The following is a 72,089-nucleotide window of genomic DNA, read 5'->3' as shown; positions in this document are numbered from 1 at the left end:
GGGTCATTTCAGGTTGCCTATCCTCAGCTGCCCAAGGCACTGACTGGGGACATCACCATGGGCTCCTGGGAGCCACTCTAGGGTCAAGTCTCTTGCCAACCCTAAAGTGGCTCCCTTAACTAAGAATTGTGGTTCCGTGCTCCCCTGTCCAACCTTCCTTTATCCCAATCCTCCTGTTTCCCCAAGTCCCCCCTCCTTTCCTTCTACCTTTTCTCTCCCCATCTCCCCTTACCCCCTTCCCACCCCACCCCCAAGATCCCAATTTTCTCCCCGGCAATTTTGTCTACTTCCCATAGCCAAGAGGATAACTATATGTTTTTCCTTGGGTTCACCTTCTTATTTAGTTTCTTTAGGTTCGCCAATTGCAGACTCCGTGACCCCTATTTATGGCTAGAAACCAATTATGAGTGAGTACATCCCATGTTCATCTTTTTGGGTCTGAGATACCTCACTCAGGATAGTGTTTTCTATTTCCATCCATTTCCATGCAAAATTCGAGAAGTCATTGTTTTTTACCGCAGCGTAGTACTCTAAAGTGTATATATTCCATACTTTCTTCATCCATTCTTCCATTGAAGGGCATCTAGGTTGTTTCCAGGTTCTGGCTATTACAAATAAATTGTAACAGATTTAAAGCTTAGAAGTCATTTTTGAGAGAAGACCAAAGTGAGTATGAAGGTGCAGGTGAATATAGTAAGAGCACAGGAGACCTGCGTTGCCGCTTGTGTGGACCCACCTGGGAAATCTGGTATAAACATCTTCTAAGTAAAGCTCCTCAGCTTTATCACATCTGTAGTTCTTTGTACCGTGTGAGGTATCTTAAGTTCTGGGATCTCATGTGTGGACATCTTTGGCAAAGGAATATTATCTTGCAAGCTCTTTCTGGTATTTAGATTTACCACACCTGCAGAAAGTGCACAAGTCAATGGCATTGGGCAGTTCCCATGCGTGAAATTGTTTGTCGTCTTTGGACAAAAGTATCTGAGATTCCTACCACAGCAGCATTAAAGTAATTGAGAGAAAACTGACTACAAGAGGCTTCAAGGCAAAGAGCCAGGCCAATGTTTTATATGGCCTGTCAGAAACTATGCAAAGATAGTGAATATAACTAACAGATACTCATGACTGTGGCTGTAATTTCAGAATAGACCACTTGCCTAGCATGTACAAAGCCCTAGGTCAAATACTGGAACCACAAATAATAATAACAACGCTACATTGAAGAAAGACACCATTGTCTTCTGACCTGTCAGCATTAAAACAGACAGGCACACTCATGGCCTCTCTTCATTATGTTTTATTACAGAAAGCATCATTTACATTCTTCACATAAGTTCTGATCCCACCACTTTCATACTATGGGATGACTAAGGTTATAAGGACATGATCACATTAAGTTGTTTCCCATTAGACCTATCTTAAAAGAAAATAAATATAATTTTCCACGAAAGTTCTGTGTTTTCTAACCTAAATGAAATGATTAAAAATTGTCTTTTTCTTTTTAAATACTAAAATCAGAGATTAATGCTACTGCTTCACCATGTTACAACTGTGGGACTGAGAATATAATGAGATACTTCCAAGCCTTTGCTTTCATATTAAAAAAATAACATAGGAGCAATTTCATAAAATTTATTAAATTTTAGTAAATTTATTAAAAATAAATAAAATAAACATAAGACTCTGGTTCCTGGACTGGTGGAGCCAGTGAAAGTAGAATGCTAACTCAATTGGTTTGCTTGAAAAATGAGATTTTAGATATTAGAATATAAAATAAAGACAGAAAATTATAAATAATAAACTATGGCAAGAGGCTAAAGTCTTTTTTTGAGACCCTTGGAATCAGGAACAATTGATGCTAAAGTTTAAATTGTATTACTCAAAGAAAAATGCTTTTATGTTTGCTACGTCTTCAGTAAAGTCGTGCTTACACAAGTGCTTTCATGTGAGTTCTTTAGGTGACATTTGTTTAACTAACTCATCTGATGCAGGGTAGAACCATGAAACGGCAAAGAGCAATGGAAGCAATCCTTAAACGCAACCATACGTATCAATAAAAGTACTAGAAAACCTCAAAAAACTATGAAAAAAATTTTTGAAGAGTTTATATCTCTGCAGGATATAGAATTAGAGTTTCTAAAATTACTTCTACAGAAATAAACACATAACTAATTTCTGTTTCTTTTTCATGTTTTGTTGATAATATTCCATAACTTTATGTTGTAGTCTTATATATTGTTGATCTCCAATTAAAATGTAAGTACTGGCCAGGTAGTGGTGCCTCGGGCCTTTAACCCCAGCACTCAGGAGGCAGAGGCAGGTGGATCTCTGTGAGTTTGAGGCCGGCCTGATTTACAAGACCTACTTCCAGGACAACTAGGGCTATTACATAGAGAAACCCTGTCCTGAAAAAAAAAAAGAGTAAGTACCTTGACAATAGGTTTTTGGGTTCTATTGTTGGTACAAGGAGTTTGTCAGGGATATATTTGCTTCTTGGGTCAGCTGTTATTACAAAGATAATTTTAAGTTCATTTGATTATTTGACCCCTATTTCTTTAATTATTCTTATACACATATTACTAAGTATATAAATACAACCTGCTCAGTCTGTATAGTGGTATTTCTAAGTATATAATTTTAGATCTAACAGTCTGTTATATATAATGATACTTTGAACACAACAAAGCTTTAAAAAAATGTGTTGAGTATCAGAATGTATGATTGTATTTCTTGATGCTAAACGGCAAAATAGACACCTGACAATTGAAATTACATCTATGTATATTATGCATATTATATAAGGTATATTATATTATATAAGGTATATTCTGCCCTAAAAAAAATTGAGTGTGCTTTTCTTCCTTTGCCCCTATTTTCTATCTAACTTCATATTGGTCCATGGGCCTGTCATTCTTAGAAAAATATTAGATGAGAGCACAGAACCAGACATTAGAGATGGCTCAGCAGTTAAGAGCATTTGCTGTTTATGCAGAGGACCAGGGTCTAGTTCCCATTATAGTTTAGCTCCCAAATGCAAATCCTAAACACTCTTTTTGTCCATATGGGCACTGGACACACATGGTGCACAAACATGTAAGCAAAACACATATAAATTAAAAATAAATCTTTAAAAAAAATAAATTGAAGAGATTGGGTGATTATCAAAATAATGCAACCACTAAATAATAAAAACCTAAATGGATTCTTTTTATTGTCACACTGAAAGTTACATTAACACTTAATAATCCAACAGCTATAAATTAAACGCTGATCTTTCTGTGGATCCTATAGTTTCAAAATTGATTAATAATTCTGAACATTACTGAAAACTCCAAATTCCTGACTCTATCACCAAGCACAAAGTAATCAAATAGAACTATTGTTCACAGCATAAACCAAAGGCTTTTCTCTCCCATCGCAGCCCTTGAATGTAAAGAATAGCCATCACATTCATGTGATTTGAGCACCAGTGTAAAAGAATTTGTTTTTGGAAAAGAATATTTTTATAAAAAAAGAATATTTATTTACTATCATATTTTACCTGCTTCTTATTTTTAGTATGTTCCTGTCAAGTAGCTATGTGATCACTGATTTGTAGCAAACACCAACCATGAGCAACCTACATTGGGAATAGCAAGAGGACAAAATAACTAAAATCATTGTTTCTGCATTGGACTAGGCACAATTTAGTAAGAGAGAGATGATTAGACTTGCACGCACATTAGCTCATTTCAGCCTTGTAGTACAAATGTGGAACAAGCAATGAAGGATAATTTGTACAAAATCATAAAGAAGAATTCAGCTTCTTCATTTGTACGTAATGATGTTAACAAAGAGGTTAGTTGTCTTTCTTGCTTAGCACATGGCCTTGCATATGTTTTTCTATTTATGAGCCTGAAAAATCATTGAATTCTGTGACCCAATTAAATCTGTTTTACAGATGAGATCCCTTTAGAAGTGTCAAATCTCTGCTCAAGGCCAGAACATATTGTCATTTTCTTTCCATTTTGAATTTAAATTTTTAAATCCTCTTGTTCTATAATTCTATAAAATTATAGAATGCTTTAATATACAAATATATATATAGTTTATACTGTACTCAGTTTAGTATCCAATCCTTTTGTAAGTACATTACATATATATTTGTACTACATTGTGTCATTGTGTTGCAGTTCTTGAGATTAAGCCCAGGTTTCATGCAAGTTAGACAAGTGCTCTATCACAGGGTAACATTAGGAGCACTTATTTTAACACATTTAATTAACACAAATCTTTACATAAACACTATTGATGCCTTTACTTTAAAGATAAAAAATCTAAAAACTAAGAACAAATTATTTCCATTCTTAAACATCTGTGCCCAAATCACAAGGGCACCAACATTTATAAAAAAAACTTACCTATAAAAGCACATCAACCCTAAATACATTGATAGTGGAAAACTATAATACTCCATTCTCACCAATGGACAAGTTTCCAGACAAAAACTAAACAGAGAAATAGTGGAGCTAACAAATTTTTTAAACCAAATGGACTTAACCGTTATCTACAGAACATTTTACCCAAACACAAAGAGTATATCTTTTTCTCAGCACCTCATGTAACTTTATTCAAAATTTACATTATAAGTCCCAAAACAAATCTTAATATTTTCAAAGAAATTGAACTAACATCCTATCTGCTGTCATACCACCAAGAATTAAAGCTGGATTTCAAAAACAACAGAAACAGAAAATCTACAAACTCATGGAAACTGAACAACTATATACTGAATGAAAACTGGGACAGAAATGAAGAAAACAATTGAAGACTTTCTAGAATTTAGTGAAAATGAATACACAACACAACCAAAGTTATGGAACAGAATGAAAGATGCACAAGGAGTACAATTAATAGTATTGCCATAGAAGTTTTGTACAACAACAGATGGAAACAGAGGCAAAGACCCACATCAGAGCACTGGGCTGAGCTCCCAAGATCCAGTTAAAGAGTGGAAGGAGTGAGAGTATGAGCAAGTAAGTCAAGACCACGAGGTGTTCATCTACTGAGACAATTTGTCTGAGCTAGACTACTCAGTGCCCAGCTTAAGGAGACATTGTAAGCAAGAAATAGTTTTGACCAGGAGCACTATCAATGCCAGGAACCACACTTATGGCTAAGAACCTAGAAGTGTAAAAAGTAAGATTGTAGAAATGACCACAATGCAGAAAGTGTAATGTCCACCTAATCAAATAAAAATCAAGTTCACAAAAATTGTATTCTTTGCAATGAAATTCTTGAAATAAAATGTTTTCTTTCTTGTTCATGAGGCCCTCCAGTGATAATTGTAGCATCACTAATGGTAAAAATTCCTGATAACTTCCCCTCTAGCTCTGCTATCTGTTCTCCTTTAACAACACTGTTCTCTTGTATTGTTTTTGGTGGTTAAATCTTTAAGCTATTTACAATCCAAATGAATATTTAATGGAATACTCATTACACACCTTCTAGGTACCATTTTTCTATCAAGGTAGTGACATTGATGGATGACTAAGATGCCAGTGCCTATTTCCTGTGAGTTTCATCTGGATTTTTGCTGCCCTGACATATCTTTTTTATCATTATATCTGGTAATTAGACTTCTATGATGATATTGTAAAATTCATATTAAGAGTGAAGGGAAAAGTCATTATTTATAATTAGAAGTTATGTATAGTAGAGGATATGCTCATTTTTCACTGCCCTTTTACATGGGCAGCAAGGGTAGAGTGATGTAATTTCAGCTTGCTTTATGTGTTTCTGGGATGGAACAAATATCTGTGAAATTAATTGGGAGTCATGCCATGGCCTGGCTACAGCATCTTTTCAAGCTTTCAGCTTCTTCATAAGCATGAGGAAATCAGGTGCAGGTATTTTCTATTATCCATCTCATGATGATTTCCACCCAAATGAAATGAATTAATAGAGGGAGCATCTATAAATAATCCAGTTCTATTGAAAGTGCCTCTCTTAAACAAGTTTGTTTCTCTATGTGAGCTGGAGAATTCGTGTCTGTACAGTCCCGCACAAGAGAAAGAAAAACCAGCCTTTATCTAGAGATTATTACTGTAAGAAAATTGAAAGGAAATATAACAAACAAAATCAAAGCAAAAGGATGAATGTTAGATTGATGTCACTGACCTTTCCTTTTCTTCAGCTTACAGTTACTGAGATCCAACTAAATACCCGGTAGTAAGAAGTATCCTAGTTTCTTGAGTTTCGAGGAAATCTTCAGTAAATTCTAACAGCACTAACTCATTAACTATTAAGCATATACACACACAATTAACCACTTTGGATATTTTGTTAGAGAATATATTTTTGTTTTGTCTTAAAACATATTCCACATATTCCTATCTATACTAGGAAAGATTTTTTTAAAAGACCTTGTAACTATGTTCGCTTTCTGAAGAATTACTTTTATTGTCTTAAATATAAATGTTATCTTAAGAGAAAATTCATGAAGAACAGACAGTTATATACAACCTACTTGGTGTAACTGACCTTACATTATTAAGAACCTCTCTAAAGGTTTTTCTTACCTATCATAGCTACATGGGCTGTGAAAATTTATCTCTGAGCAAAATTTGACAGACACCATATAGGGAAATGGCATCTTTGCCCACAATTATGGTGGTTTTCATGCAGAACACCCAAAGCATTTCCAGTTTCCTGTAATTTAACTGGATGACACAAATCACAGGGACTGTGTAAATCCTTATCATTAGCAGAAGCTGTAGTCATTCCCACCCATAAGCTCTGCTTTACTCTCCACTCTGAACAGCACCTCCTCCGCTTCTTCCTACCTGCAGCATTGCCAAAGGCTTATCCCCAATACTGCTTTCTTCATTGGCTATCTTTGATTGTTTGGGAGTTGCTCTTTGGCAGAGGTAGTACTCTCCATGTTATAGAACTGCTTATGCATTTTCCCAGCATATATGAAATCCTTAAAACTAAGACTATTAAACAATGTTTTACTACCTTTTTTTAAATTTGGAGATGTATTTAGACTTCAAGAATAATTCTACAAATAGTATACATCTATGTTTTTGCCAGCTTCGTCTTAATGTTAACATTTTATGTGATCATAGACTACTTACTCAAACTTTTTTTTAAAAAAAGTAAAATATTCCTAAATGTTAGGTTTGAATCCTAAATGTCTTCCAAAGACCTATTTACTCAAGGTTTGGTTGCTGACCTATAGTGTTTCTGGAAGTAGTATAACATTTAGAAGGTAGATCCTCACAGAAGAAAGGAAGGTCATTTGGAGTATGTCCCTTGAAAGACATACTGGGGCCAGACTAATTCCTTTCATGGTTAAATGCTGTCTCACAAGGTTGTCAGATCTTACCCCATTAAAGATTGTTAATCTCTAAGTATCACAGAAGAGATGACTGAAGAGTAATCAAACATCTGTTTGTCTGTAAGCCTCTTCATGTGATTTTTATCCACTAATAATTTTCAGCTGAAAACAACAGAATGTGGAGTCCTCATGGAGATTCTATTCTTCATTTTCTACCATTTTTAACTAGATTTTTTTAAAGTAACAGCAAGTTATCCTTTACTTGCTATTTATTGCTACATTAATATAGACAGATTTTAAAATTCATTAAATAATAATTCAGTATTATCATTACAATTTTAATCCCTCAGGTTGCTCAAAATAATGCCACAGAGAACTCAAATTCTCTGTGTTACTGACTAAAATATATTATGTATCCACACGTACATCCACATTTATATCAATAAATTTTAGAACCGAGGCTCAAAATTTATACTTCTGACTTTAGTCTTGCCCCAAAGAATTTATTCTAGCTGTTTATCTTTCTATTTTTTATTTATTATTTGTATATGTATGTGTGATGTGTCTGCATGGATTTACATGTTATATTACATATGTTGAGTTCAGAGAACCACTTCTGTGGAGTCAGATCTCTTCTTCCACATTTTACACAGGTTTCAGAGATTGTACACAACTAATTTAGAGGTCATAAGTTTAGAAAAGTAGTAAACATTTTTGGTTACATTGCATTGGACTAGAAGGATAAGACTTCTCTTACACACATAATAATAGACAATGGACACTGTGGTTTTGTTTTTTAGATTTATTTAAGATTAAAATGAGGGGTTTTTCTCAGCTAAGAGACACAAATTTTTGCATAGTAATTTAAGTCCAGCATAGTTGTGACTGACATTGTAGCTTAATCATAAAAATGTTAGATGTTAGAAATTTATTAGCCTTCTTTAAAGAAAGTTACTATGAAAGGATTTGTCCACAGAATGAAATTCTTTAAATGAAGAGAAGTTTTAATTTTAAAAGACTTGACACTTTCCTGTGTCTTAAGATAATTATATAGACAATGCAATACTTACTGTATTGAAGTTTGAGAAAACAGTAAGTGTGGACAAGGACAGAGACTACAGTGCTTAAAAATGAAATATAACTACACACGGCAACTAACAGAATAAAACAGGCTATAAGCTGATCAGAATTCATCAGCAGCAGAGTTTAATTCCATAGTACTGTATTGTTATCTGTCAAACATTCATACAATTAAGAAAAAATATCTCCCAGCGTTTCCATGGTGCTTGGGCATTCCAGTGGAGCAGGCAGCCCACACAAGGCCAAGGAGCGATAAAATATTAATTTAGTACAAGCATGAATTCAACAGTCTGAACATTTATTATAGGTTAGAACAATTTTGCCCTAACAAGTGACTCAGTTAAAATGAACACTGCCAAATATTAAAGAACAGGGCATACATTCCTACAGTCTTACAAAGTGTTTTTTAAAGCTTAAGATAATAAAAAACAATTTGCATGACAGAGTTTTCCATTGTTTCTAGTTATACCTCCTGAAAAATGAAGAGGAGGATAATTAAACACCAATTAGAAAGGTGGTTGTTTTTTTCACAATAATAGGATGGGGTGGGGCATGATGAGATTGTGGAACAGGCGGGTTTGTTTCCTCTAAAACACATCTGTTCAGGACTCAGAGAATTGATGAAATTTTACTCAGAAAAATAAAAGAATCTTGGTCATAACCAATGTCAAAAAAAAAATCTGAAAGGGAGGAAGAGAGCTGGATTCTCTCTGGCCGTTCCTAGCAAGAGTTAGTTCATCAGCATTGCAGAGAAAGCTCCTCAGAAGGCCTCTATATGTGCTTCTATCCCATATTAGAGGTATGGAGATCTATAAAGTTTTGACCTGTATTAGAACCTATATTGTGTACAACTTTTGAATGAAAATCTTGTTTCATTCCCAAACACCTCCTTCACTTTTTGAAAGTATTTGTAGAGACTGACATTTACAGCTCACTGTTTGAAAAAAAATATTTTAAAAGTATAAACAGAGGGCTGGAGAGATGGCTCAGAGGTTAAGGGCATTGCCTGCTCTTCCAAAGGTCCTGAGTTCAATTCCCAGCAACCACATGGTGGCTCACAACCATCTGTAATGAGGTCTGGTGCCCTCTTCTGGCCTGCAAGCATACACACAGACAGAATATTGTATGCATAATAAATAAATAAAATATTAAAAAACAAACAAAAAAGTATAAACAGAGCATTCCCTGCATATGATTTCAGTTTTGTTTGAAGTGACTCATCTGGCATTACTCATTTCATTAACACTCCCTGAGGGCATTTGTGTCTGAAATCATATGGTCAAGGATGCCTGACCTTTAGTAGATGCCATAAAGCTGTCATGATAACATCATGTTGCAAGGAGGGCCTGCTTGTTTGTCCTGGCCACCTGGCTAGCTTAGCCCCCTCCAAAAAAACACACAGCAACTGTATTAATTAAATCACTGCTTGGCGCATTAGCTCTAGTTTCTTATTGGCTAATTGTTACATCTTAATTTAAACCATTTCTATTAATCTGTGTATCACCACGTGGCAGTGGCTTACTGGGTAAAATTCCCAGCATTTGTCTCCAGCGGATCAATGGCGTCTCTCTCTCACTCCGCTTTCTTTCTCCCATAATTCAATTCTGTCTTCTCCATCTACCTAAGTTCAATATTTTTTTTTACAAAATAGAAACTGTATTGTCATTTCCTGGCTGCCCAGGCCCTAGTAATCACACAGAAACTATATGAATTACAACATTTTTGGCTGATGATTTAGGCATATTTCTAGCTAGCTCTTACATTAAATTGACCCATTTCTGTTACTTTATTTTCTATATGTCTTATTTCCTCAGCAGTTGGCTGGCATCTGACTTGATGCCACCTTCTTTTTCTCTATATCTGTGTGTAGATTTCCAATCTGGCATTACTCTGCTAAGCCATTGGCTAAAACAGCTTTATTATTTAGAAACATATATACAAAAGACATCCCACATCATTTTTTAAAGATATGGATTTTATTTATTATTTTAAGCAAAAATGGATGTTTCTGAATACTGAAATAGCTCATAAATATGAGAAAAACTTGGGAAATATGATGCATAGTTATAAGAATATTGTAGCAGAAACAAAAATGATCTATACTTCTATTCTTAAGTAAAGTCTCTTTATAGTTTGGTGTATTTTTCAGTGAATATTTTTATGTGATCTGACTTTAATCACATATCTAGAATAATTGCTTATTAGTAAATATTTTTCTCATTGTTACATTTGAAGGCTCTATCATACATTATATATCATTTTATTCTGCTGTAATAATATTTAATTAATTCTACATTAGTGGACTCTGATTTTTGACTACTTCCAATTGTCCTTACAGGTATTTTTTTTAGTTAAATTGTTACTATCCAGTCAGGATAAATTTCAAGATCTTGTATGTAATACAATTTAAATATTCGCTATGTATCTTGGAAGTGGTGGCACATGCCTTTAATCCCAACACACAGGAGACAGAGGTAGGTGAATCTCTGTGAGTTTGAGGCTATATTGGTATACAAGATATCTGTCTGTGCCAGGACAGATAAGGCTGTTACACAGAGAAACCTGTGGCGAACCTCTCGACTGGCGAGAAAGAACAACCACCACACTAGGATTCCACTCAGATCACGCTTTACTGGAGTACCCTTGATTGATGGGGAGCAGGAAATGAGGGGGGCAGGAAACGAGGGGCAGGAAGGGAAGGGCAGGAAGCGAAGGGGCAAAGGGCACTGAGGCAGCTGCTTAAATAGGGAATTGGCACATGAGTCGCCCTGTGATTGGCTGCCACCAACAGCTGACACCAGACCTCATCAGGATAGGCTCAAGGATCCTCATCCACCGCGCATGCGGGAAGCGGGGGACATGCAGCTCTCAAAGGCATAGCCAAATATGGAGTTGTTTATTTCCAACAAGACAGGATGTCGGTGCCATCTTGTAATGGCGATCCTGTCCGGCTCACTACAGTTCCCCCTTATTGTTTGTAAGCAATGAGCACAGGACTAACGTCATCCAATCTGACCCCCACCTCATGATGTGTTGGTCGATCGAGGATGGAAGATATTTTCCATGGACACACCTTCCCCTGTGCAATGGGTACTCGAGGAACCCCGGGGGTGCAAAGGCTGTGTCGCAGGAACCTACATCCACACACCTACCCAAGTGCAATGGATCAACCGATCCCATGGGGTGCATAGGCTGTGCATGATGGAAGCCCTAAGCGTCTCTTAGTGCTTATCCCAATATAGCCTTATCCCTATTGGTCTGGGCTCGAAGGCAGCAAACCAACCACAGGCACAACACACAGCCACCCAGGCAGCTTGCCAAAAAACATGCCCACGCAACTGAAATCACAGGGACCCTTTCTCTGTAATGTTACGTGCTTCTCCTAAAAGGGCCACTTTAGACTTATACATTAAAAATGGTAAATCAAGGTTTCTATTGGTGGTAAAAATCTGGGGAAAACTGTGGCATCATGCTGAACAGGCATCACCTTTGGGAAGGCTGACAGGATTCCCCTTCTGTGCTCCGCCTTCCCCTGGATCCACGTCATCAGGGATGTCAGCAGGAACTTCCTCCAGAGACTCAGCCTCATCCTTAGGAACTTCCTTGATCATGCGTGTCAGCCAGCTCAGAACCCAAAGCAGAGCCTCTTGGCCCTGTGGAAAAACACATACAGCTCCCCTGGATCTTGCCACCACAAGATCCGGTCCATACCATTTGTTATCCAATACATCTTTCCACATCACATATTCCTTTTGTTCCATAGGGCCTGCTGCATGCTTCTCAGCTGCTGCAGTACCCAACCCATTCAGGTTTAAAAAATTAAGTGTGAAGAGAGCAAGGGAGATTCTTTCCCTGAGGGAAGCGGATTCAGCTATTCCCCCTTTTTGTTTTTGTAGAATTTCTTTAATATTTCTGTTGGCTCTCTCCACAATACCTTATCCTTGTGGATTGTATGGAAGACCTGTAATGTGGGTCACTTGGAGCTGTGCACGAAAGGCACGAAATCCATGGGAGGTATATTCCGGGCCATTGTCTGTCTTAAGGCGTAGGGGTTTTCCCCAGGCAGCCCAGGCCTCAAGGCAATGTGTTTTTACATGAGTTACCTTTTCTTCCGCTAGGGGCATGGCATGAATAATGCCAGAAAAGGTATCCACTGATACATGTAAATATTTTAATTTGCCAAATTCAGGCATATGGGTAACATCCATTTGCCACAATGCGTTAGGTTGCAGCCCTCTAGGATTGATCCCAACATTAGGGGGGTGTAAAAAGGTCACACATGAAGAACAGGCTTTAACTATTTCTCTGGCTATCTGTCTGGAAATATGAAATTTTTTTTTCTAAGGGTATTGGCAGGCACATGCCAAAGCTTATGAAAATCTCGTGCTAATTCTACAGGGTCCGAGAGGACCAAAGCCATGGACCGGGTAAGGTAGTCAGCCAAATCATTGCCCTCAGACATGGGTCCTGGAAGCAAAGTATGAGCCCAAATATGTCCAATGAAAAAGGGATTATCCCTTTGTAAAATGCATGCTTGAATTTGACACAAAATATTGGAAACTGTACTTGAATTTTTAACAAAGGCAGCCACCTCCAATGAGGCAACAGCATTCACCACATATTTAGAATATGAAAATAAATTGAAGGGTTCTGAAAATCTTTTAAAAACTTCCAGCACGGTCATACATTCTGTGATTTGTGGGGAATCAGGTCAAAAATCAAGCAAAATGGGATCCTTACCTTGAATTACTATGGCATCTTTGCCAGTTTTGGAGCCATCAGTAAAAACAGTCAAGTCCATATTAATGGGCTTTTTAAAGGTAACCTTAGGAAAATACACTAAGTTCCTTTCCACAAAATTTAATAGGGGATGTCTTGGATAATGATTATCAATAAGGTTAGGAAAAGTGCAAACCAAAACAGCCCATTCATTTACTGTAGCTCCACCTGTCCCTTTGTATAGGGAATAATCAATTTATCTGGCATGGTTGCAAAAGATGTTAAGCAATGTTTTATCCCCAATACCGCTTGAGAAGCAACCAACTCGGGATAATATTGAATAGCTTTGGTACCTGAAGAATTACCATGGATCCACCATAAAGGGCCATTTTGCCATAGCACCCCAGTAGGGTAATGTGCAGTTTTTAAGATGCATAAGAATATGGGCAAAGCAGGGTCGACTCGGCATAATTGTGCCTCAGTCATTGCTTTCTCCACCTGTTTTAAAGCCTTTTCAGCCAAGGGGGTCAAAGTTCTGTTAGAATTAACATTTGGATCACCTTCCAAAATAGAAAACAAGGGCAACAACTTTGCCCGGGGGATGTTTAAATACCCCCAAATCCAATTAATATCCCCCAATAATTGTTGAAAATCATTAAGTGTCCTCAAATGATGGGTGCGAATGGAAATCTTTTGAGGGATCACCGTCAAAGGGGATATAATTGCCCCCAGAAATTTTATAGCAGTAGTCTGTTGGATCTTATCTGGTGCCAAGACCAGGCCCCAACTGTGTAGGGCCGAGGCCGTTTCCTGGAATGCGGCCAGGAGCATTTCCTGCGAAGAGGCAGTCAACAGGACGTCATCCATGTAATGAATTATTCTTATTTTTGGGAATTGTTGTCTAACGGGTAGGAGGGCCTGAGCTACATACAGCTGGCATATTGTCACACTATTGACCATCCCCTGTGGGAGCATTTTCCATTGATAACGAGTATCGGGTTGCTCATGGTTAACCGATGGCAAAGTGAATGCGAATCGCTCCCTATCATCCGGATGCAAAGGAATGGAAAAAAAGCAATCCTTGATGCCCAAGGCCATGAACGGCCAGCTACATGGCAAGGCAGAGAGTAAGGGTAGTCCCCTCTGGACTGCACCCATAACCTGCATCTGAGCATTAACTGCACACAAGTCATGTAATAATCTCCATTTTCCTGAGCTCTTCTTAATAACAAAGATAGGGGTGTTCCATGGTGAAACAGAAGGCTCCACATGCCCGAGCCATAATTGTTCTAAAACCAGGTTATTTGCAGCTTCCAATCTTTCTTGAGAAAGGGACCACTGAGGAACCCATACTGGTTTATTGGACTCCCAGGGTATGGGCACAGGACTGTTATTGGAAGCCAATTCTTCAGTGGCCCCTAGGAAAAACCCAGGCCCCTTCTATCCTGTTTTTTCATAGACTCTATAGGCCTGTGACAACCCTGAAGATTTTTCCCCAGGCCCTTAGATGGAACAAAACCTTGTCTTTTCATCATACTTTTACTAGCCTCTGAATAATCATTAGTTAGCTTAAGTTTCAATTGATGTTGAATGTCACGGCCCCACAAATTAATGGGGACTTCAACCACGAAGGGTTGAACCTTGCCTTGTTGGTCCTCCATTTTCCAGACCAGCTCTTTGGCACTCATGTATGGGGTGCGAGCGTAGCCCAGCCCTTGTAAGGATTGAGATGACTGTTGCAATGGCCAGCGCTTAGGCCAGGCTTGCAGCTGGATGATACTATGGTCTGCCCCAGTATCCACCAATCCGGAGAATATCTTTCCCTCTATCATTAAATACAACATGGGCCTCTGATCTAGTTCCATAGATAGACAGGCAAGGTCCACTTCAGTGGAGCCCAACCCCCTGTCATTCCTTTCCTTAAGATGCACAGGAAAGGTCTCATGCTTAGATGGTAGTATAAGCAGTTGGCAATCCTGTCCCCTGGCGCAATAGAAATCACGCCACAGGAAGAATGACACAGGATCTTAATCACTCCAGTATAATCGAAATCAATGACTCCTGGAAAGACAATCAAGCCTTTCATAGTGGATGAGGATCGTCCTAAGACAATCCCCACTGTTGCTTTTTCTAATGGGCCATACATGTCAGAATCAATCACCTGAATTCCCATCTCCTGGGTTAACACCAGTCCAGTGGAGGCACGGAGGTCCAACCCTGCTGAGCCTGAGGTTGCTCAGCAGATACAGTCGGGTTGGGAATGGTGGTCTGCTGCAGTGCCCCATAAATTTTCGGGCCCTGGGGACAGGGGCCCTTTAACCAGTTTTTTGACTCCTGGCCACCGAGCTGTACAATGGGCTGCCCATTGATATCCTTAAGAGACCGGCATTCATTGGCCCAATGCTTTCCGTTCTTACATCTTGGGCAAAGGCCGGGTTGTCTTACATTAGGAGTTTGAGCCCAAGAAGACAGCCCTTTCAATAACGGGCATTGTCTCCTAATATGCCCTTGTTGTCCACATTTGAAACATCCTCCTCCTTTTCTGGTCTTTGCGGCCTGAGTAGCAGATAAAACAGCAGCCGCTAGGCCTGCATTGGTAAAGGGCCCTCCAATCTCTCAGCAGGCTTTTAGCCAGGCCTCAATTCCCTTCTCTTTAACAGGAGTAATAGCCCCCTGACATTCCTTAGTACTCTGTTCAAAAACAATCTGCTGTACCAATGGCATCACCTGATCCACATCCCCAACAATCTTTCCAGCCATATCAAGCATTCTAGCCACAAAATCAGAGAAGGGTTCATTTGGCCCCTGAATAATCTTTGTTAGGTGGCCTTTGACTTCTCCTTTATTATTCAAAGACTTCCATGCCCTATAGCAGATATCATTAATCTGTTGGTACACCTCCTGAGGATATCCTAGCTGGTTGGCAGCCCATTGCCCTTGCCCCAAAAGCATATCCTCTGTCCATTGGGGATGATTATTCTGGGCATTCACTCTAGCTTGGACATGAGCTTTATCCGTAACAATGGATTTAAAATCCAAAAATTGTCCCACACTTAGGCAAGCCTTAGCAATCTCAAACCAATCTGTAGGAGTCATGGCCATGGTGGCGATTCTACGCAGCAAGGCTATGGTATAATTAGCTGTAATTCCATAGGTTCGAACTGCTTCCACTAAATCCTTTAACTGTTTATAAGATACAGGCTCATAATATCTCTCATTAGTCTGCAGGTCTTCAAAACCTGGAAATGCTAGACGCGCCCATGTATCTCTTTTGATAAAATGGCATCCCCCTCCCACTTGTGAATAGGATGGAGGCACAGGGGACGGGCGTGGTTCCCATGGCACCAATGAGCCTACACCCACCCCCGCTGACTCATTATGTGCGGGGGGGGGGGGGGGGGGGCTCCACCCATATCTTTCCTCCTCATAGCCAGCAGTGGTTTCCTCCAGATCTTCCTCCTCCTGAGGGTCTAACTCCTCCTCAGACAGATCCAGGCCCGCAAATTCCTCAAGCACTGGATAGAGGGGACCTCCCCTCTTCTCGTTTGCCTCCCTTTTAGGGAGGACTGTATCAGGATCCTTTTCTTTTACTTTGTTTCTTTTATGCCTATCCAAGTTTTATCCCTTTGAATCTGATTTTAAAAGACTGTCCTGGTGTTTACTGAGGGCCCTCCACCCTTCTATCGGAACGTTCACATTGTCCTCCTCCCTGAGGCTGCAGCCAGACTGACGGCACAAACGCCAAGAACATGAGACCAAACACCCTAGAATCAACTCCCACAAACAGCATACTTGGGGAGACTGAAATCAGCATATTGGGAGAAACTTACCGACGTCGCCACTCCGCGTGTTGAGTTCTGAATCCTCTTTGGCCTTTCGCCTGGCAACCGAAGATCCTGGGGCTTCGGCACCAGCTGTGGCGAACCTCTTGACCGGCGAGAAAGAACAACCACCACACCAGGATTCCACTCAGATCACGCTTTACTGGAGTACCCTTGATTGATGGGGAGCAGGAAACGAGAGGGGCAGGAAACAAGGGGCAGGAAGGGAAGGGCAGGAAGCGAAGGGGCAAAGGGCACTGAGGCAGCTGCTTAAATAGGGAATTGGCACACGGGTCACCCTGTGATTGGCTGCCACCAACAGCTGACACCAGACCTCATCGGGATAGGCTCAAGGATCCTCATCCACCGTGCATGCAGGAAGCGGGGGACACGCAGCTCTCAAAGGCATAGCCAAATATGGAGTTGTTTATTTCCAACAAGACAGGATGTCGGTGCCATCTTGTAATGGCGATCCTGTCTGCCTCACTACAGAAATCCTGCCTTGAAAAACCAAAAAATGAAAAAGAAAAGAAAAAGAAAAAAAAGAAAAAAGATTGGCTATGTGGAGTCCAGTTTTTACACTATTCATGCTTTGCTTTTCATTCAAGGATGTTGCTTCTTGCTTCAGCCCTGAAACGTTGCCTAAATATTTCTTATTTGAATGACCGCCATACTAAAGGGAATTTATGCAGGGAAGCACAGAATGCATTAAGCTAAATGCCAAAATATCTCCCTGACAAAATAACTTGCTCAAATATAAGCACATCTAACTCATCTGGAAGATTGCCCTGACCATTTCAACTAGTTAAGAACTCATCACATGACTTAAATTTATAAGATAATAATGAATATCAGAATAGAATTGGTGGAATAAAGACAATCTTCCTGTGAATAATGTGATGGAAACCTAGCTCCTGGAATTCTGCAGCTTCATTGCACTCATGAAAGTAGTCAGTTTCAGCACACTGCTGAGAAAGAGGGGTACAAAATTGTGGCTCCATCATCAAGCAGTCATGCCTGAAAACAAGCTCCCCTCTATAATTAAAACCTGTCAACTAATCTCTCATGGTGTTATCTTGAATCTGTGGGCCCCTGTATCTATTCCCATCAGCTGCTGGAGGAAACCTTTCTAATGATGATTGTCCTTGGCACCTGTAGTGATATTGTATTTGTAATCTAACAAATAAAGCTTGCCTGAAGATCAAAGTGCAGAACTAAGTCACTAGTTAACCTTGGAGCCCAGCAGTGGCACACACTTTCAATCCCAGAACTAGGGAGAAAGAGGCAGATGGGTCTCTGTGAGTTCAAGGCCACCCTTAGTTACAGTAGATTGATTCAGGCTCAAAGAGAAACAGAACCAGGCAGTGGTGGCTCATGCCTTTAGTCCCAGCACCAGGAAGGTAGAAATGTGAAGTCATATGACTGGGCAGAAAGAAGAATATAAGGCAGGAGACAGGAGCTAAGATGCAGTGTGAGCATCAGTGCAGACTGAGATGCAGTCTGAGGACAGAATCACCCCCTTTTTTAGAGATGGAAACTCTCTTAGCTGGCTACTCTTCTCTGATCCTTCAGCTTTCACCCTCTAATATCTGACTCTCAGTTTAGAGACAGAGACCCACACTGGAGCAATGGACTGAGCTCCCAAGGTCCCAAGGAGGAGCAGAAGGAGGGAGAACATGAGCAAAGAAGTCGGGACCACAAGGGATGCACCCACCCACTGAGACAGTGGAGCTGATCTACTGGGAGCTCACCAAGGCCAGCTGGACTGTTACCGAAAAAGCATGGGATAAAACTGGACTCTCTGAACATGGCGAACAATGAGGGCTGATGAGACGCCAAGGACAATGGCACGCAGTTTTGATCCTACGCAATCTGCTGGCTTGGTGGGAGCCTAGCCAGTTTGGATGTTCACCTTCCTAGATATGGACAGAGCGGGGAGGACCTAGGACTTACCACAGGGCAGGGAACCCTGACTGCTCTTTGGACTGGAGAGGGAGGGGGAGAGGAGGAGGGAGAAGGGGAGAGGGGTGGGAGGAGGGGGAGAAGAATGGGAGGAGGGGGAGGGAAATGGGAGGCTGGGAGGAAGTGGAAATTTGTTTTTTTTCTTTATTATTCTCCTTTTATCAATAAAAAAAGAAAAAAAGATTTACTCTAAAAACTTCAAACATTAAAAAAAAGAAGAATAATTAGAATTTTTGCTGCAAGCACCAATCTATGATCCCAGAAGAATATCATTAGCAATCATTTGTTTATTTATTTGGTTGGCTTATTTGTTTGTTTGTTTTTCCAGTCGTGTTTGTTACTAACATAGGTATTTGAACCATCCAGCTTCCTGTTCCTGGCCATCCAGGTAGTATCTAGAATTGACTCCCTCTGGAAGTATGGGCCTTAAGTTAGATAAATCATTAGATGGCCACTCCCATAAACTTTGAGCCACTGTTTCCCAACCACATCTTGCAGGCAGGACAGATTTTAGGTAAAATATTTTGTGACAGGGATTGGTGTTCTAGTCTGTAAATTTTTTTTTTTGAAAATTAGTGGTGATTTGTAGACAGAAGTGTCTGTCCCACCTGGTCCCACAGCCATTCAGTTCCAAAGAAGCATATAGAGGCTTACATTAATTTTAAACTATTTGACCTGTTGTTCAAACTTACTATTAATAAACCCTTACAACTTAAATTAACCCATAATTCTTGTCTATGTTTAGCCACGTGACTTGGTACCTTTTCTCAGGGCAGCAATCTGGTCTTGCTTCCTCTGCATCTGACTGGTGACTGACTCTGCCTTTCTTCTTCCAAGAATTCTCTTAGTCTATTTGACACAACTCTACTGGCCAATCAGTGTTTTCTTAAGCTAATACAAGTGACAAATTTTTACAGTGTATAAGGGCATTATCACAGAGCATTTCCCCCTTCTTTTCTTTTCAAAACAGAAACAAGAACTCTGAATGTAGTCTCCTTTGTTTAGTTTTTTTCTTGATCATTATCCATAACAATCTGTAAGCAACACTCTTAAAAAAAAGGTAAACATCCATAATCTATTTGGGGGGAATATTGGCCTAGTTTTCTAGGCTACTTTCTGCTGATTGGGGTTAGAGAATTTAGAAATATGGTCAAGTACTGACAGGAGTATTCTGTAGGCTAGATCATCTCAGTCACTAGTCTTGAGACTGTTCTGGATGCAGAATTTAAAGGAAATTGCAACAGAGTTGTTCTGAAACTTTGAATCATCTGGGCCATCCATGTCCAACAGAGTTCCTCCAGAGGGTCTTCCTTGTTCAAACCTGATTTTTTCTTAACCCAGAAATGACACACTGCCTCTAATTTTCTGTGGAAATAAAAGCAAAACCTGTTCTCCAAAGTAACATAACTTTTGACTTAAAATGTGAAGTCAAGGCATTTTCAAAATATATATGTTGGATTAATCCAGCAGCACTTATAATCAAATATCCTTTAGCAGCTGTTGCTCCATCCCTAGCAGTCAAACAATTCAAAGATAGCACAATAACATATAGTATCCAGATTCTCTGTGTATTTTCCATCTTTGCATGTTTTTTAAACATTCTATTTCTTTTATTTTTATTTTTAATTTTTGGGTTTTTTTGAGACAGGGTTTCTCCTTGTATCTTTGTTCTGGATCTCACTCTGTAGACCAGAATCACCTTGACTTCACAGAAATTCACCTGCCTCTGTCTCCCAAGTACTGGAATTAAAGGTGTGCACCACCACACTACTCCATTTCTTTTTTAAAGGACTTTCTCTTTCCTTTTTCCTTTCTCTCCCAAACCTACATATAACTTTAAATACACTGTAAACCATTTAAAGGATTTTTTCTTGTCTGCATCTGTCTTTGTGTATATCTCTATCTTTTTCTGGGCACATAAGTCTAAAATCTGCTAGGCAGCATGGCTAGTATTAAAGCTGCATCTTTGATGACTGACTTCTTTTGATTTCTTAGCTTTCTGAGAGTCTAGCTTCGTTTTGGAGGTACTGGTAGGAGCTGTGTTTGTTGCAACAACTCTGAGGAGTTTCTAGGTACATTCTACCACCAAAAGCCTGCTGCCAGCTTTTCAAAATAACTATTTAAGTGTTTGGTGGCAGGGCCTCTTAAGAGCTGTGAGGATTTTACCTCTAATGCTGAGTCAGGAAGCTTCTCTTAAAAGACTGGTGCCTCTGCTCACTCCCAGCAAACAGATACTTCCAGAGAAAAGATGGTTACCAAGAAGCTGCATTTGATTCTATTCTTGTCTGTCTAGAATCCCTTTTTTTATAAAGTTTTTTCAGTCCCCATGTGGAAATTGTTGCCAAAAGTTTGGGCACCATTTGAAGATGGAAGTTTCTGTTCCACAGCACCCCACAGCTATTCTTTAGGGGTACATTATTTGTATTTTAATAAATAAATCTTGCCTGAAGACCAGAGGCAAAGCTAAGCCACTACAGGTCAGGTAATGGTGACACACACCTTTAATCCTATGGTTTGGGAAACAGAATCTCTGTGAGTTCAAGGCCACCTTGGGCTACACAAGATCAATGCAAAAACAAATCCAGGTCCCAGCACCAGAGGAAGTATAAAATGAGAGAAGAGAGGGGTTTACTCTGTTTGGTCTTGGATTCAGTTTGCAAGTATTTTATTGAATATTGTTGAAATATATATATATATATGAAGCTGGTCTTCTCAACATAATCAGATATTATAATTCTGTTGTGGCTTGAGTGTACCCAAGGATTGACAGGTCCCCAGTGTGATGTATTTAGACGCAATGTTATTTCTGAGGTGGGGTCTAGCGGGAAACTTCAAACTATTGAATATGTGCCTCTATAATTTATCTCTTGTAGGACTCATTGATAGTTCTCATGAGAAGGGTAATATCTTAGTTTGGCACCAGCCAGCACTTCTTGTCTGTTTGTGATGTGCACATCCCCACCACTGATGATAGAAGGACTTAACATAGCTTTTTTTTTTAAAAAAAAAAAAGAGCAAACAGGTTCCAACATCTTTCTCTTGAGCATCCAGAGATATGAGCTACCCTGATTAGCTGTTTCACCACACTGACAAAAAGTTGACTGGAACAAAATGGTGAGGGATTTATTTCCTCTTCTAAACCTACCTGTCGTAGAATGTTCTTGAAAAGTGTACTTCTAGCAGGGCGATGGTGGAGCACGCCTTTAATCCCAGCACTCGGGAGGCAGAGGCAGGCGGATCTCTGTGAGTTTGAGACTAGCTTGGTCTACAGAGCTAGTTCCAGGACAGGCTCCAAAGCCACAGAGAAACCCTGTCTCGAAAAACCAAAATAAATAAATAAATAAATAAATAAATAAATAAATAAATAAATAAATGTGAAAAGTGTACTTCTGAAAACAAATAACCAGAAATCCAAAGATTTTGTAGTTCAGTAAATCTATGATTGGTGTGAGAAAATTAACAATTTATGACTTATTGGATATAGAGGGACAAGAACAAATGTGCCTTCTCTTGCTGTCAGTCTTTTTGGAGCTGCAAAACATGTTGTAACTGAATACAAAAAGTAAACATGCCATCCCATAATTCCCAACAAGAAAGTTACCTCCAGATAAATTAAATTTCTTTGAATTTAGGAAAATGAGGTCATGTAGCCTCCAAGAAACACTACATAGTGCCGAGCATAAAAGCAAACAGAACCCTTATTTGAGGAATTTATGGTAGCAGAGACTTTCTGGAAAGAGGATGATGCAGAAATTTCTCTCTGAGAACAGATCAAAACACCAGACAAATTCCAAGCCAGCCACTGATCCTAAATTTGCTGCATGAGATTACCATGGAACGTAACCAATCATTTAAACTTTTTAGTTAATATAAATATACACAGATACTAAGGAGGAAACAAATTACCTATACAAGTCAATTAAATGCCATAGTAATTTGAAAGCTAAAACAAGATTCCCTTTGATAGGAGATAACAAAAATATTCATGATGAGTCCTGTTTTCTAAAGAAGAAATTGCACTTCTTGGGAAATACTGGCATCAATGTTTCTTGCTCTTTACAAATAACAAAAATGTAGCTGGGTGGTGGCGGCACATGCCTTTAATCCCAGCACTCAGAAGGCAGAGATAGGTGGCTCTCTGTGAGTTTGAGGTCTACAATAGCTAGTTTCAGGACAGGCTCTCAAAATACCAAAAATAGTAATGATAATAATAATAAATAATAATAATAAATGCATAGGAAACTCTATTCTTTATAAAACTAATTCTTTTTTGCTATGTTTCCTTGGACATAACATATATACATACAAATACATATTTTAAATATTGGCATCTGAAATCTATTTTTGTGTCTTACAAGAAGCAATACCACCATCGTGTGGCAAAAGAGAAAAAATAGTCATAGATGAAATTTAAATTCACACTGTGATGTTCCAAATAAACATATACTACTTGTATAATATCCTTGTCCTCATTTAAAAAATGCAGTTTAGGTAAATTTTAGTAGAGGAAAATTCTTGAGCTTTAGGTGTGGAGGTGTTTGTAAAAGTATCCACTGGGACTGGGTTCCACAACTCTGCATTTTAACTGGTTGTAATGTTCTGCTATAGTCCCTGTCTGTTGTGAGGAGAAGTTTCCCTGATGAGGGATGAAGAATATAGCCATACTTCACTGTGGGTATACGAACAAATGTTTATATATTTTTGTTAGGGATTATGCAGGTTTAGTAAAATAGTTGTCATAGATTCTCTTATACCCATAGAAGCTTCCTTTAAAGATGATAGAATGTACTGCCTGTATTTTGTCATTATTCGGCTTGTGTAATATGACAAAAGAGCCAACTCTACCTTATACACTTATGGATATATTTTTGTTTTAGTTCTAAAATATGTTCTTTGATATTTCCCATTTGCTTTGGTGTTTCTCTGTGTTTGTGTAGCTAATTGGGAACTATTGAAAACTACAGTTGCTCACAAAATGAAGTTTTGTAATTAACATATTCTACTACCAATAATTTCTATTTGGTTTGTTTATTCCTTACTTTTATATGTCTCTATTTCCTTAACTTCGCTATAATATTTTAAAATAAACTTTTATAAACTCTTGAAAATAAGTTTTTTACAAGTACAAAAGTAATCCAAAACTACCCTACAGGAAGGAAGTTGTTATATATCTGATAAGGAGTTAGTACTGAAAATATTTAAGTAACTCAAGCAACTACATAGTAAAGTAGCAAATCATCCAATTAAAAGTAGACAAAAAGGGAGCAAATATTTCTCAAAAGAAAGACATTCAAATGGCATCCTGAGATGAAGAGCTCTGCTCACTCACTATTAGGGAAATGTAAGACAAAACTACAACAAAGTATTACTTCACAATTGTTAAATGACTTTGATCAAAATGAAGAAAGAGAAAATACAGAAAAATGGGAACTCTTATACAATGTTGGTAAAAATGTAAATTAACACTGCCCTTATGCAAAATAACATAGAAGGTTTTGAGAAAAACTAAAACCAGCACTAGCACATAATTCTGTCATCTCACTTCAGGTTGCATATGAATGGAAGTCAGTATGTTAGAAGAGTATCTAATTCCATGTTCATATGAATGGAAGTCAGTATGTTAGAAGAGTATCTAATTCCATATTCATATGAATGGATGTCAGTACGTTAGAAGAGTATCTGATTCCATGTTCATATGAATGGAAGTCAGTATGTTAGAAGAATATCTAATTCCATGTTCATATGAATGGAAGTCAGTATGTTAGAAGAATATCTAATTCCATGTTCCCTGCAGAAATATTGAAAAGAGACAAAAGATGTAACTGATCAGAATCCAATAGTAGTGAACTATTATATATAATGAAATCATATTTATCGTTAAATGGAAAAAAATCTGTCTCATTCAATATGTACCAATTAGAGGACATTGTACCAAGCAAAATATGCCACATCTACATTACTGTCTCACTTACACGAGAAATTTTAAAAGGTTGAAACCACATGAAGAAAATAAAATTATAATTTCCAGAGTATGGAAGAAAAACGTGTAGCTACTAATAAAAGAATAACAAGCTTTAGTGGGTTTTAGCTTCATTTTGTAAGTCACACGTGTGACATGCTATAATTTTCCCTTGAAATTTAATTGTTTCTTGCATATTTTCTCCTTAAGATTAGCAGGAGACTTAATGCTTCTCAAATTTCTTATGTGGAATTACTAATTACAACTTCTAATCTTGGGAACTTTTCTGATTTGATAGAACCATTTAGGTACATATGAGAAAACAACACTTGGAACATTAACCATGTTTCACAGTTCTGGAAAGGAGAGTAAGACATGCATACCCAGAATAGAGAAATCGCCAATTGAACATATTATAGTGAGTTATCATAAAAATAAGGAAAAAGACATTAAATTTAAATTCATAATTCAGGTTTTAAATAATTCTAATAAAGGCTATACAAAAATAAAATCAACCAAAGAATCTAAAGAAAAACTTTCTTGGATATGAATAAAAGACCATGTTAAAAAAAATGAAGAAGGAGGAGGGGACTTAAAATAGTGAGTTAGAAATTCAGTTAGAGTGAATGGTCTCACAATCTGAGAGGAAAAATAAGAAAATAAAAATTATATATAGAAGTCAGAAAAACTAGAAAGTTCTAGTACATTAAATGGAAACAGTTTCAGAAACATGAAGGAAAATAAACTACCATAACTAAAATAGGATAAAAATTATCTCAGGCAAAACAAATATTAGATAAGATTGGTGAAATAAAATTTATAACTAGACATTATATTACAGAATGACTAAGCAAAATTTAAAGATAAATGAATCTTATGGAAGTACTTTTTTAAAAGCTAGTTAGGAAAGAAAGACAATTGAGTTGCATCACTTACAGTTCCTTTCTAGTGCTACGAAAAAACATTCACCCAGTTATCAAATATTTATTAAATTATTACTATGTGCTGGTTAGGGAATAAAAATATAGCAATGAACAGTGGTTAAATTCTCTGCATTAGATCTGACGTTTTAGTAAGAATAAATAAAGACACACAGGCAAAACAGAGAATGCCAACCAGAATCATTTATAAGTAGAAAAACATTATGCTCTGTCATATTTAAGAGATGATACATTTATGTCCATTGTGTGTATGTATGTGTGTATGTATGCGTGAAGTGGGGGAGGGGTGTCATTGCACCAATTAGCATTGGGTTCAGTTATAAAAGTTACAGAGGCTTGTATTTCTTTCTATCTTAGTTGACAGTAAAATAGTATGTAGGCATTAAAGAAGCTCAGCTCAGCTCCACACGAACATTAGCGTTGCAAGATCTTAAATCCTAAGGAATATCCTCTGCTCTGCATATGTCCCTTCCCCCACATATTGTTTGGAAGATTCCAGGGATAATATATTCCAATGATCCTGATACAATTAGTCTATAACACATTCTGAGAAATCATTATGAATGTGAATGAGAAAGAGTATGAATGACTAAAAATAAAGTGTAGTAATGGAAACAAAATTGACACACAGATTCAAGCCATTCAATTAGAACAAGTTGGGTTTTCATCACTATGATAAGTTCCCTATAGAAACAACTTAAATGGAGGAAATATAACCTACTAGAGGGTACTGTCCTCATTCCAGACTGGTCTTCCTTTCTGACTTACTGTTCCACATGTCAGTCTCTGGAAATTCCCACAACATAAAACTTAGAATTGGGTTTGATTAGTACCATAGGCATCTAAATCTAATTAAATTGAAAACCAATTTTAAGCTTATCCCAATCAATAAGGAATTCCTAAGAATAGAGATATGCAGTTAAAATAAAAGAAAATCCAAAAGTCAACTTTTGTAAAAATCTGGCTTTCAAAATTTTTGTAACTATAGGCATTGCCAATATGATATAATGAAGTAGAATGAATTCATAGACTGTTGGGAGAATTTTCTCATTATTTATCATCTTCTCATATGGTTCCAATGACAAACCAAAGTTCAATTCAAATCACTGGTTTCTTAGGTTTAGATACAGAACATGGGGGAGTGTTTATGGTCAGGAGCATGGATGACCTTAAAGCACTGGAAGGTCTGCTCCCAACATGGGTGAAAGTTTCCCCACAGCTTCATAGGTACAGAGCCCTTCCTTAAGTCTTCCAAAGTCTATATACTCTGGTCCCTCCCTGAAACCTGAAGTCAAGTACAAAGTTCTACAGCATAGATCTGGCTGGGAGGACTGACTGGATGCATGAGTTAGGGTCCAATGACCCTCCCCACCCACTTCTTTTCTTTTGGGGGGGGGGGATGTCAACAAGAAGCCCAGTCATGATATTTTGAAAGCAGACACTGATTGTCTTAAGAAGATGACAGCTGTTTGGCAGGATAGTTTAACAGAAACAGACCTCTCAATCACTGTGCTGAGCAATTTCTACTACCAAGTAGTTACAGAATGCTAACAGCGCTTTTATTGTTTATTAAAGCAAGCCTGAAATCAGCAAGGGGTTCTGAGACTTTATGTAAATCTCTTAGCTCAGCTAAGTTTTGTCATTTGGAGATGCATTTTTAAAGACACCCGTAATGTTCTAAGTGTGTGGTCATGTTGAAGCATAAGCCAGGCTTCTTCTAAGGATATTGCAGTAGATTTTCTTAAAGGCAAGTTTTTAGAGGAACATCTGCTTATGCTCCATTCCAGTCATGGAAGAAGACGAATTGGAGGCGACATTTATTTTACTTAGACCCTAACCATGGCTCTTACTAATATGTGTGTGAGAGAGAAAGAAAGACAGGGCGGGAAGTCGAAAGGAAACAAGCACACTAACCCGTTTAGGTGCAGTGTCCCGGAAGAGTCCCTAGAATCAGGAAGGGAGAATCGTTTTGCTGTTGTACTGTTCACGAGGTACACAATTCCTTCGGTTCTAGAGTGCACAGTTCCCTTAAGCGACTTAGTAACTGACTTGACAAAGCTTGTACCACCTACACAGACTGAGCGTCAGAATAACTCCTCTTTCTCCTTCCCCCGCCCCTCTCCCGGCAGACAGGGATTGCCACGTCATGCGACTCATTGGCACCACCAATCAGCTCCGCTCCGAGATATTCAAATCAGCAGCGCGGCAGTTGTGCAGACCCGGACACCAGGCTAAGGTTCCAGCTACAGCGCTATTTCCGCCGCCTTTATGGACTCTGCCTGGCACTGACAGCATGGAGGATCAGGGTGCTCCTCTTGGACCTTACCGGGCCACCAAGCTGGTAAGAGCGTGGATGATCGCTGGAGGACAGGGACCAGGAATCTAGGTCTCCTGAAGGACAAAGAGATCCTGGGGACCTGGGTATATGTGGGATTTAGGTTTCCTGAGGGGACTCAGAGATACTGGATTCTTGATGAGCCAGAGATCTGCTACCCTGAGGGACACAAGGAGCCCAGATTTCTGAGAACGGTACTGAGGGACACTGATTAGTAATGGCACTGAGTTGCACTCCACTCTGGTCTCTCTCAGCTTCAGATCCAAAGTGCAGTGCCCCCAAACTGCACAATTTTCTGGCTCTGCAGGACAGCTGCACAGGTGTCTTCCTTTCCCTGATTCACAAATACGATTGTTAGTCACTTTTCATGTGTTATTTGCTGCCTCCCTGAATTAGAAATTAAAGTTTCAAATCAGAAGTTCAGGCATGGCAGTTTGACCTGTTGGCTCCTTAAAATTTATTGTAGGACATGTATGCTAAGTAGCACTAGAAAAGAACTGTTGAAGCTAAACCCAGAGTACTTTTAGTAACCTCCGAGGGTTGTCGCCAGGGCTGTGCAGTTGGATTTTCTATCCTGTAAAGTAGTATACTTCTGGTTATGTGACACGAAGAGATTCACCTACCCTCTTTTTCCACACTGGCACAACGGGCTTGTAGGACATGTCCTATGAGAATGTGTGGTAGTCTATAGAATAACATGCAACTTATCCTCTCACAAATGCCTGTTCTACTTCACCAGTGTGGAAACCAAGGTTCAAAGAAAGGACTCTCCTGAAGACACATAAATGGTAAATGGAAGAACTAAAAATTCACCTCTTTCTGGCATGGTGATCTTGACATATATTCTACTGCTCAGCAAGTAGTTGGTGGTTATGTTTATCAATATAAAGGACAAAATTTAGTGCTGTTAGGTACCTTAATGATGTAATCTTGCCACATTAAAAATTTACTATCTTAGGTGAAAGTTACACAAACACACTTTTAAAAAAATTCACCAAATACTTACAAATACTTTACATAAAGTCTTTTTTATTACCACATGGTAAATATTAGTATAAAAATATTGAGGTACAGAGAAGAAAAGAACAAATATTCATAAACAAGAAGTAAAGCTTAAACAAATCTTAAATGTTTCACTCTGGGACTTTATAAACACCCTGCATTTCAAAGCTGTTCTGTGCTGTCTTTACGTTCAGAGTCACACGTCACTTTAGCAGTTCAAAAAAGTTTCTTGAATGTAAGTAATAGAGAGTTGTGGGAATAAAAGAAATGCAGTTCATTTCTAATGTATGACTTTTTCTATTAAAAATTGATATATTCATTGTATACCACCACTTTTATATTTTAGTGCTAATGTCTCTAATCTAGACATTTGACTGAGGGTAGTTCAGAAAACAAATACTTTTTAATGCATAGGTTAATTAAATGTTCAATGACTTCATTTAATATATATATATATAATATATATGTATATATATATATTATGTTCCATTTATTTATTTGTTTTGAGACAAGTCTTTCTATGTGGCCCTGGGTGTCCTGGTACTCACCATGAAGGACAGGCTGGTTTTGAACTCACAGAGATCCAATAGCCTTTGCCACCATGCCCAGAACTACAGGGATTTTTATAAGAGATACTATACTAAATGCCTGGCATTAAAAGCACTTTGCCATTATAACTGTTACATGCTAGAAGTTTTATTTGACTAGTACAATTATTGATTACAGATTCTAGACAGAATTGGTTAAACCTGGTCTTTTGTTGCTATTGCTTCTTCATTTGTTTGTTTGGATTTGGGGGTAACTTATGGCATCCGTTCTACGTTTAATTTGGGGACAGGATTTCCCTAAGTTTTGTATGTTATTTTTTAACTCATTCTGCATCTCATCTAAGACCTGAACATAATAAACTTTATGCCTCAACCTCTGAAATTGCAGGCCTGCACTGCCAGACCCATCTAAACCTGGATTTGAATGCTTATGTTAATCATTTAGATTAACATGCAATCTGTGGGTTGTGACCCCTTTGGGGGTCATAAATCAGATATACTGCATACCAGATATTTGCATTAAAATTCATAACAGTAGCAAATTACAGTTATGAAGTGGCAACAAAATAATTTTATTGTTAGGATTCACCTCATGGGAAACTGTATTAAAGGGTCACAGCATTAGGAAGGTTGAGAACCATTATTTAGATATGATCTTGGTCTAGCTGTCCATCTTTGCTTCCTTTTTCTTATATGAAAAATGAAATAATAGTAACTTCATAAGACTATGAGATTTACAATTAAATAATGAATACGAGGCATATTATTAATGTTAATTAAAGTAAAAAACCTGACAGAAAATGTTGTCAGGGACTAAGAAACAGGTGCATTGCAGTTCTTTTCATCCCTAAGTTTCCTAAGTGGAATACCCAATGAATGTATAGTAAAAAAGCCTATTACAAAGAAAATATTATTTTGGCATTAGAATTAATAATAAATTAGTGAGATATAAGATTTTATGTAGCACAGATAAGATGATTTCTTCAAGAATATTTACAGTATAATCAGTCGTGGAATAAAGAATTTTCTTTGTCTAATAATTTTCTTTATTTCTTTTGGTTATTTTGAGATAGGAACTCACGTAGTCAAAATTAGCCTAGAACTGGCTACATACCCAAATCAATGAGATTTCAGTTTTTTGTATGATGTTTTTTGAACGGTATTTTTCTTCTCTTCACAGTGGAATGAAGTAACCACATCTTTTCGAGTAGGAATGCCTTTAAGAAAACATAGACAACATTTAAAAAAATATAGCAATTGTTTCACTGCAGAAGAAGCAGTAGATTGGCTTTATGATCTATTAAGAAATAATAGTAATTTTGGTCCTGAAGTTACAAGACAACAGACTGTTCAACTATTAAGAAAATTTCTTAAGAATCATGTGATTGAAGATATCAAAGGTAGATGGGGATCGGAAGACCTTGATGACAACAATCAACTATTCAGGTACGGAATAGATGTGTAATTATAAAATCTAATTAGTTCTGCTCTCAGCATTTTACTTAAGAGAAATAGTCTCCCCTGGTAAAGAGCCCCCCAAATAGTCATTCAATACCAAATAGTCATCCCTGAAATCATATACATACAAGTAACTTCATATGAACTGAGCAGGAAGCATTGATCTATTTAGAATATTCATATACAATATATATGTGAATTTGAGAGAGTAAGGAGGGGTACAAGGAAAGTGTTGGAGGGAGGAAAGAGAAGGGTGAAATCATGTAATTATGTTTTAATTTCAAGAATGATTAAGATCAACAACACCCACTGAGATAGTGGAGTTGATCTATTGGGAGCTCACCAAGGCCAGCTGGACTGTGACTGAAAAAGCATGGGATAAAACTGGACTCTCTGAACATGGCGAACAATGAGGGCTGATGAGAAGCCAAGGACAATGGCACGGGGTTTTGATCCTACGTAATGTGCTGGCTTTGTGGGAGCCTAGCCAGTTTGGATGTTCACCTTCCTAGATATGGACAGAGGAGAGAGGACCTAGGACTTACCACAGGGCAGGGAACCCTGACTGCTCTTTGGACTGGAGAGGGAGGGGGAGAGGAGTGGGGGGAGGGGAAAAGGGGGGGAGGAGGGGGAGGAGGGGAAGGGAAATGGGAGGCTGGGAGGAGGTGGAAACTTGTTTTTTTTTTCCTTTTCTCAATAAAAAAAAATAATTTCAAGCATGAAAAATTAAACACAAATAAGAAAAAACCTGAAATTACATTGAAATTGTAGCTTCACATTTGTTATGTTTTTGCAGCAATAGCAGCTTCTTTCAGAGAAATAGTGATTTTTTTTAAAGAAAGGTATTGTTGATCTTTCTTTCCACTTTCATTGAAAATATGCTCTAAGTAAGGTTTCCTCTCTCCCATTCCCACCCAGATTCACAACCTTTATTCTCTGCTTAGAAAACAAAATATATCTAAGGAATAGTAATAAAATAAAATAAGATAAATGAACAAATAATTTAAAATCTGATAAAACAGCCAAACAAGAAAAAGTACAGGAAACTCCTATGGTTGCTGAGACATACACATTCACGCACCCAGGAATCCCACTGAAACCAAAATTGGAAGTGGTAATACATATGCAAAGGACTTGTAATGTAGAAAAACAAAACAATGTCTTGACTTAACATTATGAGACAAAGAAACTCCAAAGATGTAGTTGAATTTGCTTTGTGTTTGTTATCTGCTGCTGGGCATGGATCCTACCCTTAAGAGTGTTCTGTTTGCCCAGGGAGGCCCTTTTGGAGAAAACTTAAGTTTTCATTTTCAAGTGGTTATCAATTGGAAATAGTTTCTGGGTTAGGAATGGGTATGATTCTACTCTTCCTTTCAGCTCTAGGACCATCCGATGCGGGCATGTTTAGATTCCGTGTGTTTTGTCAGTCTTTGTGAATTCATGTGCCAGTACTGCTGTATCTAGAAGGCCTTGACTGCTTGCTGTCTTCAATCCCATCTGTCTCTTAAACTCTTCACCTTCCCTTCGTTGGAATTCCCTGAGCCCTAAGGGTGGGATTTGGTGAAGACCTTCTATTTATGACTATGTCTCGCTCTTTGCATAATATTTGGCTGTGTGAGTCTCTGTATTTATTCCTATCTGCTGCAGGAGGAAGCTTCTCTGGTGATAGTTAAGCTTGGCACTGATATTTGAGTATAACAGAAAGTCATTAGAAGACATTTTATTGCTACATTTGTTTTGTTTTGCTTTAAAACAGTAGTTTTTGGGTTTTTCCTCTGTCCCTGGCTAATCTAGTCTCAAATATTTGTTGATTACTCCCACAAGTTTTGTGCCTCCATCGCTCTAGCATACCTTGTAGGGAGGACAAATAGTAGATGAAAGGGTGATGTAGGATGTCTTTGTGTATGCTGTGACTATGTGTTTCTCTTATTGGTTGATGAATAAAGCTGTTTCAGGCAGTGACCAGTAAGAATATACCTAGGCAGGAAATCGAAACAGTGATAGGGAGAGAGAAAAGGTAGAAGAAGGGAGATACCACCTACCTGCTGGGGAAGTTGAAATGCCAGGGCATCTTGTTAAGTCACAACCAGGTGGTGTTACATAGATTAATAGAAATTTATAAGAGAGAGCTATCCAGTAAGACACCTAAGCCATTGGCTAAGCAATTGTAACTGATATTAAGCCTCAGAGTGGTTATTTCATAAGCAGCTGTGGGGACTCGGTGGTCAGAGAGGAACCAGTCAAGTGGGATTTGCAGAATGGAGAAAAATCTCCATCTACAAGAGGGTTTGTGTCTAGGTTGGTGTTTACATTTCTCTTTTGACATTGTGCAGAGCACTAATGATGCTAGAACATGGAAGTGAAGGATCTATGTAAGCATCAGCTTAACTTCTCCATGTTCTAATGAGTTGTATAGGTGTTGTCTTCTGTTTTATTGATCTTGGCCAGTTTGATTGATATTAGATGAAATCTCAAAGTAATTTTGATTTGTGCTTTCCTGATGACTAAGGATATTGAACATTTCTTTGATTGCTTCTCAGCTATTTGAGTTTCTTCTATTGAGAATTCTCTGAGTAAATCTGTACCCATTTTTTAATTGGGTTATCTATTTTCTTGACATCTAGTATTTTGAGTTTTTTATATATTTTGGATATTAACTATCTATCCAATGTCTAGTTGGTCAAAATCTTTTCCCATTCTGTAGCCCACTGCTATGTCAGAATAATGGTGATCTTTGCTATACAGAAGCTTTTCAGTTTTATGAGCTTCTATTTACTGATTGTTGCTCATAGTGCCTATGTTATTGATGTTCTCTTCAAAAGACGTTTCTTGTGTCAGTGAGTTCAAGACTATTCCCTGCTTTTTCTTCTATGAGATTCAGTGTATCTGGCCTTATGTTGATGTCTTTGGTGGTTCTGAAGTTGAGTTTTGTGCAGTGTAATTAGTATGAATTTATTTGGATTTTCTACATGCCATTCAATTTAACTACTACCATTATTTTTAAGATGTTCTATTTGTGGAAGTAAAAGCCAAATAAACCTTTTCCTCCCCAACTTGCTTTCATCGCAGCAATAGAAATCGTAACTACGATGGTTCCTTTGTGCTTGATGTTTAGATGTTAACAATTCTAATGTCCTCTTGGTGGATTTTTTATTTGATGTCCTTCCATATCACTTCTGATTAGCTTTGGTTTAAAGTCTATTTTGTTGGATATTAAAACAACTGCACCAGCTTCCTTGGAATATTTTTTTCTTTCCGTTTACCCTGAGGTGATAGCTATCCTTAATGGTAAAGAGTATTTTATGTATTTATCAGAAAAACTAGATTCTGTTTTTGAATCCATTGTTTTGGTTTGTTTGTTTATTTTATTCCAGAATTGAATCCATTGATGTTGCATTATCAATGAGCAGTATTTGTTGATTCCCCTATTTTGTTGTCGAGGAGTGTCCCCCCATCACCTCCTTTTAATTTGCTGGTCTAATATTTGTTCTTCATGTTTTCTTGGATATGGTTATATTCTTCAGTTGGAGGTTTTCCTTCCAGTGCCTTCTATAGGGCTTAATTTGTAAATAGACACTGCTTGAATTTGGTTTTATCATGGAATGTCTTTTTCCACCTGATGTAATAGAAAGTTTTGCATGGTATAATAATCTGGGCTGAAATTTGTGGACTCCTAGAATTTGGAGAACATTTCTCTAGATCTTTCTGGCTTTTGTAGTCTCCACTGAAAAGTCAGGTGTTATTCTTATAGGTCTGCTTTTATATATACTTGCTTTTTTCCCTAGCAGTTCTTAAAAGTCTTTGTTTGTTCCATACATTTAGTGTTTTTATTATTATGTGATATTAGGAATTTCTTTTCTGATGCAATCTCTTTGATATTCTCTATCCTTCTTGTACCTTTGTAGGTCTTCTTTTGGTTGGGAAAATTTTCCTGTATGATTCTTTTTAAAATATTTTCTGTTCCTTTGACCTGGGTTTCTTTTTCTTACTCTGTTCTATTATTCTTCAACTTGATCTTTTTATGATGTCTTATATTTCTTGAATGCTTTGTGCCTGAATTTTTTTAGACTTAACATTTTATATGACCACGGTATCCATTTCTTTTTTACTTCAACAACTGAGATTCTCTCTTCTATCTATTATATTTTGTTGGTGAGGCCTATGAATGAATGAATTGCTCAATTTGAGTGCCTAAATTTTTTTATTTCCATTTGTCCCTCAGTTTGGATTTTTATTATTGATTCTATTTCTACTTGCAAATCTTCAATTATTTTCTTCATTTCATTCCACTGTTTCATGTTTTCATGATTTTTTAAAGGACATTTATTTCTTTTTTAAGGACCTCTTACATATATTCATAAAGGCTATTTTAAAGTCCTTTTCTTGTGCTTTAGCTATATTACATTTCTCAGGGCCTACTATAGTATGATTGCTTGGATTTAGTAGAGATATATTGACATATTACTCTGGCTATTTTTATTCTGTTTTTATGCTGGGTCTAGGCATCTGGGATTTGGGATCATTTTAATTCTAGGTGCTCATAGCTGGTCTTTTCTTTAATGGGTGGAAATTCTATTCCTTGGTTTCTGTTACTCTCTTTGATTCTTAGGATGTGATTTGCCTGATAGGGACTGCCCCTGAAACCCAGCCAGGTGTGGCCACTGATGACTCTGGTTAGAATGTGTTTCATTGGTATTGGGAGCTAACACTTAGAGACAGAGATGTGCTAGAAATGAAGAATGCTGAAGGGAACCACAGTAGGAATATAAACATGGTTTATCACCAGTATCTGCTTAGTCATGTGGGAATTGGGGCAGAGAAGAATGAGAGGCCATAGCTGGTGACCTGCTACAGAGCTGGAAATGAGGCTGGGAGGTTGAATTTAAAGAACAGGAGGTAGAGTGAAGATCTGATTATTGCCTACCTGCTTTCCTGGCTTACATACTTACTTCCCAGGGAGTGCCTATGGACGTGGGAGACTGAGACACAGGAATGGGGTAGAGAGGGCAGGTGTAGGGGAAGATAGTCATGATCTTCTGGAAATGGGAGCAGAGAGGAATGGGGAGATGGAAATAGGTGGTCTACTACAGAGTTCAAGATTATTAGACTGTGGGATTAGATTTAGATGAGAGGCAGAGTGAAGGTCTAGAGATTGCCTAGTATTGCTGCTCTTAAGTAATTAAAACTATGTAGAAAAACTGTATGATTGAAAGTTGTGAGCTACAAAGTTCATAATTTTGAGTGTTAAGTAGTGTACTATAAAGCAGGAAGTTGGAAGGATAGCATATACTAGTGTTTGTGCATGTTATGAAAGTCAGAACGTTTCAATGATGTTATTATTGACATTAAATTTCATAAATTCTCTAATTCCCAAACAAATTCATGGGTCCTTGCCTTTAAATGATACATAATTATTATAATAACATGTAATAAAATGGTAGAGTATTTTATGTAACAAAATCAGTGCTGGCATTGGTAGAGTGCTTGTCATGAATGTTCACTATGCCTAAGACCCTGAGTTTGGTCCACCAGAGTGCTTCATTTTAATGTATTTATTTTAAGTTTTTGGAGACAGGGTGTTTCTGTAGCTTTCGGTGCCTGTCCTGGAAATAGCTCTTATAGACCAGGTTGGTGTCAAACTTAACAGAGATCCACCTGCCTCTGCTTCCTGAGTTCCTGGATTAAAGGTGTGCACCACCACCACCTGGCTTGTTGCTTCATTTCTAAACTGCCACCTTTAAGCCTATAAACCTCATGTCACAATCACTGAAGTTTAGATTTTTACTATGAGTCATTTCAATATCTATAAACCTATGAGTTTATGACTTATTTGAATTGAACCATAAATGACAGGTTCTAATTAAGAATCATTTTTTACACTGAAAATAAAGAGCTCTTAATCAATTTTATTTAACTATTATTTCACTCATAATTTCAAATATTTTCTTCATTATTGTTAAACGCTTTCAATATAATATATGCCAGAGAGAGAGAGAGAGAGAGAGAGAGAGAGAGAGAGAGAGAGAGAGAGAGGAGAGAGAGAGGAGACAGAGATACGTAACAAGAAATCAACCACAGGATATAGAAACTGCTTAATTATTTGTGTACATCCCAGTTTAGAATCCAAGAAAGCTGAGCGAGGATTCATTAAGCCCTATTTGCAAATGAGAATGCTGAGACCCTACTTCAACAAATGTTGCTTTATCTTTCTGAAAGTTTTTTCTCCTTAAAGCACTGTATACACTTATCATACTAATTAATAAACTTCCAAATATCTTCTGATCTTAGCTCCATCTTGTACTATATTATGGCCTAGCAGAAAAGCAGAAGGACAAGGAATGCAAAGAGGCAAACATGAAAGGTTCTTATGTTTTGGTAATAGTATTTGAGTCATGCTGGAACCAGAACTCTCTCAAAAGAAGCATTAATCTATCTTAAAAACCCAACCACCCTGGTATTCATTACCTAGGAATACAATTTCACCTGAGTTTCAGATAGGACAAAACACAACACCTTTGTATTAAAGGATTTTCAACATACAAGTGAATTCCAGTAACGAGCATATGAATAGTGTGTGGCACTCTTTTCCCTTCTTAGTTACAGCACAACAGTTTTGCAGTGTGGGCCCTATCCTCACTTTGACCTTATTCCTTCAGTGTCTCATTCTGTGTCTTTACTTGCTTTCCTACCAGTATCAAACATCTCAAATAAATGTACCATAAGCTTTGGAGTCATTTTTTTTTAAATCTCCTACTAGGTATAAACTTAAATATAGCAAATTGAGAGACATTATTGTTAGTGTTCAGGCATCTGTGCTGGCCTGTCCTTAGGGTCCTCACAGAAGCCACTCAAAACCCCTGCTGTGCACATTGCTACTGTTCCCTTATAAAAGGCAGGCTTTGTTCACTTCCCATCTTCTCTTCTGCCACTTTTGTCCCAGGGACTGATCTCTGCACCCCTCCGCCCCTCTTTGTCCTGTCTCTGTCCCCATTTTGTCCCTTTTCTTTTTCAATAAACCTCCCATGTGAGCCCTGATGTATGCTGTGATGCTTTCCGGCCACTCCTCCAAAGAGGCAGGCCTTTGCACTTCTCTTCCTCCTCCCTTTTTATTCCCCTCCCCCAATAAACCCTCCATGTGAACCCTGTCCTATGATGGCATCTCTCTCTTGCTGTTTTTTTTAAATTATAGCAACTGTCATCTTTAACCTAAGTTTTTGTCCTTTTGTTTTGTTACCAAATGAGTGACATTCTTCCCTATAGTTGTCTTCATTAGTCCCTTCTCCACTTTAAACATGGTGGAATTATTAAACTCTGTCATACTACCTAGTACTTTAATCTGTATATTTCTTCCTCCAATATGAATATCCTTTATTAGATTTTCTATTGCTATGATAAAATGCCATGACCAAAAGCAAGTTGGGAAGGAAAGGGTTTATTTGGCTTACACTTCAGCACTGATGTTCAAGGGAGTCAGGACAAAATCTCAAACAGGGAAGGGTCTCTGAGGCAGGAGCTTATGTAGAGGTCATGGAAGGGAGCTGCTTATTGGCTTGCCCAGCCTGCTTTCTTATACAATCCAAGACCACGATCCAAGGGATGGCACACACACCATGGACTGGGCCCTCCTCCACTGATCACTAATTGAGAAAATGCCTTACAGCTGGGTCTCATGGAATCATTTCCTCATCTGAGGTCCCCTCCTCTCTGATGACTATAGCTTGTGTCAAGTTGTTGCACGAAACCAACCTGTACAATGATTAAAAAACAGAAATTATAAAGTGACCATAAATAAGGTTTCAAAAAATATGAAATGTTATTAGGGAAAATTATAAAATTATTACTGAAAAGAAAAGAAATAGAAAAGCAGACCGTGTTTATAGGTAAGATAAGCAAACTCTAAAATTCATCTTGATAAAGGTCTAAGACATTTCAGAGAAAAAAGGGGAGAAGATTTCCTCACCTGATAATTGGGTCTAAAACAATTACATACAAAGAAAATACATTAATACATAGGTAGAAATTTGATTAAAATGTATTTGTAATCCCATCGACACTACAGAAACAATGTTTGTAATGAGGTATACTTGAAAAAGGATGCTTTTGTATAATTTAATATTTTTGTCATTTGTTGTTCTTCCCATTTGGTGTGTTAATCAGATATAATTCCAGCACTTGGGATGTAGGTGCATCAGAATCAGAAGTCTAAAATTATTCGTAGTTACATAGGTGTTTAAGACTAGCCTGGGCTAGAGACTATTTTTCAAAAAACAAACAAAAAAGGTTGGGGATGGAGAGATAGTTCAGCACTTAGAAGCACACACTGCTCTTTCAGAGGGTATGAGTTCAATTCCCAGCTCAAGGTGAATCTGATGACTCTGACCTCTGAAGGCACCTATGCCCACATGTATATACCTACATGCAGATACATAATTAAATATTCTTCAAAGCAAAACATTATACCTGTTTTAAATACCTCAGTATGAAAAATAAAATTTATATGGGATAATCTAAAAATTATATTATAACAAGGAAAGAGCTTCTAATGCCACTAAAATGTTAAGTATGAATTTAATGTGTAATTTAAAAAATACCAAAAAAGAAAAACACACAAGTATATTTATTGAAACCCTAAATGCACACACACATGAAAAAAAAAAAGATGTTTAAGATGTTTATTATTTCCTTTAAGAGAGGGTTAAAAATTTAAATAGGCCAAGGACTTTCTTGTACTTAAAAATGTAGAAGTATTTGGTGAAATATCAACAACTTCATTGCTTGATTGTTGCATATATATATATGTTGGTTTATATTCTGTTTTATTTGTGCCATTGAAATATTTCACATTAAGATGATAAAAAATGTATCATAGTCAAAAGAAGAAAGAGACTACATCCTAAAATTGGGACAAACTGTCAAAAGGCTGGAAGTATATCCAAACTCTTTCTTTTTTTTCTTACTTTCTTTCTTCTTTTTTTTTTTTTTTTTGATTTTTGTTTTTGTTTTTTGAGACAGATTTTCTCTGTGTAGCCCTGGCTGTCCTGTAACTTGTCCTCTCAACCAGGATGGCATTGAACCCACAGGCCTCTGTCTCCTGAGTCCTAGGATTAAAAGTGTATGCCACCCTTGCCTAACTATGATGTTTTTCTTAAAGTGATATGCAAAACAATATTCTAGAGCTATTTATATGTAAGTATTACTTCTTCAACCAGACTAATCCTGATTGTAGCCTTGTACTGTATACAAGCAAAACTGAAATGTGCACAGCATTTTAAAGAAAGCAGGAAACCACTAAAATACTTTAAATGTTTATTGGTAATATTGACTTATGTAGAATCTTCATTACTTGATAATGTAATTAAGTCAATTTCTTTGTGTGACTTTTCAAATATACTCTAAAAGTTTATTTTTTTATCATATCCTATTTCATTCCATATTATTTTTAAACCAGATTTCCTGCAACTTCTCCACTTAAAACTCTTCCACAAAGACATACAGAAATCAGGAGAACAAGCAAAGAGTACTTTTCCAAAGATAAAGACAGTATTTTTAAATTGCGAAACTTAGCTCGTAAAACTCCTAAGAAGCATGGATTACGTTTCTCTCAGGTAAAATATCCTTTCACTAACCAGTAGTTTAAATAGCATTGTCACATGTTTCATAATAAGATTGTTAAAAGTAAATGATGCTTTAATATTTGAAGACAATCTTGTAATCCCTTACATTAAAATCTTTTTTTTTAAAAAAATGTGTGAATGCATTTGGAACCTACAGAAACAGTGCTGAATTCAGTAATGAGTTTAAAAAGAAAAAGGATTGCTCTAATTTAATATTTTGTCATTTGTTATTCCTATTTGGTGTATTAATTAGATTTACACCACTGTGATAAAACACCTGAGAATCGATCTCCAAGTAAGCAAGTTAAACCTTAGATTTCATAAGTTTCAGTCCATATTCTCGAGTCTCTGTTATTTTTGGTCTTATGACAAGGCACTGCGATCATAATAAGAGCATGGAAGGGAGGGAACTACTTACAGAAAATAGAAGGTAAAAGAAGGAAACTTGCCTGGATTGGGGTACCAATAGCTAGCTGCTTCAAAAGACTGCTACCTCTGATTCTTTGCACCAGACCTTGCCTCTTAAAGGTTGCATCACCTAGTAAGCTCAGGTTAGAGACTGACTTCAATATGGGTTATTTGCAGTATACTCATTATTTAAACAATGGCTGCATAATTATATAATTCTTCAGTTTGTCTCTGTCACTACTCTTTTATAATGATAACCAAACTAGATAAGCATAGATAAGCAGTTGATTTGGATGTGTTGGAAAAGGTGCAAAATTTAAAACCTTTGCTATGTTTCCCATTTCTTTCACACACTTTGTAACTCCATAGTACACTTTAACTAATAAAACTACAAGTATGAAAAACCCTGACTCAATAAATAAAGTGGAAATCCACTAAGGAAGACAGCAAATGTTAAATTTAGTCTGATACAAGAAAGGAAAGAGGGAAGGAGGAAGGAGAGAGAGAGAGAGAGAGAGAGAGAGAGAGAGAGAGAGAGAGAGAGAGAACAAGCAAAGAATCCTGTGTTTAAAGTGTTCCACTTTCCTTTATTTTGTGTATAGACTGTTGTAAACAGAGACTGCTCATTCATTTTCCAGCCTCCTAGACCTGAACAATCACAGAAGAAACTATATTAATTACATACTGGCCAATGAGCTCAGGCTTCCTATTAACTAACTCTTACACTTTAAATTAACCCATTTCTATTAATGTGTATCGCCATGAGGCTGTGGCTTATCAGTAAGGGTCGGGGTCTGTCTCTTTCATCAGCTACATGGTCTCTGTCTGACTCCACCTACTCTCTCTATTTCTCTTCCAGTCTGGCTATATTCTGCCATGCCATAGGCCAAAGCACCTTTATTAACTAATAAAAGCAACACATATATCGAATGACATCCCACATCAGACTGTAACAAACCAAAACAATTTTTTTCTTAAGGAAAATACAGAAAACATAAATCATGAGAAGATAATCAATGAACACAAAGAAAACTCAGCTGACAAGAGAGAAATAAGCCAAGAAGATGTTGAAGAAGTTTGGAGATATATTATCATGACCTAGTAAGACAAAATTGAGCTGTAGTTAAGATTGTTAAGTATGTGGATTATTGATTTGATTTTTTCATCCAAATCTTCAAATGAATAAAAAACTTATTTTTAAAAATTAGAGTTTTAATATGCTTGTATGTTTTTTAGTAATTGATTGTGGTACAGATCCAGTACACAAAGAAAAGTTTCACCTTTTTAATTAAAGTCATCACTGTAGTTTGTGATTTTTATTGGATTCCTCTGAATTTTGTTGAGTAAGAATATATATGTAAAAGTAAATAGTAAATATAATTCTTGAATTTTTGACAAGAGAAGAATAAAGTACTCTGGTGGCTTTGTTTGTTGCAAGTCATATTCACATTTATATTCTATTCCTTTATTTTATAAAGAAAAAATATTTATACTCTTCTTTTTAGTCTGCAAAGCATTTTAGGTGTACCATCCATAGAAGACCTCATAAACCCAGATGAAGTAATTCCTCAATATATAATGTACAACATGTCCAACACAAGTAAGCATGGAGTGGTTGTGCTACAAGACAAATCAGGTAGGTGTTTAGAAAAAATTGGGGGATATTTTTAAACTTGGTAACCAAAGTTGGCTTCATAGGGCAATGTAGACACTCAGATATAGAAAATAGAATCCTTTCCAAGGCTACATTAATTTAATTTTTTAAATTAAATTAAAAGTTCCCCAATATTCAGACAATGTTAATTTTGGTCAGAGGCTTCACCTAAATCAGTAATAGTCATGTACCATAGTAATAGGACTAAAGAGAAGTAATGGAATAAATAAAGATGAGAATTAGTTTATATACACATAGACCTTTCTCATTTAATTAATTCTTGATTTGGGGTAGCTACTTGATTTAAGTATCATAGATAGAATCAAGCTCAAGATACTTAAAACTTTTTCAATTTTTTTTTTTGTATTTTAATATATTAATCTGTACTCAACCAGTGGTTAGCTCAGCTGGTAAAAATCCTTGGTGCTAAGCCATGTATAATATTTAAAAAAATACTATCATAAAACATCTATGACTTAATATACATTTTTTTGATTTTTGTATCTAGAGGATCTTCCACACTGGGTATTATCGGCTATGAAGTGCCTTGCAAATTGTAAGTTAAACCACAAATGTGTGTGTGTGTGTGTAGTATATTATATTGAAAGTGTTTAACAATAATGAAGAAAATATTTGAAATTATGAGTGAAATAATAGTCAAATAGAATTGATTAGGAGCTCTTTATTTTCAGTGTAAAAAATGATTCTTAATTAGAACCTGTCATTTATGGTTCAATTCAAATAAGTCATAAACTCATAGGTTTATAGATATTGAAAGGACTCTTAGGTAAACTACAATGATTGCCACATGAGGTTTATAGGCTTAAAGGTGGCAGTTTAGAAAGGAAGCAACAAGCCAGGTGGTGGTGGTACACACCTTTAATCCAGGAACTCAGAAGGCAGAGGCAGGTGGATCTCTGTGAGTTCGAGACCAACCTGGCCTATAAGAGCTAGTTCCAGGACAGGCACCAAAAGCTACAGAGACAACCTGGCCCCTCAAAACTTAAAATAAACAAATAAATAAATAAATAAGAAGCAACATAGGAGTAGAAGATGTTAAATCAGAATCCAAGTTTCATAAAGCCCATGTTCATACTTTCCCAAGGTAGATTACTTCATAGGATGTATTAATAGAAAATGCTGTTAGTTATTTACAAACCACTGTTTAGCATTTTCTTGCTCAACCTTTTTCTTAGTAAACATTGATAGTTGGTTTACAAAATCCTTCCTGCTTTCAAAATATATTTTAAAAATTTGCAAAGGTATTTGCTTTCATAATACATTTATCTAATTATTCTTTATCAATAAAAATCGGGAATTGGATATTAGAGTAAGATCCTGAAAGATCAGAGAAGCAGCAGAACAGCGACCAGTAACTTTTTATCTCTTCTGTTCCTCCATCCAGAAGGGTTGAGATCCTCTCTCAGTCCTGTCTTCCTGTTTCACATCTGTTCACAGTCCTCCAAACCTCTGCAGTTAATTTTGGTCAGCTAATGGCTAGCTCTGCCCTCTGACTCAAACGGCTTTATTTTCAAAATGAAATTAAAATATTATACAACACGTTTACGTCATTAAAAGTTAAAATGTATTTTAGAAATTTTAGTGATCGCTGAAGTTCTTTTAAAGTTACCACTTTTGGAAATGAAATGAAATTTTGTAAATGTCAAAGATTATATTCCTTATTGTATGTCAAAATAACAGAAGAGCCAAAGAAATAGCAATCATATTAATAAGTTACAAAAACATTTTATTTGTGGAATTAGATAAAGAGCCTGTGTTTTTAAGCATGGACTTTTGATTATCTTCCCTACTCAACTGTCCTGCTCTCCTATGTCTCATGATTAACAACATAGATAAGCATTCTCAGAGGCATTTATCTTCCATCTTTAGAGATTTCTGTCTTCCTTCTCTTCCCAGCTCTTATGGTACCTAGATGATAATAAGTATATAGCTCATTGGATTTTAGTTAATTGCAATGTGTTATCTAGAGTCTATAGTAGTGGTTCTGAACCTGTGGGTTACATTCCCTCTGTCAAATCTCTATCTTCAAAAATATTAACATTGCAATTCATAGCAGCAAAATTACAGTCCTGAAGTAGCAATGACATTTATTTTATGGTTGTGGGTCACCACAACATAGGATCTCTACTAAAGGGTCACAACATTAGAAAGGTTGAACCACTGGTCTATATGAAGAATAATCTTGAAAATTAGTCTGAAGAATACTACCTACAATTTTTTTCCCAGAGATGAAAATTAGTATTATCTGAACTCAAACCTCAATTATCTAACTATAAATTCTTCTTTTTATGTCTGGTGAACCTGTGTTTTCTGTGTTAGAAATTGTACTGCAGATTAATATTCTATATATATTAAGAATATTTATGTCTGCTTTAGAAAAATACCTTGTTTGGGCTCTAGAAAATTCAATATTAGTTTCTAAAGTATTATGTTTGTGATTTGTTTTTTTCTTTAATCATTTTGGAGTGTGTATGCTTACAACTTGTGTAGTCATACAAAAATTTGGAAACAGAAAGACAAAAAAAACTTTATTTGGCTCAAAAAAAAAGGATTTTGGTAAGGATAACTCAATGATATGAGTTAGCAGGAGCCTTAAAGTTCTAGCTCTTAAGACTTCCGTTCAGGGTTCAATTAAAGAAACTATGAGTAGCTAAAGGGGGGGGGGCTAAAATTCTGAGGGTAAAGAAGTCTACTCACAACAAGAACTGCCCATCCTTGTTTTTTTATTCTTCTCTATTCAATTTATCGTTTCTCATTGTTCTTTGTTCCACCCATTTTACAAATGTTTCCAGTCATATATATCCTTAACACCAACAATTCCCAAGTCCTAGCAGATCCAAGGGCAGAGTTCTTTTGCCCCATAGAAAGTCAGATAAGAAATTTTACGTACACACAGATCCATGGGAGTGGCTAGGACAAGGCTTCTCCTCAATACAGAACGTTAGTTAAGAAAGTAATTAAATAATCACGGAAATCTAGAGGGAGGTTAGTATGCTGTCCTACATATTTAGTGGTCAGTAAAGGGCTAAAAAGTTTATTTCTAGCATGCCGTGGTTTTTCTCTCCCAGAATGCATCAGGTAATCAGGTAACCAAGCAACCTACATAAACAGGTAGAAGCCTTGGCTCTAGATCAGATAACTCCTACACCAGATGCTGCAGTTTCTATGGGCTTATGGGTTTTGAGTACACACCTAAGCAGTAAAGACAAAGGGGAGAACCAGGGTTCCTCGGTGTGCTGTTAACAGCTGTTCTCTTTGGTGGGTGATTGTGGGGTAAAACAGAGCAGCAGCTCAGGCAAGCAGTAATTCTATATCCTTGGAGATCAGTGAATATCTTAAATGAAATGCTCTACACCTGGACCCTAAACACTGACCAAATGCCTGCTAATAAAGATAATTGCAGGAAAGCAGATCTCTGTTTATGTAGAAACGAAAAATGGAGACCTGGCAGTGGGAAACTGTTCTGAACTAGGGAATTAATTCCCCAACGTGTAACAGAAAGGGAAGTCAGCTACAGAGAAAAATCTACAGCAAAAGACTATCCACAAAGCAATAATGCCAAAAAGCCTTGCTTTTTGTTTTAGCCTTTATCAGATCTCTTGGTTCTGATAAGTTGCTTGTGAAAAGATGACTGAGTAATTACTGTATAATGTTGCAGCTTGTAGCAATGAGTACATATTTCCTTCACTAGGGATATGTTCCCAAGACTCCAGTGCAGTTGAATCTTTTTTGTAAACCATGTCCCAGAAGACTTTTATAGGAAAGAGTCCCAGGACATAGTTTATAGATGCTAAATTAGAGACCCCAGAGTGAAGAGAAACACTAAAAAGCTCAGAATTGAGCTAGTTATTTATTTAGGGGTAGACTCGCAGATCACAATCTGCTGCTGAAAAGGGGAATAGCAACCAAACCCTGCAGCTAGAAGAGAGGCCAGATGAGCGCTTTACTTTGTCGTATATAGTGTAAGAGGCCACACCCAAGTAGGCAGGTAACTTAAAGGCTATTGGTGGTGGGAATTCCTATAGCACCAGAGCAAATAATTCTTTGGCAATATGTTCCTACTTCCCCTTGATGAGTACTAGACTTGTAGAGAAGTTTATATTTTTAATAGATCAACAATGATTAATAATTATGATTCAATAGTAGTATTAAGTTTAAAAAGTAATATGGAAAAATATTAAAATTATTAAGAATTTTAAAGAGAGTAAAATTTATTCATAAAAGTACTGACATACAAAAGATAGTTTAGAATTATTTGTATTATTCTTGTCTTCACAAAATAAATTGCAACAAAATCTCACTAAAATAATTGATGATTTTAAAATATATCATAAATTTTTCTTTCTTATAGTTTTTCATATGTTAAAAAATATTAAAACAAAATAACAGCCAGAGGCTGTTTAAAGTGATGTCCAGTGAAATGATGAGACCTGAGTTGATGAACTGCATATATTGTAACATGAATTGTTAAACATACCTCCCTCATGAAGTACAAGCTTAAACTTAGGTGTACTTTTAATTGTATTAAATTGAAATATAGTTTGCCCAAATTTTTTTGCCTTCTGCTTCTTAGGGCCAAGAAGTAATGAAACTAACAATCCAACATATGTTGGATTTGAACGTGATGTATTCAGAACAATTGCAGATTATTTTCTAGATCTCCCTGAACCTCTACTTACATTTAAATATTATGAATTATTTGTGAATATTATGGGTATGTATAAATTTTACTTTTTACTTAAATTTACTCTATTAAAATTTTAAGTTTCCTTGAAGTTAAAAGTCTAAAAACATGGTAAATATGAATGTGGTGGGCTATAAACTATTTCAAATACTATATTCTAGTTCAAATGGTTCAAATATGCTGTAACACTAGTTGCCTTGAGATCGACTAACATATAGCTATGTAGTTGTGACACAGCTTCCTAGACTTAGCCTTGATCTTACAGGAGAAAGGCTCAGATTCACAAGACTGTTATTACTTCTGGTTCTCGCAACAATTAAGTTCCCTGTGCTCCCACAATTATGCTCAGCCAATTACCAATTAAAACGTTTATTTGAACCCCTCTGTAATTCTCTCAAGAAATCCTGGAAAGTAATTATGTTTGATATTTTGTTTTAAAAAGGATAGAACTCAGGAATAGACAGAAAGAAGAAATGCACATGGAAGGAGTGGGGGTACACAGGCTCTGTACCCTCTCAGGAAAACACCTGAACATCTGTGTGTTCATCAACCCAAAGCTGCCTTAGCTTCACTATTTCAGAATTTTAAGTAAATTTTATTAGCTAGATATGATTGATTAACTTATCATTTTATGCTATTAAACTCAATCTCCATCCCCCTTTCCTTTCCAAGAGGTTGTAGGTAATGCTTTTATGTGGCTAAGCCATGAGTTACGTTAGGACAAACTCATGCATGTTGAAATAGCTCCTCATGAATAACAATACTGATCACTCAGGAAATTCCAAGGATTTTAGGATTTCTATGCCAGTAACCAAGAACAGAGACCAAATATAGGTACGCTTGTCACTAGTCTTCATGTGCTGTTTACATACTCCTGGACTCAACCAATCCAGATTCAAAAATGTTTTGTTTTCAATGTAGCTACAGAGAATTTGCGGAAAGTGGGGTTCCTTGTCATTTTCTGTAAGCAATAAACATATACATAATGCTTGCTTTGTGTTAGTTATATATGTAATCTAGAGATTTTGTTGTATGTTTGTTTGATTTTTGTTTTTTTTTTGTTGTTGTTGTTTTTTTTTTTTCGAGACAGGGTTTCTCTGTGGCTTTGGAGCCTGTCCTGGAACTAGCTCTGTAGACCAGGCTGGTCTCGAACTCACAGAGATCCACCTGCCTCTGCCTCCCGAGTGCTGGGATTAAAGGCGTGCGCCACCACCGCCCGGCTGATTTTTGTTTTTTGAGACAGGGTTTCTCTTAAATAAATGACTATGTTATATGTATGTGCATAGAGTGCCATTTTATATATGTGAAGATTTTGTTCATGTGCATCCCTGGAACCAGTCTTCCCATGAACACCAAGATGTTTATATGCATGCTTCTATATACAGGTGTCTTATATTTGAAAGATTTTAAATACTAGTAGGATTAAAAACAAATATTTTTAAGTTTATCCTGATTCAATTCTTCTAATTAGGCTGTTAAATTAATTTTTAGATAATTTATATCATAAATTTAAATATTACCAGTCAGTCTTGCATGTTTATAACTGAATGTTGCATGAGTCCTACTGAAGAGGCTTCCAAATTAAGGAACTTCTATTTGTTCTCTACTAACAGTGTATATAATAGTGATGCTTATTTTTTTAACTTTATTTTTGTCTTATTTTTATTCACTGTCTTGCACTTGCATCTTAATTTTTGTTTCATTTTCTGGTAGTTGTTTGTGGCTACATCACAGTTTCAGATAGAGCAAGTGGGATACATAAAATCCATGATGATCCACGGTCTTCAAATATCCATCATTTAAGCAATTTGAATTCCTTCAAATCAACTGAATGTCTGCTACTGAGTCTGCTTCACAAAGACAAAAGCAGTGAAGAATTGGATTCTTCTAAGAGACTGCAAAGAAGTGATCAAGGATTTCAAGAAAGATATGCCAAGAAAATGCAGCTAGTTAATTTAAGAAACAGAAGAGCTAGTGCCAACGACATAATGGGAGGAAGCTGTCATAATTTAATAGGCTTAAGTAATACACATGCCCTGTCCTCTAACATCAAACCAAGGTGTTCTTCTTTGGAAGGAATTATAGATATGTCAGGGAATTCAAGTAAAAAGACATCCAGTATCTTCTATCAGTCTTTTCTGAACATAGAAGAGAAAAATAATAAGCAACCTTTAGTACCAATGCCCAAACAGAAATCTCTATTTAATCTTCACTCAGAAGAAAATATTCAGCAGTCATACTGTGTTAGTATTAAAAGAAGCTCTGCTTTGACTGTTCAAGACCAAGGGGAGCTATATACAGAAAAATGTAATTCAAAACAGCTTTGTAGATCTCAGAGTTTGCTTTTAAGAAGTAGTACAAGACAGAATAGATATATCAATACACCAGTGGCTGAAATTATAATAAAACCACATGTTGCCCAAGGCAGTGCAAGTGTGCAAAGTGAGCTCGGAGAGTCTAGTACCACAATCAATAAAAGACTGTGCAAAAGCACAGTAGAACTTTCAGAGAATTCTTTACTTCCAGCTGCTTCTGTGTTGACTGGCACACAAAGTAAGGCTGTTTTCGGTGCATGCAATGTTAACGTTTAATGTTTACTAACTCTGCTTTGTATTCCTGACTTTTCTTGTCTGAAATTGCTTTTTTATTTTCTTGAAAAGAAATTTTTATAAAAGACTGATGATGGCATAACCAATGTTTATTCTACCCTACTTAAAGCACTTAATTTCTTTTCCTTTAATTTTACTTATTCCGTGTCACTTTATATATAAATGAAGGGTTTTAGTACTTAGAAATAGGTTGTAAAGTTATAGTGATTATCTTACTATACTTTTAGAGAATGGAAATTTGTAACTCTTAATTAAAAGGAAAATACTGTCAATATATTACACTCTTTATATGACTGCACATTCTATTTATTTGAAAATTATTATTACTGATGATTTTTGGGGAATGGGGGTCACTTTCCCTTCTAGGTTTGCTGCAGCCTCATTTAGAGAGAGTTGCCATCAATGCTCTACAGTTATGTTGTTTGTTACTTCCCCCACCAAATCGTAGAAAGCTTCAACTCTTAATGCGCATGATTTCTCGAATGAGTCAAAATGTTGATATGCCCAAACTTCATGAAGAAATGGGTACAAGATCATTGGTAAGTTGATTTAAATATAATTTTACTATATTATATATCGTCCTCAAGAATTTCATATATGTATATAATGTGTTTTGACTATATCTATTCCCTATTCCTCTCTCTCTATATATATACATATGTATATATATATATATGTGTGTGTGTGTGTATGTATATATATATATATATATTCCCCAACTTTATATTCTCATTTTTAAATAACTCGTTGAATCCAATTATGTTGCCCATATGTACATGGTTATAGGGCCATTTACTGGAACAACATCGGCCTACCTGGGCAAAATTCCTAAAGAAAACTGACTCTTCTTCCCCTAATAGTCATCACCTGTCTATAGCTTCTCAAGTATGGATGGGGCTTCAAAATCCCTCCACCTCAATGCTGGAATGTTGATTGGTTTGATCTTCTGCAGGCAACTATTGCTGTGAGTTTATGAATTTATTAGTCCTGTCCTATCCCAAAGACTGTTTCATTCAAATTTTCCCTGACCTTTGCCTCTTCCATATGTTCCCTGAATCCTCCCCCCCCCCCCTCTCTCTCTCTCTCTCTCTCTCTCTCTCTCTCTCTCTCTTTGTGTGTGTTTGTGTACTACTAGCATTTCATTTGTATTTTAATAAATAAAGCTTGCCTGAAGATCAGAGAGTAAGGTCAGTCTTATAGACAGCAGTGTGACCGACACTGTTACTCTCAATAGCTACACTAGTTTGCCATAGGAATCACATGGTGCATGCCTTTAATTCCAGTGGTACACAACTTTAATCTTGGAACTAGAGAGGATTATAAAACAGCAGTCACAGTCTCATTCTGAAATTCCTTGAGACAGCCCAGCTAGCTCAGTCGGTAGAGCATGAGACTCTTAATCTCAGGGTCGTGGGTTCGAGCCCCACGTTGGGCGCCAAAATGTAGCGGCGTAAACAAATGCAGACAGTTTGTAAATATATATATATAGTTTTAATGTAGAAATAGACTTACAGAACCACCGTTCCCGCAGAGACCAGGAAAGTAGAAGAGACAGCTCGGAGCATGCTCGCCAAATTTATAGGCAGACATTAGCCCGAGGCGAACACGCCCCCTAAGGGGCGGGACTTATCCCTACAGTGGCTGTACAAGTTTGCACTCCCAACAATGGAAGAATGTTCCCCTTACTCCACATTCTTTCCAATATAAGGTGGCATTAGTGTTTTTTAACTAGTCATTCTGACAGGTGTATCTCAGCGTCATTTTGATTTGCATTGCCCTGATGAATATGGATGCTGAACAGTCATTTAAGTGTATTTCGGCCATTTGAGATTCTTCTGTTGAGAATTCTCTGTTTAAAGCTGTACTCCTTTTTTTATCTTTTTTATTGATTTTATTGAGCTGTACATTTTTCTCTTATTCCCCTTGCTGCATCTCTCCTCCCCTTGTACCCTCTCCTATGGTCCTCATGCTCCCAATTTACTCAGGAGATCTTGTCTTTTTCTACTTCTCTTGTAGATTAAATCCACATATGTCTCTCGTATGGTCCTCATTGTTGCCTAGGTTCTCTGGGATTGTGATTTGTAGGCTTGTTTTCTTTGCTTTATGTCTAAGAACAAATTATGAGTGAGTACACATGATATTTATCTTTCTAGGTCTGGGTTACCTCAATATGATATTTTCTAGATCCATCCATTTGCATACCAATTTTAAGATGTCATTTTTTTTCTGCTGTGCAGTACTCCATTGTGTAAATATACAACATTTTCCTTATTCATTCTTTGCTTGAGGGACATTTAGGTTGTTTCCAGGTTCTGACTATGACAAACAAAACTGCTATGAACATAGTTGAGCACATGTCCTTGTGGTAAGATTGAGCATCCTTTGGGTATATACCCAAAAGTGGTATTGCCTATCTTGAGGAAGGTTGTTTCCTAATTTTCTGAGAAATCACCACACTGATAACCAAAGGGGCTGTACCTGCTTGCACTCCCACTAGCAAATGCATGAATGTTCCCTTTACCCAACAACCTTTCCAACATAAATTGTCATCAGTGTTTTGGATCTTGGTATCTTCTTCAATTTCTTTCTTCAAAGATTTAAAGTTCTTGGCAAACAAGTCTTCCACCTGTTTGGTTAGAGTTACTGTGAGATGTTGTATGCTATTCGTGGCTATTGTGAAGGGTGATGTTGCTCTTATTTCCTTTGTTTCACTCAGCTTGAGGTTGTATCCATGGACCTGCTCTGTCAGAGGTCCTGGCTGAGGACTACTCACTTGGTGGTCCCAGACTCAAGCCCAGACTCACAGAAGTCTCTGGTTCCTGCCTACTCCCTCAGAGGTCCCAGACTCATGCCCAGACCTGCAGAGGTCTCTGGTTCCAGCCTACTCCCTCAGTGATTGCTCCCTTGAACCTGCTCCTGTGGAATTCACTGTCTCAGGCCCGTTCTGGCCTAGGTCATTGGCTCAGTCCTCTTTCTGTAAATGTCCCTGGTCTGGGTCCACTCCTGCAGAGGTCCCTGGCTTGTGCTTTGTCCCACAAGGATCTCTGGCTCAGGTCTACTCCCTCAGTTGTCCCAGATTCAGGAGCCAGTTTGTGTTTCCTTTATTGCCCCTATTTCAGTTTTTTAGTCTTAAACTGTTTTCTTTACCCATTTGATTGTTTTTTCTTGGTTTTCTTGAGTTTCTTTAAGAGATTTATAGATTTCTTCCATTTTTTTGTTTGTCTTTTCCTCCATTTCTTTAAGGGTATTTTTCATTTCCTCTTTAAGAGTCTCTATCATCTTCATAAAGTTATATTTCGCATGGTTTTCTTCTGCTTCTTCTGGGTTAAGATGATGAGGTCTTCCTGTTTTATGACCATTGGGTTCTGGCATTACCATGTTGCTGTTTTTTTTTTTTTTGTAATGAATTTTCACATTGATGCCTACCCATCTCTTCTTCCAATTGGTGCTGGCAGTGTCTTTGCCTCTTGGTTCAATTCTTGCAGTTGCTGGCTGTGTCTTAAGGAGCTGCTCTGTACAGTCGCTGTCTCTGTCTCCAGCAGCCACTAAGGTCACTCTTGGCCTGTTTACTTGGTCACTCTGTGCAGTTGGAGCCTGTGCTTCTGAGTTCCTCTGAGGTCACAGAGGACGGGTGGGTTTGGGGAAAGACTGGCCTTGTAGCTGACAGGGTCCAGTTGATGGGGTGGGGGTGTTGGAGCAGCCTATCTTCAGGGAGCTTGCCTGATACCTGGCTCGTGAAGCTGATACAGGTGAGGGAGGTGCCCAGGGTTTTGCCCTGGTACCAAAGGCCTTGAGAGTGGGGTGTCCACCTGGCTGTCTGAGCAATCACTTCTTGGTCTGTGTGCATTTGCAGTCTGTGCTTCAGAGTTCCTCTGAGGTTGCAGGGAATGGGTTGGTTTGGGGTGGAGTGGGCCTTGTAGCTTTCAGGGTTCCATCAATGCTGTTCGAGCAGCCTATCTGTAGGAAACTTGCCTGCTGGATGGCTAATGAAGATGAGACAGGTCGAGGAACGGCCTGGAGTTTTTGCCCTGGTACCGAGGGCCTAGATTGTGGGGTGCTTAGCTGGCTGGCTGGTCATTCACCTCTTGGTCCCCCATCTCTGGGGTTTGTGTGTGTGTGGCAGTGAGGCTAGAGGGTAGAGAGTGTTTCTTATAATGGATTTATAACGTTTCTCATCATGGTTTATTAACTAAAAAATGATCAAGCTGTTTGAAAGTACTGCTTATGTGATACTTTTATCTTATAATGCTTCTGTTATAAAAACTTTCAACAGTAAAATAAAATACAAAATATTTTTAAATCACTTGAAAGAAAACAAAGAACCCCCAGGAAAGTAAAGCCATGTGTGCAAAGCACAAAATAGAGTTTAATAGTTCTGCAGGTTAAGTTCTTAGTTTATTTGTTTGTATGATAGGTCAGTTCATTGTTGTTTTATTTTATGCCAAGTATTTGTATTTAAAAGTTAAACTAAAAACAAAACAACCCTAAAATCCTGACCTTGTCTAGAGAAAACAGTGTTATACAAATTCTTTGTACTTTTACCTCTTTATGTATTCCATGTGTGATATATTCTTTTGGTTTGTGGTTTTTTGGAATTAGTTTAATAAAATAAGTATCTGTTCTCTAACAGCTTTTGGCTTAAGGATTATATTTCTATATTAATAGAACCCATGGTATTTATTAATAAAACTATAAAAATGAAAAGAAAACCCACTAAACATACTTCATTGGAAATCTGTCAACAAAAATACATAACAAATTCCTTTTAGAGTACTGTAATATAATAGAATTCTTTCCTTCATAACTATAATAAATTATTTCCACACGCTCTAAACTGAAGTCTGCTTATCACTTAGTCCCCACACATCATGTAATACAAATTGGAAATTATTTATATTGTCATTTATATGAAATCTTAGGTTCTTAAGTTGTCATCATTTTGTAGGTTATACATACTTTTTCTCGGTGTGTACTGTGTTGTGCTGAAGAAGTGGATCTTGATGAGCTTCTGGCTTCAAGATTAATATCTTTCCTAATGGATCATCACCAGGAAATTCTTCAAGTACCCACTTATTTACAGATTGCTGTGGAGCAGCATCTTGACTACATTCGAAAGGGCCATGTAGGTATTTTCACCTTAAAAACATCTCTGCACTAGTTATTTACTAGTAGCAAATTTAAGAGTCAAATTGGATACAAATAAGCTCACATAAACATTCACTAAATCAGGAATATATAGAGCCTATAGATTCACACAGCACTGAGACTTTTCTTGGCCTTTCATCATTAATTTGGCTAGACAAAACTTCATGACTCCACCTTCAGCTCTGGGATTACAGAAACATGCTTCTTTGCCCAGTTTTTAGGAGATGTTGGGGATCCAAACTCAAGTCACCTGCTCGGGAAACATTTTACCCATTAAGCCGTCTCCTCAGACCCTACATATGGAACCTTGATTGTCTAGTGCTGTTAAATGTCCATTTTTTGAAAATCTGAGAGTAAGTTTGAAAGAGTCTTATTCTGATACATTCTATATAGTTAAAGCAGAATTCATTCTGAAGAAAAGAAGAAGGCTAAAATACATAGAATGGAAAAAAGTTGTCAGAAAAAGAAAAAAGCACTAAGCAGCAGATATCCACCATAATCAGGCATTGGCTGACAAGCACATTTTGTTCGTGCTTTTTCTCATGTATATTATTATAATATTGTACTGACTTACCATAAATATAACTGTACCTTAAACTTCAATATCCATAAATACATGGGCTCTGATTGTCCTCTAGTTCTCAAAAACAATGGATCAATAGTTCATTACCAAGTCAAAATATTAGTGGTTTAAACTGAATTAAAACACCATTTAGATTGCTATGTTTCATACTTCAAATAATAAAATCCATGATTAAGAGTGAGACTAATAGCTACCTTTAGTGCTTCTGTGTACATTTTCTCATGTAATCTTCATTTTAATGATGAGTAAACAGACCTGAAGTTAATTTGGCATTGTACACTAGTATGCTGTAGGGTTTGGATTTAGATCCTGCTCACTTGCTCTACTGTATATTCAGTTTTATAAACACACTGAATGTTTTATTGAGGGTAAATAATTGGTATTAGATTCTACCAAAAAGTGCATAGGAAAAATAAAACCAGAACATACAGATTTTCACTATTTTGGTTTCTTCACTGACAGTTTAAAAATCCTGGAGATGAACAAGTTGTTCCTTTGCCAACATATTCTTACTGTAAGCAAATTAGTACTCAAGAATTTGATAAGCAGAAAGTTTCAACTTCTCAAGCTGCAATTGAAGAACTTTTGGAGAATATTATTAGAAGTAAAAACTTGCCTCCAAAGGAGAAAAGAAAAAAACTGAAGCAGGTACAAGAATGCACAACCCATCTTACAAATGTTTTCTAGTTTGTGATCAGGAATTGCTATTTTTAATGACATTTTGAGATAAAATTTCAACTTTTAAATATGTAGCTTATATATTGTTGTTTATTATATTCTTAAAGTATATGAATTAGTGCTTATTTTATTTTACTCTATCTTAAATTTAAAATAATTATAATATTAATTGATTCTCTTTTATTTTACTTGTATTTTGTATAATTATACTTTGAATTAATCTGGGAAAGCTTACGTAAAATCTGGATTATGATATAATATCTCTGAATGATTCATCCCTACCACTGATTAAAACTCTCTCAGTTCTAAAGCTCAGTAACTACATCGCTCTAGAAAGCACAAAGCCTGAGAAATTCAAGAGAGAAATAAAAACTGCACCAACATCCTCTGGCCTTCATAGGCTTTATCAGAGAGAAAGATTTGGGTTTAGAGTGAGAATTAACAGAAAAGAATCCTAGAATTTTACTTACAGGAGTCTGGAAGATTTTATAACATTACCTTCACAAATGCGCAGAGAGTAGTAAGTGCCAGATAAAGAGATACTTGACAAACTTCATCTAGGGAAATAATACTCAAGAGTTTCTAATATTCTTCTCCTCATTTTTAAGTTTCAGAAGGAATATCCCTTGATATATCAGAAAAGATTTCCAACCACTGAGAGTGAAGCAGCACTTTTGGATGCCAAACCTACCATCAAGCAACCAATGCTGAATTTAAGAAACCCAAAGCTTCACCGTCTGCGATACTGACTTAAAACTTTAATAAATGAATCCATATATGAGAGTATTTTTTACTTAAAAGGAAATCTATTAATATTGTTGTTTCTGTGCTAAGGACCAAAATAGTCTTTTATCCATGTGAAACTGCCAAAGCTACTGGCTCTTAGCTAAGAATACCTAACGAAAGTGAAGCATGATTAATAAAGACTCGGAGAGAGAAATTGGGGCTCAACCTGAAGACCCAGAAGGCAAAGCAGTCAGCCACTGACTTTTACCTTGACCTCAGTTTGAAATGGTGATCCTGCTTCCAGGAATCTCAGAATGAGACTGTGTCTGAGAGCTGTTTCCTCCCATAATGTAACCTCTCTAGTTCTGTGATTAAAGGCATGTACCACCCGGTTTCTATGGCAACTGGGATTAAAGGTGTGTGTTACCATTACATGGTCTGTAAGGCTAACAGTGGGGTTATTTTACTCTCAGATCTTCAGGTTAGCTTTATTTATTAAAATACAATTAAAGTGGCCCATACCAAATATTTTAATTAGAAACTATAACTTAATATAATGATCTAGTAAGGCTATTAGGATTGTATCATACAGATGAAATTATGGTGCTGTTTTAAAAGAAAACATGCCTGTGTCTATATGTGCACCTATGGGTATTATCTAAAGAACTGGCTGTTTATGATTGTTTATTTTTAAGTATCAGAATGTGAAGAATATTGTACTCTTGTATAATCTTTTTATACTTATGATCTATTTAAATGTGTTTAAATATACATGTGTAGCTTGGTTTCTGTTTACTGGAGTTTGGTTTATTGGGAGATAAAAGGGGTGACTTTATGAGATAAAGTCTTAATATGCACCCCACTCTGACACCTCAGCCTTATACTCCTGAGTGGTAGGAATGCATGTGTGCCGCCGTTCCTGGCTTATATATGTGGGTTTTTAAATGTTTGTTCAAGGTTTTTGTTTTTCCCTAAACTATCTCAACTACTTCGGTCTTTTTTCCAGAAATATCTTTTGAATATTTACATTCTTTATCCATTCTAATACTGAAATAGATGTGTAATAGTTATTTAGCATCAGCAATGTGCCTTTCATTATTTAAATGTGATAACAGCAATGTGCCTTTCATTGTTTCTTAAATGTGACCATAATAAATAAAGCAAAATTTCTTCACTTAAGACATTTATTTTTTTCAATTAATGTAACTACATTTTACATGCCCTTAAAATAATAATATATTTACTGACATTGAGGTATGGGGATTCTTTCAGCTGAACACTGACCTTTCTTAGAATAGTCTTTAAGCAAATGTTTTTAACTTGGAGCACTTTGGAATTACCCAGGTCTGATAAGCTAATCAAGTCTATAATTTAGAGATGGTAAAAAAGACAATGGTACTTGCGGTGGTTTGAATAGGTATGACCTCCATAGACTCATGTGTTTGAATGCTTGGTCTATAAGAAGTAGCATGATTAGGGGAAGTGGCCTTGTTAGAGTAGGTGTGGCCTTGTATGATGAAATGGATTACTATGGGGTGGGCTTTGAGGTCTTATATGTTCAAGCTATGCCCACTATGGCACATAGTCTTCTGCTGCCTGAAGATTAAAATGTATTAACTCTGAGGTTCTGTTCCAACATCATGTCTGCCTGCACACGGCCATGCTTCCCACCATGACAACAACGGATTAAACCTTTGAAACTGCAAGCCAGCACCAGTTAAAGGTTTTTTTTGTTTTGTTTTGTTTTTCATAAGAGTTGCTGTGGTCATCTAAGCCACAGGACCCACCTGTACAATTTGGAAGAAGAGATGGGTAGGTGCCAATGCATGAATAAATTCAACAACAAAAAAAAAACAATATGGAAACATCTGAACCTAGTTGTCCTACAAAAGGAAGACCTGAGCATTCTAACCCAAAGAAGTAGAACAAAATGTCCTTAAATATAACTTTATGATGATGATAGAGACCTGAAGTATGATTAATAAAAACTCATAGACAGATACTGGGGTTCAACCTGAAGACCAGAAAAGCAAAGCAGCCAGCCACTGACTCTTACCTGGACCTCAGTCTGAAAATGGTGGTCCTGCCTCCAGGAAACCTCGGAATGAGAGTGAGACTGAAAGCTCTCTTCCCATTTTATAATCCTCTCTAGTTTCGGGGTTAATGTTGTGCACAACTACTGCCTCATTTCTATGGCACATTTCAAATGGTTCAAGACTTGAAAATTGAAATAGAGACAACAAAGAAAACACAAACCAATGGAATTCTGGAAATGGAAAATCTGGGTAAAGGAGCAGATACTACACAGGTGCAAGCATAATCTACAGATTACAGAGATGGAAGAAAAATCTTAGGGGTTGAAGATATGGTAGAGGAAATAGGTTCATAGGTCAAGGAAAATGTTAAATACAACAAATTCTAAACACAAAATATCCAGAAAATCTGGAACACCATAAAAAATCCAAAACCTTAATATTATGCTATTAAGAATAATAGGGATAGAAGAACTCCAGTGCAAAGGTACAGAAAATATATTCAACAAAATCATAGAAAACTTTCTCAACCTAAAGAAGGATATGTCCATGAAAGAAGCCTCAAAAACACCAAACACTGGACTGAAAAAATTATGTGCCCTCACCATATTAAAACACTAAACATTCAGGATGAAGAAGGAATATTAAGAGCTGCAATGGAACAGACCAAGTAAAATATAAAGGCAGACCTATCAGAATTACATCCAAATTCTCAACAAAAACTGTGAAAGCCAGAAGTCCTGGACAGATGTGCTGCAGACACTAAGAGACCATGGATGATGCATGCACGGATTACCAATCTCAGCAGAGTTTTCATTGATTTAAGCAATTAAACCAGATTTAAGCAATATTTACCCACAAATCCAGCGTTATAGCAAGTACTAGAAGGAAAACTCTGATCCACACAAACACAGGCAACAGATAACCTCATACCAGCAAACCCCAAAGAAGGGAAACACAAACACTACCAATGAAAAATAACAGGGATTAACAATCACTCCAACCTGGAGTCCACCTCTCACAATCAGAGGTCCTGGCCATGCCTAGACAATAAGGAGCAAGCAAGTTGTGTTTGCTGAGTGCCTAGCTACTGGAGCTGCCAGAGGTCCTGATCGTGACAAGCCAATGAGGGGCAAGCATGAAATATCACCTGTCAACAGATCAGACCACCCGGGTGCTGAACAGGTAAGTAAGGTTTAACTCTGTTGTCAAGTAAACAAGTCTGCTGTAAGCTTTCTACCTGACTCCTGTTGCCTGTGTTCATTGGCATCGCTCCTTTTCACCCCCTCCCCCAAGGAAGATGTTAGGACCCAGCAACACCTGGCGCCAGAAACAGAGGCTTTTAACACAGGCTTTGAGCTCATCTTTTCAGAGCCGTTTTTTCTGTTGTGGCTGTAATTTTTTTTTTTTTTTTGCCCCGAACGGGCTCTAGTCTTCTTCCTCTCCTCACTTGAGATGTTGCACAGCACCTTCAAGACAGTGTATTTTTGGTGAAAAGTCCCTCGATCCCTTCAGCCAGTAAGCGTTGGGACCCTCATTCTTTCCTTCTTTTGTGTTGTCTGTCGTCAGTTAGGAAGGCACAATTCTTTTTTTCTGTTTCAGTTCACCTAGTATCTGCATATAGGGGCTGATTCCTCCCAGGAGGCAGAACCAAGGCTAGGCTCTCAAACGCTGTCCCTCTTCTGGTGCTACTATGTGAGCATAGAGTTGTGTAGAAGAATGAAAAGAGATACATATTTACCCCATGCACAAAACTCAGGTCCAAATGGATCAAAGACCTCAACATAAAACCAGCCACACTGAACTTCATAGAAGAGAAAGTGGGAAGTAGCCTTGAACACATGGGCACAGGAGATTACTTCCTAAACATAACATCAGTGGCACAGACACTGATAGAAACAATTAATAAATGGAACCTCCTGAAACTGAGAAGCTTCTGTAAGGCATAGGACACAGTCAATAAGACAAAACAGCAGTCTACAGAATGGGAAAAGATCTTTACCAACCCCATATCAGATAGAGAACTGATTTCTAAAATATATAAAGAAATCAGAAAACTAGACAATATACCAAATAATCCTATTAAAAATAGGGTACAGATCTAAACAGAGAATTCTCAAAGAAGAATCTCAAGTGGTCTAAAACACATAAGGAATAGCTCAAAATCCTTAGCCATCAGGGAAACGAAAATCAAAAGGATGCTGAGATACAATTTTACACCAATCAGAATGGTTAATATTAAAAACACCAATGGTTGCTTATGCTGGAGAGGATGCAGAGTAAGGGGAAGCATTCCTCCCTTGCTAATGGGAGTGCAAATTTGAAATCAGTATGCTACTTTGTAAATCAGTGTGGTGGTTTCTCAGAAAATTGAGAATCAATCTACCTCAAGACCCAGCAGTACCACTCTTGGGCATATACCCAAAGAATGCAGAACCATAGTACAAGGACATTTGCTCGACTCTACTATAGAAACATTATTCATAATAGACAGAACTTGGAAACAACCTATATGTACTTCAACTGAAAAATAGATGAAGAAAATGTGGTACATTTAAACAATTGAGTAGTACTCAGTAGTTAAAAACACACACACACACAAAATAATAACCCTTGAAATTTACATGTAAATTGAAGGAACTAGAAAAAAAAAGTCCTAAGTGAGGTAACCTAGACCCAAAGAGACAAACACAGTATTACTCACTCATAATTGGATATTAGATGTAAAGCAAAGATAACCAGCCTCTAGTCCATGATCCCAGAGAAGCTGGGGAAGGAGAAGCCTAAAAGAGACATATGTGGATCTCCTTGGGAAGTTGAAATAGACAAGATCTTCTGAGAAAATTGGGATCATGGATGGGTGAGAATGGAGGTCAGAAGGGGAAGGGGGAAGAAGGGCATGGAGGGAGAGAACATGAGGGGAAGAACAGAGAGGGGGAGCAAGGAAAGTGATATATTGATTATGGGAGTCATTATGGGGCTAGCGTGAAGCCTGACACCAGGGAATTTCCTAGGGATCCACAATGATAACCCCTGCTAAGACTCTAGGTGATAGTGGAGAAGGTGCCTGAACTGGCCTTCCTTTGTAATCAAATTGTTGACTAGCTTAATTGTCATCATATAACCTTAATTGAGCAACTGATGGAAAGCAGATGCAGAGATCCACAGCTAAGCACTGGGCTGAGCTTCCAGAGACCAGTCAAAGAGAGGAAGGAACAATAATATGTGCAAAAAGGTCAAGACCATGATAGGAATATCCACAGAAACAGCTACCCTTAGCTAATGGGAGCTCACTGATTCTGGGCAGACAGTGGGAGGACCTGCATAGGATCAAACTAGCCCCTCTGAATGGGGGTGACAGTTGTGTGGCTTGGGATGTCTGTGGGGTCACTGGCAGTGGGTCCAGGAGTTAACCTTAGTGCTTGAACTGGCTCGTTGAAACCCATTCTTCTTGGAGGGATACCTTGGACTATGGTGCCTTTGTTACTTTCATCTACCATGAGTTTCCTTACTGTTGATGAGTAAAGTGTGTTTCTCTCCAGGGAAAATATGTCACACAACAGAACATCTCATAAATAAGTGAAGTTTTTAAGAAAATAGTGGGTGTGGAGAGGACTGAAGAGATGTCTCAACAGTTAAGAGCACTATTTTTTCTTACAGAGGATGAAGCTGATCTTCCCAGTACCCATATGGGGCCTTGAAACAATTTGCAACTCCAACCCCAGGGTATCTGGTGCCCTCTTCTGGCCTTTGTGGGCATTGTGTGTACATAGTGAAAAGACATTTATTCAGGCAAAACTCACAAACATACAAAGTAAAATCAAAGGAAAAAAATTAAAGATCAGTGAGTTTGTGTTAGGGTTTCAATAATGTAACAAACATCTGAAATAATGTAGAACTTTCAATTTATCACCATACAGACTTTAGAAATGGCAGATACAATAGGTTGCCTGGGCAGTCAACCAAGGTTCTTCTCTAACATTTGGACAATCATATTCAGCCTACAAGCCTAGAATATCTGAAATTTTTTTTCTATGAAGCAAGAATTTTGAAGGACTGTCATATAGCATCTTGGAAAATTTGGCAGTTTCCTTTTATATCATGTTTGTCCAATTTGAACAAAGTATTGTCAGCAGTGGAGGCAAGGGAAGTTTCTTGCACAATGGCTGGCTTTACCATGAATGAAAGCAAGCTCCATCTGCGGGTTCTTTGATGTCCATCATCCTTTTCTGAAGTAAATTGATGACCCCTGGATCAGACGTGTCTCCTTTTCCTGAAAAAGACCTACACCATTGAAACATCTTCAATGCCATATTATGTAGATCTCTGAAATGTTTGAAGACCATATCGCTATCCCAAATATGTCTGTTTGACCTTGAAAACACACCTAACATGGCCACAAATTTTATTGTTGTAGATGACTATTAACTTGAGTTTCTTAATTATCCTAAGTAGTTTGCGGTTATAACTTTTAAGGACTAGAAGACTAGAACTTTGCATTATATTGTTAAATTAGCTGCATCAGCAAAATACCTTAAACAAGAGTAGAAAGATACATACAGTGTAACAAAAGTAATCTTAAATTTATATCAATATACAAAAATACCTTAAACAAGAGTAGAAACATATATATGTTCTAATAAAAATAACCTTAAATCTATAACAATATACAAAAATGCATACCAATGTAAAACATTTGTGACTAGCAGTTGCTTTTTTAAGTTTAAAAGTAAATTCAATAATCTATCTTTTTTTCTTTCATTACTATATCCATCCTTTTTTCATTTCAGAAAATCTAATATCTTATGTTTAGTTTCTTCCCTGACCATGAACAACAAAAATTGCAATCAACTCCCCTAAACAATGATAAACATCCACGATCCATAAAATGAAATAAAAAGAAAAAACAAAACAAAAAAATTAAACCATTTCACACTTTCGGAATTTGGGCATCCACGTTCTTAAAATTATTTCCTCCTATCTGGAAACAATGTCATCTTGGAAGAATCATAGAAAATTAAATAATGGTCATATTCTGGGAGAGCAGTCTTGATGTGAACAGAAAGTTCAGAGCTTACCTGAAGTCTCAACTGGAGTAGTCTGAAGCTGGACCATCTCAGCTAAGTGCTTTGAAGCAGTCTTGAGCAGTTTGTAATCCAAAGCAGATCTTTGGGTGGCATTTGTTACCAGGTAGATCTAGTGTTGCAGGGCATCATCATCGTCTCAGAAACTTCATAGGTCACTGCCAGAAATGGACATACACTGCTGTAGAAAACTTAAAAATTTTAAATTTGATATGAAGCAGATCTCCAAGAAATTAAAGGACCACAAAAGGTTAAGTACATCCACAGTACACAAGTTTAGCTCCCAGTTACCTGCTTCAGACTCAAGCACAAAGTCACATACAGCAGGCTAGATAAAGTCTATTTCTAGAATTAGTTAGTACTCTATATGATCATTAATATAATGACAAAAGTTTAAATACATATTTTAATCTTATAAATTTTGAGACAATATTTATATCTTAAGAAAAGTTTTAAAGCGTCACGATAGAACCAAAGGTTGATGAGATTAATGCCATTAGTTATTTAACACTGGTTTTATTCTTTACCGTAGAACATGGCATTTCTGACATGAGACAGAGATCTTGTATTTTCCTTTAACAAGCATGCTTGGGTTTAGAAAAAGTGAAATCTATGTTCCAATTCCAAAGGCAGTTTTAATTTTTAATTGAATTGGAACTACAAAAAGACAATTTGATTTACATATTTGTAGAAAAGAGCAGAAACAACCATTTCAGAATATTTGTGAAATTGTATCCCATTAGACATGTTCTAAATCATTAGGTTAATATTATTTTTCCTCAGACATTTTTTTTTGATGTGTCACCCTTCTCCTTCAGATGTTTTGTTTGTACAGTATAGATGGCAATCTCTATCCTGCCCAGTCCCACAGCCACTCAGTCCCAAAAAAACACACAGAGGTTTATATTAATGATAAAGTGTTTAACCTGTTATCTCAGACTTATTATTTATTAGCTCTTACAACTTGAATTAACATATAATTCTTATCTATGTTTAGACACATGGTTTAGTATCTTACTCATTAAGGCATTCTCATCTTGCTTCCTCTGTGTCTGACTGTTGACTGCAAACTGAGCCCTTCCTCTTCTCAGAATTCTTCTATTCTGGTCAACTTATCTGAACTTCCTACCTTGCTATTGACCAATCTCCATTTTATTAAACCAATATAAGTAAGAAATCTTTATAGGGTACAAAAGTATTAACTCTCAGTAGTCCAGTAGTCTTCAGATGCTATTATTCTCCTAGAAATAATTTTTAAAAAGCCCTACCCAATACTATCTTTGGGGAGTTTCCCTTTTGGCAGGTTGTGTATGATTAAGTGAAAGGTATTTCTTAGTCTTATAAATTAGTTTAGATTGAATGACCACCCTATCACCTTTCCAATAAAGAGTTCTCTCCATTTCGAATCTTTATGAACCTTGATGATATCTATACATTTTCCTCTCTTCTGGAAATAAAAGCAAAACCTCTTCCTTAATATAACACATATCCTGGTATCCATTTTGACATCAACACATCCTTAAATTACATAAATTGGTTTAATTCAGCAGGTTTTTTGACTATCCACTCTCCCTTTTTCCATATTTTCCATTCCATTCTCATTAACACTTAAAAATCTAAGGTTAATAAAGTATTGTGTAGGGGGAGAGAAATGGGAGGCTGGGAGGAGGTGGAAACTTGTTTTTTTTCCTTCCTTTTCTCAATAAAAAAAACATTAAAAAATATGTATTCAATAACAACAAAAAAAAGTATTGTGTAAACTATCTCTGGGTACCTTTATTGCCCCTTTGCTCTTATTAAGCATATCAGTGCTTGGCTGTACTTCATATTTTTACTTAAGTACTTAAAGCACCTGGGGCTTAACTGGTGATAGATGAAGCTTTAGTCTAAAGTTTCCTTATCACTTTAAAACCAGATCCTGTGGCTGGAGAGATAGCTTGGTTCTTAAGAGCCCATGCTACCCTTGCAGAAGAGCTGAGCTCAGTTTCCAGCACTTTACCAGAAGGTTTATAACTGTGGGCATCTCCAGCTCAAGAGATGCAATGCCTTTTTCTGGTCTCTGGAAACACTGTCCCTCACATGCACATATCCATATGCATATAAATATTTGAAAGAATAAAAATATTTTTTTAAAAAAATCACAACAAGATCCACCAACAAGAAATGTTTTGTTTTCAAAATTTTATTAACCAAGGAAGATTAAACTCATCACACAGAAAATGGCTGAAAATTAAGTATCACTATCAGAGCCTATGGGAATTTTGCACCAGGCTGCTGTCTGTTCTTCATACACATTAATCTCTTCTAAAATTCATCTACTAATCCTCAAAATGCCTGCTTGCCCTCATTTTCCTCTCTCTATCAGTATGCAAATTTCTGAATCTTATAGGATTATGGTTCACCATCCCAGAGGCCCTATGCATGTAAATAAATTTTAGTGGTTTTTTTTTCTCTCCTGCTAATCTGTATGTTTCCAGCTATTTTCAGCAAATTTAAAGGGTAGAATCTTCAGTAGATGGAGGAATTCCCTCACCACTACAACATTTGCCCAACAAAGTCTCAGATGATCAGTAGGGTCTGACTCACAAATTGAGAATATTTCTAAATAATAATTATTTCAAAAATAACTAAGTTCACATCTCATATAAATTTACTAATTTTAATTTAATTTGAACATATGATAGATCTTATGCTTTTACCAATAAATGCACAACCTGAAGTTCCAATTTTACAGAAGATTCCATGAGGTACTGAGAAGAAGGTATATTCTTTTATGTTTGAAATAAATGATATATAGATATCTGATATGTTCATTTGAGTCATGACATCTGTTAGTTCTCTTATTTCATTGTTAAGTTTCTGTCCATTGGGAAGAGTAGGGTGTTGGAATTTCCTACTATTAGTGTGTGGGGTTTGATGAGAGATTTAAGCTTTGGTAATGTTTATTTTAAATATGTGGGTGCTTTGTATTTGGGACATAGATGTTCAGGATTGAGACTTCATCTAGACAGATTTCTCCTTAAAAAAAAAGTATGAAGTGTCCTTTTCCATATCTTCTGATTGATTTTAGTTTAAAGTCTATTTTTTTAGATACTATTATAGCTATACCCACTTGTTTCTTAGGTCCATTTGATTGGAAAATCTTTTCACAACCCTTTACTCTGAGGAAATGTCTGTCTTTGAGGTTGAGGTGTATTTCTTGTAAGCAGCAGAAGGATGGATCCTGTTGTCATATCCTTTCTCTTAGCCTTTGTCTTTTTATACATGAATTGAGTCCATTGATATTAAGAGATACTAATTACCAGACATTGTCAATTTCTGTTGTTTTCAGTGGTTGTGTTTGTGTGTTTTCTTTCTTTGAGGTTTGATGGTATAAGATTATCTTTTCCCATGTTTTTGTGGGTTTAACTAGTTTCTTCAGATTGGTATTTTCCTTCTAGTACTTTCTGTAAGGCTGGCTTTCTGGACAGGCAATGTATAAATCTGGTTTTGTCATTGAATATCACATTTTCTACATCAATGGTGATTGAAAGCATTGCTGGGTATAATAGTCTGGGTTTGCATTTGTGGTCTCTTATTGTCTGCAGTACTTCTGTCCAGGACCTTCTGGCCTTCATGGTTTCCATTGAGAAGTCTAGTGTAATTCTGATAGGTCTGCCTTTATATGTTTTTTGACCTTTTTCCTTTGAGGCTCTTATTATTCTTTATTGTGTATGTTTAGTGTTTTGATGATTATATTGCAAAGGGACTTTTTCTGGTTCAGTCTTTTGGTGTTATAGGCACATTTTTCTTTAGATTGGGAAAGTTTTTTTCCATGATGTTATTAAATATATTTTCTGTGACTTTGAACTAGAGTTCTTCTCCTTCTACCCCTATTATTCTTAGGTTTGGTCTTTTCATGGTGTCCCAGGATTGCTGGATGTTTTGTGTTAAAAAATTTGTTGAATTTAAATGTTTTCTTTGATGAATCAATTTCCTCTACTATATCGTCAATCCCTAAGATTCTCTTCCATCCCTTGTAATCTGTTGGTCATGCTTGCATCTGTAGTTACTATTCATCTACCCACATTTCCATTTTCAGAATTCCCCCAGATTATGTTTTCTTTATTGACTCTGTTTCAATTTTCAAGTCTTGAACTGTTTGAATTGTTTGCTTCACTTGTTTGATTGCTTTTTCTTGTTTCTCTTGGCTTTTTAAAAAATATTTATTGGGCCAGGCAGCAGTGGTGCATGCCTTTAATCCTAGCGCTCAGGAGGCAGAGGCAAGCAGATCTCTGTGATTTCAAGACTAGCCTGGTCTACAAGAGCTAGTTCCAGGACAGGCTCCAAAGCTACAGAGAAACCCTGTCTTGAAACAAAGAAACAACAACAAAACAAAAACAAAAAAGAGATTTATTGATTTCTCCCAATTTTTTGCTTGTCTTCTCCTCCATATTTTAAAGGTACTTTTCATTTCCTCTTTAGGAATCCCTATCATTTTTAATATTATATTTAAGAAGATTTTATTCTGCTTCTTGTGGGTTAGAATGTTTGTCTTTTTTTTTATAGGACCACTAGTTTTAGTTGTTGCCATATTCTCCTTTGGTTGTTGAATGTATTTGTGCAGTGGCACCTACCCATTGCTTCCTCCAATTGGTACAGGTGGGTCGTGTTGCTTAGGTGATCACTCTTTCTCCTAGTGCAGGTGGGGCTGTGTGTTAGGAAGTCATTGATGTGGCTCTTGGACTCTTCTCCAGGGATAGCCAGAGCCAAGGCTCTGGTGTTTAGAGATGCCCTGGGAGATGGCCGTGGCTGGAGGGAGGCTACTTCCTGGTATCTGGGACCTAGCTGAATAGGCGGGTGGGGCATAGGATGTGCCTCAGATTAGAGTCCATAGAGCTGAATGCTTAAGCCATGAACTCTGACACTTACCTCTCCAGGGGCAACCAGGACCAAGGCTCCAGTGACCAGAGATGCAGTGGGGTATAGCTGTAGTTTTCCTCAATGTCTTTAGGGGAATTTTTCATTTTTTTTCTTTAAGGGCCTTTATCATCTTCATAAAGTTATTTTTAAGGTTATTTTCTTTTGCTTCAGCTGCAGCATTGTTCAGGTTTTTTTGTTGTTGTTGTTGTGGGATCACTAGGTCCTTGTGGTGACATATTGCCTTTTCTGTTGTTGAATGCATTCTTACACTGGCACTTACATATCTGGGTTTGCGATATGAGTGTTGGTTCTTATTTTGTCTTTATTGGGTATATGTTTTGTTCCCTTATTATTTGTTTCCTTTATTATCTTCCTGAAAGGCCAAGGGTTTTGATTATTGGCAGGTCTTCAGGTCTAATATGGTTGTCTCACCTGAGGTTTGTGAGAATTTGGGTCCCTAGATCCAGCATATCCTCCTCTTCTTCTGACTGGTGTGGGCTGTTCCTGTGCCTATGGAGTCTGTTCTTCCAACTGATATGAGTTTCGTTTGTGCATATAGAATCCATTTGAGTTACAGAGAAGGGCAGGTCACAAGAAGATGATGAAATGGGTGGGGTTGGAAGGTGGAATGCATCTCGGGGGGAAACAGAACTCAGTGGGTGGCCACAATAGTGGTACAGACTTCTGTCAGTTCTCTCACTTTTTGGCAGACTGCAGGCGCCTGCACCAGATCAGTGGAGTTTCACCAGACTTTGGGGAGGAGTCCAGCTGCCATGCTGGGGCTGAGATGGGAAAGGGAGGGGCACAAAATGTATCCTAGAATTTAGGGTCTGGAGATTGATGTAGTTCAGCTGGGGAACCAATATCTAAGATTTTTATTAACTTATTATATTGTTACTATATGATTAATTAATTCAATCAATTTGTTTCTTTAAATTCACCTACTGATTTCCATTTAATAAGAGTTTGGATATTAGAGGAGGAGGAAGCTCTAACACCCACTCCTGCTGTTTTTTGCTTCTCTTCCAACATCTTCAAGAATCTAGTGATTTAGTAAGTACATAAATGATTTTTCCTATATAACTAGCAACATTCATGTACCGTTTCTGCAAAGAAATATCACTCCTGTTACAGTTATTCCATTTGAAATTCTAATTTTATTGATTAGTTCTAAGGTATGTCTTTTGAAAATAAACTAACATTGCAGAATCAGTGAAATTGCAAGGTCCTAAGTCTAGTTTTGAATAGAATTTCCTGTTAAAGTATCTTTAAATAATAAATGCAATAATAGTATATTAGATTCTCAGAAACTTGTTCTCAAAATAATAAAATGGTAGTGACTCTACAGGAAATACAGCAGAAGAAAATATTTATTTAGAAGTGTAAACACAGCAGATCAAAGTGTTTTTAAGGACAAGGTTCTTTGGAGAAATGCCTCTCTAAGTAATCCCTGAGCAGTTATGATTATGCAAAGTAAGATTATGTAAGATTTACAAAACAAAGAAATACTAGAATTCCAATTCAGTGTGAGTTTATCCATACAGAAATCGATGCCAGGAAAACACATTACAGCAGTTACTTGGAGTATCTTAAGCCTAAAAGCCATTTTCTCCTATTTTCAGCAGTTGTGCACTAATCAATACGACTTCTTGGTAAGTTGTTAAAATCTACTAATGTTCCCCCCCATTAGTTTTTTTTAAAATTTGTATGCACAATAAACAGATTCTAAAGGCAACTAATTAAAAAAATCTGATTTGAGTATCTAACGGGATATTTATTTTTTTCATAATTACATTGGCAACTCTAACAAATATTTGACTAGCTGTTTAGTTAAAAAATAACAATACATTCCTATAACTTATGCATGATTTTCTTCCCCCCCTCCAAGTAGTGCTGCACTGATGTACTGATTACAGCTAAGAGAAAACCTGCTCCTGCAGAGTTTTCTAAACTAACTTCTTTGGGAATCGTGATTAGAATTCTGTGTATTGAATTATGGCTTGAGTTGCTTGGCCTAAGCAAAAGATATCTCACATAATCTGAAAAAAAATGTTGTTGAGCATTCTCTGATGTGGGATTCCCCTCTGTATGCTGTGAATACGATCGGTTAATAAAGAAAGCTGGCTTGAGCCTATGGCAGGGCGGAGCAGAGGTAGGCAGGGAAGATGGAGAAAGAAGGGTGGAGTCAGAAAGAAGCAATGCAGCCCTGCCAGAGACAGAAGCCAGAACTTTAGCCAGTAAGCCACAGCCTTGTGGCGATACACAGATTACTAGAAATGGGTTAAGTTAATATGTAAGTGTTAGCCAATAAGAAGTTAGAGCTAATGGGCCAAGCAATGATTTAATTAATACAGTTTCTCGTGATTATTTTGGGGCAAAGCAGCTGGGAACAAACTAGCACCCTCCTTACTTCAATTTTCTATACAGGTCCAAGTCTGAAATGTTATAAAATGCCCACATTTATTATTCTTTTTATCAACCATAAAATTCTTACCTTCAAATGATATAGATGTTATCATAGAAAGTTTGAAGTTATCATGACAATGTTAATATTAGAAGTTGAGGAAACAGCTTTTCCCAGCTGTGACAAAATGTTGGGAAAATCAACTTTAAGGAAGAAAGATTTATTTTACTTCCCTGTTTCAGAGTTGTCAGCTTATCATAACTTGACTCTGGTACTTTTAGACCCTCAGTAAAGCAGAACAATCATGACAGAAGGGTATAGAGACTAAAATCTGTCCATCTCATGGAAAGAGATATACCAGGAGTCCAAAGACAATATACTACTCATATGCACTCCCC

General features: G+C 37.0%; 1 protein-coding gene and 1 non-coding gene across 3 annotated transcripts; both read left to right on the top strand.

Moving 5' to 3' along the window:
- The first annotated feature begins 28,035 nt into the window (after window positions 1-28,035).
- Window positions 28,036-58,434, top strand: Depdc1 (DEP domain containing 1). 2 transcript variants are annotated; one of them, XM_075980987.1, is made up of 12 exons: window positions 28,036-28,144; window positions 30,869-31,134; window positions 40,595-40,751; window positions 42,148-42,269; window positions 42,674-42,804; window positions 43,331-43,378; window positions 47,417-47,557; window positions 49,241-50,080; window positions 50,503-50,675; window positions 55,082-55,258; window positions 56,327-56,512; window positions 57,151-58,434. In XM_075980987.1, exons 1-12 carry the CDS (start codon window positions 28,097-28,099, stop codon window positions 57,289-57,291), a joined length of 2,430 nt encoding a protein of 809 aa, XP_075837102.1. In that variant the 5' UTR covers window positions 28,036-28,096; the 3' UTR covers window positions 57,292-58,434. The 2 variants fall into 2 exon arrangements, with proteins under 2 accessions (XP_075837102.1, XP_075837103.1); XM_075980988.1 differs by lacking the exon at window positions 49,241-50,080.
- On the top strand, window positions 51,499-51,571 carry Trnak-cuu (transfer RNA lysine (anticodon CUU)). Its single transcript has one exon. It is a non-coding gene; the product is annotated as a tRNA-Lys (tRNA).
- Window positions 58,435-72,089: the final 13,655 nt, after the last annotated feature.

The sequence above is a fragment of the Microtus pennsylvanicus genome, chromosome 7 (assembly GCF_037038515.1).
Source record: "Microtus pennsylvanicus isolate mMicPen1 chromosome 7, mMicPen1.hap1, whole genome shotgun sequence".
Classification (NCBI taxonomy): domain Eukaryota; kingdom Metazoa; phylum Chordata; class Mammalia; order Rodentia; family Cricetidae; genus Microtus; species Microtus pennsylvanicus.
The sequence above is the reverse complement of the archived record's forward strand: the minus strand, read 5'-3'. Positions and strand labels throughout refer to the sequence as shown.

Bases quoted from the DNA above. Each gene is read 5' to 3' on its own strand.
- Depdc1 (XM_075980987.1), top strand. From the start codon at position 28,097: ATGGAGGATCAGGGTGCTCCTCTTGGACCTTACCGGGCCACCAAGCTG. The intron at 31,135-40,594 runs GTACGGAATAGA...TTTTTAAACCAG, and splicing joins GACAACAATCAACTATTCAG to ATTTCCTGCAACTTCTCCAC. The intron at 55,259-56,326 runs GTAGGTATTTTC...CTTCACTGACAG, and splicing joins ACTACATTCGAAAGGGCCAT to TTTAAAAATCCTGGAGATGA.